This window comes from Folsomia candida, unplaced genomic scaffold, assembly GCF_002217175.1.
Source record: "Folsomia candida strain VU population unplaced genomic scaffold, ASM221717v1 Fcan01_Sc005, whole genome shotgun sequence".
Taxonomy (NCBI): domain Eukaryota; kingdom Metazoa; phylum Arthropoda; class Collembola; order Entomobryomorpha; family Isotomidae; genus Folsomia; species Folsomia candida.
Genome location: NW_019091197.1, coordinates 6,605,618 through 6,677,706, shown reverse-complemented (window position 1 = coordinate 6,677,706; position 72,089 = coordinate 6,605,618). Strand labels below are relative to the sequence as shown.

Sequence of the window (72,089 nt, the reverse complement as noted above, 5' to 3'; positions counted from 1 at the left end):
AAAGTCAGACATTTATATTTGGCAATTTAGCATTAATTTATTAGACTAAATTCTCTAACGTGCCCGATATAACGGGAAGCTAGGTTTTGTCTTAACCTTAAACATACTTATCAGGCTTGTGTTTTGGTTTTGGGTACTATTTTCAAAATATTCTTTGATATTGGGTAGAAATACAAATCTCTGTCCCGTAAACGTATGCACATTGGCTAAGGTAACTGTTTTAAAATTAAGTAGGTGAAAATATGTATGTATTTATAGCTGAATTTTACTACGCGTTGGCACATGAACGTCACCACAAATTAAAAAGTCTCTTAACGAGGTTCTTATCCTTGCAGCCTGGACTTGACTTTAGCTGGATTTTGCATTCCATTTGTAGTTTTATGGTTGGAAGTATTTTCTTGTCTGTCTAGCCAATTAAGGTTTCGAGGTCTAATATAGATATTATTTATCTCGTAGTCCACTTTAAAATCGATGAAATGAAAGCAATCCTGTCTTTTACAGAAATTTTAATATCTAAACCAGTTTTAATAATTAATTTCATATGAGAAATATCGATCCCTAAACTACGTGAGCATAAGGTACAACCTATTTCAGTATTTCACTTATCTTACTAGGTATACTCGCGACCAGTCGTCTGGACCTAGCTATCCCACTATGTTTTTTAGAATCTACTTAGGTCCCTTAGAGAGATCAATTCTTATTTCCGTGTAAAATTCATATTTGGCGCCGTGGTGTGGCACTAAATTCGCCAAATTTGCGTGTTTTTACTTTTCAAATCGCCATAACTTTTGAGATTCTTGTTTTGTCCGGGCCTATTTAAAATTGATGGAAATAAAGTTATTTTCCTTCTTGCTCAGTGTTATTTGAATAAATAAAAATGTTCCAATAATTGATTCCTCTCCTAAATTGGGTAAAGCTGGGAGTGATCGATTGGTTGGCAAGCTCATACAAAACATGTTTATCTCGAATATGTACTGATATCAAGGGCGAAATTTATTCCTGCCATTTAATATGTAGTATCCATGACAAATCCTAAATATCGTATCGCTAAATATATTGTAAAAAACATACTGGGGTACGTCACAAAATATTTTTGTTAACTATATAATTATTATCTACATAGATACCTACCTACGAGTTTTATTTTAAATACTGGCAATGAATTCCGGCCTCTCCATCAAGTAATAATAGTTTGATGATTCTATCACCCTTACTGTTTCATGAGGTGTACAGAAGTCCGAATTCAGAAGTATCCATACATATGTAAATATTTCATTGTAAAAGGGTGTAAATGGACTTGCGGGTCGAAGTTCATCTATAACATGCGAGTTCCTTCCACGGAATGAACTGTGTACAATGCAAAGTTAAATTTCAGATTTCTATATAACGATATAGAAATCTGAAATTTAACTACACGAACGCATGCCTACAGTATGTAGGCATTGTATGCCTGTGTGTACATAAAAGCAAGGACAAACTGTGTATGTACGTGTATGAGATATCGTGCTTTCCCTTTAAGTAAAATCATAACAAACTATCTTTCCAATTTAATGGTTTTTTTATTTATTTAAAATTCCATTTGCAAAAACAATTTCGCATATTTCCCAAGCCAATCATGAGTTTCAAACTTAAGCCATACATACATACATATTTATATTTGTTTATACGTAACCTTACATGCATACATATATATGTACGTAACCAATTATTGACGAATTTCCATCGATAACGAAAACTCAACAAAAATTGAAAATAGCAATACATATACAAAAAAGCAAGAATTTTGTATAAGCAAAAAAGCTGCTGTTTTCACCAAAACAGCAAAAAGCAAAATGCTGTGCTTTTTTGCTTGGGAGTACACTGTTTGTGTATGAATGAGATCATATGCTTAAGAGTGTTCAATACTGAAATTTTAGGCTAGAAATGTATAACACATAATATTCCAAATTTAAAAAAAAGTATTTACTTTGCCAACATATAGACATCGAGGCAGAATGTCGCCAATTTCATATTTCACTTTATTAGATAAAAGTATTATCGCAGTTGCCAGATTTTTTAAACAAATATGCAAATTTATTTATTTTACTTGATTTAGAATTATATGTAAATAGAGCATTAACATTGTGCTTGTACACATATTTGTAAGTATGTATGTAAATGTCAGTACGGACTTATTCAACCCCAAATTAACTCGTTGCTGTCCGTAGGAACAAATGTATATCTGTTTTAGCAAATACATACACATGTACACACACTTTGTCTCAAAAGTAAGAGATAATATTTGAAAATGCTCCCATTTTTTAATGCGTTTGTCCTGGGTCGTGAAATTTTATTATTTTATGAGTACTTTATTACCACATATTCCCACAAAGTTTCATTGAAATCCGAACTAAGTTGCCTTCAATTTTTCCAGTCACACAGAATTGATCAAATTAAGCTGTCACAGAGTTTTGGCAAGTATATTGATTAATAATTTTGGCGTAAATGAATTGGATGTTCTGTGGATTGTTTCCTTTTTGAGGATGCGGAAACAAATTGTTAAGAATGGTCAGGTTCTGTCTGATACAGAGTCGCTGTCTTGCGGAACGGCTGCTGGAACAAAATTAGCTCCATTGTTATTTTTACTTCTAATTAATCATGTACTGGAAAAAAATGCAGGACTTTTGTACTAACAATGAAAATTTCTGTGTTGCTAGTTTCGTAGATGATATTACTCTTTTAGAACGCGTATTGAACAATCGCCCCAGGATGCAAGCTGCTTTAAATTGTTTGAATGAAAACTGTGTTGAGGTTAAGATTCGACCGAACCCTAAAAAGTGTGAAATTATGGTAATTAATCTTGGTGGGAGAAAGGTAAAATATTCTATTAATTCGTTTCATATCAATGATATTAATGTCCCTGTGGTCAACCAAATGATGGTGCTGGGGGTGCAGCAGTTTTAAGTGGGATTTACATATTAATAGTATTGTAGGAAAAGCTAATTCCAAATTGTTTCAAGTAAGGAAATTGTTTTTGGCTGGTTTTGCCGCCGAAGAACTAGTACGTGCGTACTGCGTTTATATAAGGTCTAATTTGGAATATTGCTCAGTAGTTTGGGGTCCGGGTATAAGTGATAAGTTAGCTCAAAAACTTGAGAGAGTTCAAAAAAGAGCTCTCTCAATCATACTTAGAAAAAAGGTAGACAGGGAAAATTATGAGGAAGTCTTAAATTTGTATAAAATTGAGTCGCTGGCTGTAAGGAGGAGTACTGCGTTGCAGAAATTTGGTTTTAGGCTATTGATCGGCAGATATAGACACTTTTTACCTGGATTTAGCAACATTAATACGAGATCGCAATCACTTCGAAGTGCTAAGGATTTATTTTATCAACCTTGTATAAAAAATACGATGTATCAAAATTCCACCATTAATGTTATCATAAGTGAAGTAAACAAAGAATTTAAAGAGTCTAAAACTATTTATGGGTTTAAGTTAGAAGAAATTCAGAGGTTGATTGATGGAGCAAATCGTTGAAGGGTTGTTTAATAATATACGTTATTACTTGGTTAATTAATTTAGTTAGTTAATTAGTACGTAAGTTAATCTTATTAATGTATTTTGTAAACTCGAGAAAATATTACTAGTTGTTTTATTTGATTCATACAGGTGCGAAGCGTATGCTTGTAAATCCTGAATCTTGTAATCGCTAGTTTTAGTAATTGAGTATAATAAATGCTTCAATTCAATTCAATTCAATTCAAAAGGAAGAGATAGGGCGTTTTTTAGTAAATTAATTATTCAATTTATCTCAAATACTGAGGAATCATACAGATTTCTTAGTTATAATGTCAATTGTGGTCAAGTTGCCGACCGGGAAACCACTTACAATGCGGAGCCGTGAAGTGGTACGCTCGGATTTGAATGGGACCAATTTTAGTTCCTTCATCAGAAAAATAAGCGGACCCGTATTTTTGAATTTTCGATAATGCGTGAATTTAAGCCCGTGGCGGGCATTTCAAATTTTGTTTCAGCCAAAACACCCGTTATTAAAATGGCTGCAACTTTTTGAATTCTGGCGCGAATTCAAAAAACTAAAAACAAAGTTTGCTTAGAATTACGTCCTCTAAAATATAAAAACCAATTTTCAAAATTTTGTGAAATTTCGAATTTTTAGCTGGTTTTCGAATTTTAAAATCTGCAATATCCCGAAAAAAATCCGAAATTTCAAAATTTTTTGAAATTTCGAAGTTTTATATTTTAGAGGACGTAATTCTAAGCAAACATGTTTTTAGTTTTTTAATTCGCGCCAAAATTCAAAAAGTTACAGCCATTTTAATAACGGGTGTTTTGGCTGAAACAAAATTTGAAATATGTACCCGCCACGGGCTTAAATTCACGCATTATCGAAAATTCAAAAATACGGGTCCGCTTATTTTTCTGATGAAGAAACTAAAATTGGTCCCATTCAAATCCGAGCGTACCACTTCACGGCTTCGTATTGTTAGTCAGTATGTACCAGTAAGGGCAGATTGACCTCCTACAAGAGCAAGGGACGTCTCAAGTGAGAACTGCTCAATTTTTAAAATAATAAAATTTCACGACCCAGGACAAGCGCAACAAAAGACAAAATCGTAGTAAAAATCGCAGAAAAAAAAGTCACCATGGTGGCGGAAAAAAGAGAGAATTGAAAGTTATAAATTAAACACTTTCTCCAGCTCCATTCCTGGAGGAAGTGTTCCTAAAACGGCGTCGGGGTTTCCTAGTACGACGCAATAAAGCACGGCATCATCGTGTCCTTAGCAGGTCTCACCCCAGGAGGGTTGGGCTGGGCGTCCATTTTATTTATTGTAGAGGGGGCTGTAATTTTGGCGACGAGGAGTCCAAAGTGGACCCACCCAACAAAAAGGCAAACCAAATTAGGGACAGAAATGGTCAAAAATAAAATAAAAACGCGGATATTTCCATTCAGCCAAGTGGCTTTAAAAGCTTGTTAAATCAGGCTTTTATTCGGTCCAAGGGAGTGAGCGCCCTTAGACGCACCCTGGATAGGTAAAACTCCTCCCACACGTTGGTTGGAGTCCTCCTGGTGAGAGAAAGGTCGTAGTCCACTAGAATCCAAAATGATGTCCGTTGCCACGGACAACCAGCAGGCACAATACGCTCCTTTCACTAAGAAATCGGAAAATCCCCCAGAAATGTCCACAAATGGTCAAAAACTCTAAAAACTTGGCCTGCAGGGTCAAGTGCACTTGACTGCAGGTCAACAGCTAACAATAGTAACACTGGGGGAGGCGTAAATTAAAATATCTGTCGCACAACACATAAGTACGTCATTCTTGGACATTAACCGATCTCCGCTATTACTAAAAAATATATACTAATTCCAGCATAAATATATAAATCACATCCAGAGAAACGTAATGAGTAAATCAACACTTTGTAATAAATAACAATAATTTTTAATAAATTAATCAGTTTCGTATGTTTAACTAGGGGCCTTTATTCTTAGGTTAGGGATGAACTACTTGTAGAATCAAAATTGTTTAATTTAAGTCCGGTTTAGATCAGTCTTTATTGGGAAATCGAACATGCTGACGTATAAATTAAATTATTAATTGAAATGAATAGTTAAAAAGAAATAAAGTGGGTTGTCCTACCTAAATTGGGGAAGCAGGTCGACTTTGGGGGTCAATACAATTGAGTGTAGTTTATCAGTTTATCAGTGAACCATGAAGTTGCAGGTATGCAAGATTGTGTTGTACGTAAAGGGTGTAAACTTAATTGCGCCCAATTTTTCATGTACATATTTCAAAGTGTTTAGCTAGAAAGCAGTAATAGCTGCAGACCTAATTTTTTTACCAGACATATCTTAATATCTGGTCTTCCGACCATTAAGTTCAATCATGTCCCCGACTGTTTGCTTAAGACTTTACACTAATTTTCCAAAGTAGTAATTGGTATGAAATTCCACTTTTCGTGGACATTTGAAATTTACTCCTCCCTTGTCCTTGGCTTTGGTTCTTTGTACACCTCCTCCATAAGCATGGACCATATGGTCCCCAATGGGTTCAAATCCGTACTGTTATCAGGCCACACCCCTTTGCTCTACACGGTGTAGAGCAAAGGGGTGTGGACTACACCGTTGAAACTTCCTCGTTTATGACATTACTGTGTGAGCTGTGGCACCATCCTGCATAAAAATAATTTTGCTCACTCATTGATGGCACATCCGATTTTTTTCGGTTCTGTATCTGGAATTTTATCTTAATTCTGGCTATAATTCAATTGGGAATTCGTCAGTCCAAAGGATGTGGCGACGTAATGTTTCATCGTGTCTTTTTTCATCCGAATGGCCACTTTTTCGGAGAATTTCCCCAAATTTAAGACGATCATCAATGTTTTTGGCGATAGAAGGGGCTCCTTAGTTGGCTTGTAGGCTTGGCGACCACATTTCGTAGATTTAATGAATTTTTGCACACCCATGAAGCTTACCCTCTTGTTTTTCACTTCGAATCTTTTCGAGTTATTTAACTCAGGTCTTGGTTGTCTTGGTCGTTTTTTTGTCTTTGACAAAATTTCTGTTCTTCCACCTCCAAACTGTCGAATCCTGACTTTTCTGCAATTTCGTTAACTTTGAATTTCTCCTTATCCAAGGTTTGTATTCGAAGATGCTCACGTTGAGCACTTTCTTTTGACTTTCCCATGGTAAAAATTTTGAAACAAAATATTCACTGGTATAAAGGTTACAGCTACATTTGTGTCGCGCTTGCCCGCAAAAATCGATGGGGCGCAATTAAGTTTACACCCTTTACTTGCACACAAAGGTGGCCTGAGCGATAAAATCTTTTCAAACGAACGAGGGCACTAATATAAAATGCAATTAATTCAGTCAAATGCATACACGTGCGATCAACAAACCCCAATTATTGGTTTGCTCGCCATTTGATCAATTTTAAATTTGCCATGCATAGCAATCTAATCTCTGCCGGGATATCAAAATGAATTTAACTAGCTCATGTGATGTTTGTCGCAGAAGGAAAACCGTTAAATTATGCATTGTTACAATGCAGAAGCTTGCGAACATGTTCCCTATGCACAAACGTTCTACTGCTGCACGGGCAGCTTAACAAGGCTCCCTAGTTGTGAGTCATTGTATGTACATGTAACATTTCAAGGAATATTTGTTCAACAAAATAGTTAAGTTGAAATACGTGGAAGAGAATAATCTGTCAAATTTCTAACATATGTAGGAATTCAATAAAGTATAAAATTCTTCGCTTTCATAGGTTATAATAGTATGCTATTTGTTAAAATTCACCGAATTCATAGTCTTTGTTTCATTTTTGCAAACTTAGTCAACATAAAATGATCCGAACCTGTACCATAGCACGACCACCCTGGCTGCGTGATTGGTTTACAATGGTTACCAGGATATTACCCTTACTTTCGTCTAACATCCCACTTGTACTTAGTCTGTCTAAGGTGTCAATATTTCTCAATCAGTTTCCATTTACACTTAAAAAGGGAAAGTTTATTATAAGAACTTCTACAAAGTGTCAACGTCTAACTGCAATTTTGGCAATACTACTTCACTTTGTGGTAGCTCTTAAGTGGGTTCTGGATCAGTGGTTGTACCCGAAAAGTCCCGCGTCTCCTATTTGGAAATACGTTCTTATGTACTACTGCATTATATTGCTTGAAGCTATTGGTGCTTTTATTGTTCACATTTCCTTGCTTAAGGAGGAAACAGTATTCCTACTAAATTCGGCACTTCAAGTTGAACAAGATTCAAAGATGAAAGGTAAGCTGCCACGAAAACCAGTTATCGTCGTTGAAGGTGAATTATGTCCTAATCTAAAAATTGGCTTGGCCACCAACCTATGGAATTTTAACGCTACATATGTATCCTTACCATTCAAAACGCATATGCCTTTGCAATTTTAAAATCGGAAAAAAATTTCAAATGCTATCGCGCCTTTAAAACCCCAGGTATTGCTTGATAACCAGTTTTAAAATTCTCGCATTCAAGGGAATGAATGAGTTGGTAAGGATGACTAACAACACCAAATGATGTTGGTGCCAATTCAAGCTTGAATTTATAGTTAAACTGATAAGGTTGGTAATAACCAAATTACGTAAATATACTTATTATAAGTATGTAATTTAATACTAATGTATATTTTACCATAGGCAATTCCATCGTCCACGTTTACTACATCCTATTCATTGCTCTATCCATAATGGCTGTAATCTTAATCCCAATCACAGGCTTTGCATTTGGATGCCTTCGACCTTGTATGCCGCCAACGTGGACAAGTGCCATGTATTTGGATTGCAAATAATGGGACGATCAGGCCAACGCTGGAATTTTCTTCAAGACATGGGGAGCAATCTTGCTGTATTATTTTGCATTCGCAGTTGTGGCTACAGGTGTTTTTGGAATAACAATAGTGCTCATCTATCCAACCGAAGTGAAGCTAATACTGATCGAGTTAATGAAAAGGCAAGAATTTTATATGATCTACATATTTTATATAAAAATACTGAATTTTAAAAAAATTTCAGAAATTTGGGAAGTGTAAAAACAGAAGGTATCCGATGCCTGAGAACTTATCGGGCCTTGCAAATCCTAACCGACATGCACAACTCTGTATTCCGACATCCAATCATGTCCATATTAGTCGGAAGCATTACAGCGTGCGAAAGTTTTGCGTTGTACACGCTAATAACGTCGTCCGCTGTGATTCCTTTCCCTGTTCTAATACTATTCACAGCAGTAGGGTTTTATTTATTTATCGTGATTATCGGACCTTTCAAAATTATGGCGAACCCGTTCGTTCAATCTGTGGAGTTGCTGCACGCATTTGAAAGTATGAAAGGATCCAAGTTGATAAAACGATTAGTTAAGTCTTTTCCACCATCTAAGTTGACTTTAGGGGTTGGAAGATTTTTCGATAGGGCCACCTCTCTTGTAATTTGTAGTCAGTGCGTGGATTTGCTGATTACTTTTCTGCTAATGTAAGTTTGATTCAGTCAGAAAACTTTTTCTTGAAGTCTTCAATGCAAAGATCGAAATCGTTTTTAGTTCATATAATTAATAAAATCATGTACAGTGAGCAAAGATAGCTTTTATGCCTCTCGAGTTTTGTCGGACATTTCGAAATATTTCGAAAACCACTTAGTGGAATTCAATAAAATTTTGCAGGTTTATGTACCAATAGTTGATATATTTATTGCATATAAAATTTATCAGCTGAATATAATATATGCGTATAACTATCAGTTAATGTAAATCTGCTAGGTCAAAAAATTGTTTATACCTTTCAAGAAATGCACTAAAATAAATATTTGTAGTCCTCGGAACTAAGATTAATATTTAGTAAGACCACCTCTGGCCTGCAAGAGGGCCGACACACGCCTTGGCATGGATTCAACTAATGAATTAGTGAATGATTGATCCAATTGTTCCCATTCTAATTTGATGGCGTTATCAAGCTCATTAAGATTCCGTGGCCTGTGACGTGCAATTCTGGGTTTGATAATTGACCATAAATGTTCAATGACATTCATGTCCGGACTCTGTGGAGGCCTATCCAAGACATTTATTTTCTTTGTAGCGAACCAATTCTTCAATAACTTGGAAGTATGTTTCGGATCTCCATCTTGTTGGAAGATAAAGTTGTTTCCCAAGCGAAGCTGGGTTTTTGAAGTTAGCAAATTTCGATCCGGGATATCTCAATAATACTCCGAGTTCATGATCCCATTAATTATTTCAAAATTTCCGACCCCTTTCCATGACATTCATGCCCAAACCATTCGACTTCCGCCACCGTGCTTAACCGTTGGAGTGCAGTTTTTGGTTTTGTCAGCCTGTCCTGACTTCCGCCAAACTTTGTTGACCCCATCACTACCAAACAAGTTGATTTTGGTCTCGTCGCTCCAAATAACACGTTTCCAGTCTTGGATCGTCCAATTCTCGTGATTTTTAGCCCATTGAAATCGCCTTGCAATATTTTTTTTTGAGAGGAATGGTTTCTTGCGTGCGGAACGGCCCTTAAATCCACTTTCGTGGATACGATTCCTAATAGTTTGAGTCGAAACACGAAGACCACATTCAACTCTCATATCTTCACGGATTTGCTGTGCAGATAATCTCGGATTGCTTTCGATTTTTGAGATGATGCGCCGTTCCATCAGTTTCGTGGTGCACCTTGATCTTCCTTTGTGAGGCAAATCCTTTACTGTTCCATATTTTTTGAACTTTTGCAGAAGTTTCTCAACGGTAACCTTCTTCATATTTAATTTATCGGCAATTTTTCTATATCCCAACCCTTTGCCGTGGTATTTGACGACCCTCTCGCGTAAGTCCATGCTTATACGCTTTCCGGGCATTCTGAGTAAATTAAACAACGGAATTAAACATAAAAATTTAAGGACAGCATAAAATTTGCAAGACGATTATATTACCTGACTACTGCAGAAAGGTAATCAACGTGATGACGAGAAACGTTAAAACAGGTGACAAAATGTGAAAAGTATAAACACTTTTTGGTTGTGCCAGATTTGCATTCGATTTTTTTCTGTCTCGATGTGCCCCATAATATGTACCTGAAGTGATGCATTATGCGAAATATTTCGGCACACATAAACCTGCAAAATTTTATTGAATTCCGCCAAGTGGTTTTCGAAATATTTCGAAATATCCGACCAAACTCGAGAGGCATAAAAGCTATCTTTGCTCACTGTATGTATCTTGGTGAATATCTAATTGAGTAAAGTAGTGTATTCGCAGAGTTCATTATGTATTACAATCAAAAAATTTGTAAAAAGCTGACTATGAATATGATGCAGTAAATGTGGACGATGGAATTGCAGGAGTCGAACAAATAATTCCCTAACCTTAGACAAAATCGTAGTAAAAATCGTCACCATGGAGACGGAAGAAAGAGACAATTGAAATTTATAAATTAAGCACCTCTTCCAGCTCCATGCCTGGAGGAAGTGTTCCTAAAACGGCGGAGACGTTTCCTAATTGAACGGCGAATATCTTGTTATACCCATGTCATGTCAACCGGTTGACATGAAACGGTTAGAACACGGTTGCAACCCTGTTGATCTGTATTTATCTAAAGAAACTATAATAACTCATAAGTTAAAAACTTATGTAATCTTAAATTAATAATTACCACAAAAACAGCTTACAACTTTAAATATTGTTCATGCCAATGTATGTATGCATGCGAATTTAGGTACATTGATCTATGTACATTGTAGATACCTAACATTATTTAAGTATATAGAATGTACGCACTGAGTATCTAAAAAGGCCTACATAGTTTGCCAGTCCTGACGAGCATTCCCGCCCGCATACATTTATTGGGACAATTATTTTCATACAATGAGCCCATAAGCTAGGTCTCCTTGTGCACAAATTAGGCTTAGGATAAAAAAAAGTATTGGAAATATAGTAAATAAAGTATAACATATAAAGTCACAGAAAAACCTGCGCAAAAGTAAAATGTCGCCATCAAAGTGTGATTTGAATCAATTCGATGTAACACAAACACCTGATATATACATATACATACATATATATTTCAATTAGTAGCTTTCAAAAAATCGTTCTACATATGTATTAACTGTTACAAATTCAAATTTTATAACTCGTTCATCTCACAATCATCTTGTGGTATGTACTGGACCAAGTGTTCCGGATATCTCGTCGGCCACAGTGTCCCGCCACATTGTGACATCTGATACCCATATAATCTTTCTTCTTGGTAGGCCCGCAAAAAATCCTTCGTCCAATTAAACTTATTCGCTACAAGATCATAATAATCGCCCGAAATAGAGGTTGGTAAGTCAATAATGTATTTAAAACCAGATGCATCCTGCACTGTATGATACGTTTCGACGCCAAAATCCGCCAAGTGTGTTTCCACGTCGTAGAGGGACATGCATTGTAAATCAACTCTGGGATAGTACCAGAGTACGCCTTGACACATTTCTTTGTACGTGGAATGTCCTCCGACTACGGGCTGTCCTCCCTTCCAGAGTGATGAGTACGTACATTCAACGGAGAGCTGGTCACCTGGCAGAATCTGGCGGGTTTCGAGGAGGACCTTGTTCTGCTGAAAGTCAAAGTCGTAATAGTTGTCGAAATCGATCCAAGGAAGTTCAATGTTTCCGCGGAAATGGCGGGTTTTCATTTTTCGACCTGGAAAAATCAGGAGCAGAAAAGGTTAAAATTCCGCACTGATTTTGTAGACGTCATAATTTCATTAATCCCAAGTTTTAAAAATCCCGCCGATTAATAAAATCATTAACAATCCTTACTCTTTTTTAAAATCTCCAGCTAAATTGGTATATTCAACTTCTAAATATTTAACAGACTTGTGCGAATGTAGCATCGAGCCGAACACAGTGATGCCATCGGAATCTATCGCCTCCTGCGTGTAGTGTGGACTACAGTGGCCCACAACTTTGAAGGCTTCCTGATTTGGCGGGACCGTCAGTGAAATGTCCACGTCTTGACCGAATTATTAACTTGATTTTCTATTCATTTCGGTGTTAATGAATGAAGTGAACAAGTTCATATTTGTTTTTTTGTACATTTTTTCATATAAAATCACTACTCAAATCGACCCATCAGGGCGATAACTTGCGACGAGAGGAGGAACGGATTCTGCGCCAAGAAGGAAAACGGACGCGTCGCCATGCACGAGTACGGCAAACATCTGCAAGAACGTCACAAATGTAAACTGTCTACGTCCCCGCGTTCCCTCGCCGTCACGGGAATTGATGCCACCAACTTTACTAAAAGTAGGTAAATGTGCGTCCACTAGCAAACTGATGGTCATTTTAATGAAATTAATTTATTACCCGGTTTTTAACATGTATTACCAACTCTTTGTGTTCGTGGGTACCAAACAGGTAATAATTTAATTCCATTTGGGTTATACGTTCCGTTTAGGGGTTGATGTTGATTTTTACCAGACTCTGAATGGTTTTTTACTCGATAATAATTTTTAATTACCAAAAAGTAATACCGTTTGTTACCAAGGCCGTAGAGTAATATGTACATACAAACATGTCATCTGGTAATGATTTATTACCAGTTATTACCAATTTGCTAAATTTATGTGAACTGAAATAATCCCAGATTATGTAATTCTTCCTCAGGGTACAAATGGGAGGATGACAGGCCTGAAGTTTGGCCACTCGGGGCTATAGAATCCTTTGGAAAAACCTTTCTCCTCCACGGCGGCCGCGTTCCGGCAGATGTCGCCTTTCACACCTGGGTCACCGTGTTGGCCAGTCCAGAAGTCGCGCACGGGTTCATGTTTGAGTTTAAATTGATGAAAAAATTGGAAAGTGGCAGAAGGGTAAGTACGAGTACGCACGCACGACTTCCGACTTGGTGAGGTCAAAAATGACTTCCGGAAGTCGGAAGTTACAATTTTGTCCAGAAGTCGTGCACCAATGTAACCACGCTTCATTAACAAGAACGACATTCTCATGCGGGTGAAGTCTTAATGGGTTCCAAATTAATAAAGGGACGTGTTTCGCAAAAAAAAGGGGTTTTACTAAAAAGTTGAGCCCTGGCACAAAATTTCGCTTCGCCTGAACTGATTTGGAATTTGAGTTCGGAATTTCGAGCAGAAATTCTCAATTCTGACAAACTACGCCATTCTCAATCTTTCAATTTTTATGTCCAAACAACATTATTTGTACTATGGGGGAATATGAGACTCAAAGTGACCTGTCTCGATGTCAATATTTCCTATGGATCAAAACTTTAAGAATTTTGAGCAAATATAAAATTTCCATAGAAATCATTGAGCTATAATTTCCTATTTTTTACAATATTTCCCAGATCGAGGCTTCCTGGACCATGCCGGTGGTTGCGTATTACGACCAACCCAAATACACCAAAGATTTACCATTCTACGTAACCGTGCCGGCCGTAACGCTTCGGGAATTTTGCCAACAATTAAATCTCAACGCAGCAGACGAATCCGACCTACAATTTGTGTCTTCATATCATATTTTTAAGATAAATTAGTCGTATAAATATTCATCATAAATATTTCAGATAAAACTGTTTGTACGTAGTTATTTATTTTTAAATGACGGTGCAAATCTATTAAAATTGAAAATCGTTTCCCCCGTGGTTTTGAAATATGTCAAACTCCACGTATTTATCAATTATTTTGCATGTTTTTTTGTGATCTTATGTTAATACGTAATTGCATGCAAAATTATATTTCACGTTAAATTTGACTGCCTGTCAGTGTTTTAAATTTTACCACTTGGCTTGATTTTTACCATCACAGTGGTAAAAAGTGGTAAAAAGTGGTAAAATGGTAAAAACTGGTATTAACTGGTAACAAGTGGTAAAAACCCATGATTGGTCAATTTTCAGTGCGCGAAAGTTAAACTAAATGATACTTGCGTAAATAGATAAAGGAAATTGTATATAAATAATATTGAAACACTCAACATTTGGAAAATAATATTGGTTAAATTCTTCGACAAGTTTCAAATTTGCTCTATTTTTCGTATTTAATAATTGAATTAAGTGTTACTATTGGTAAGAAGTTAACAATTAACCAGCATAAATGCAATACCATAAATATATTAGAATCCATGACCAACATTTAAAATTCAGAAACCACTAAACAATTTCTGATAAAGGCATAACTGTTCGACTATGTGAATAATACTGACTACAATACATGTACATATGTATGTACTAGTATGTAAGTATGCGCGTATGTATGTATGAGATTGCACCTGAACGTCGTTATTAGCATTTAGAAATTAAACTGCTAAGTTAAACAATTGTGTGTTACTTTTATATTTATATGGAAAACTTGTCTCACAATTCCCCAAATGAGTTTATACCACTTCATACCACTTTATACCACTTTGTGCTCGGTGGTATATACCGGTATTTACCGGTATTTACCAGTGGTATGTACCACTTGGTAAATACCACTTTAAACACTGCTGCCTGTTGAAACCTTTGCGTTAACCCAAAGTATCCAAATATGAAATTAGGTGCGTTAATTATGTATGACGAATGACATAAATACAATGGTCGTACATACATACATAAATATTTACATATTTATATATGTGCAATATAAAGGGTGTTAATAAAGTCCGATCCCATGAATTTTTTGGAGCGCGGTTGTTACAAATTCAGCTGGAACTTTTGAACCAGTGAAGTTATTTATTTCAAATTTTTACCATGGGAGGAACAACTAAACGTGTAAGTCATGAGCATCTTAGAGTTAAGATACAAACATTGCATCAGCAGGGGTTTAAACCTGCAGAAATTGTGCAAAAATTGGGCTGCAGCCGCAGAACTGTTTGGAAATGGAAGAACAAAAATTTTGTCCACGACAAAAAGCGACCCGGGCGACCCAGAAAGGTGTCACCTACCACAAAGAGAATGATTAAAAACAGACTTTACAAGAAAACCGGTAGTTCATTACGTAATTGTGCAAGGGAGTTAAATGACTCAAAACGCTATAAAGAGAAGAAGAAGCAAATTAACTATGTGACCGTGCAAAAATTTGTGAAATCTACGAGGTGGGGTCACACAGCTTACAAACTAACCAAAAAACCTCTCATGTCACAAAAAAATATCGATGACCGTCTGAAATTTGGAGAACTCCTTCAGAAAAGTGGCCATTTGAGTGAAAAAAGACTTGGTGAAGAATTGCGCAGTCACATCCTTTGGACTGACGAACCTATTATTGAGCTATATCCAAAATTGAACCAACAAAATGTTCGTTACAGGACAGAAAACAAATCGGATGTACCATCAAGAGTAGTCCCAAAATTCGGGCTTAAAGTTATGGTAGCGGGTGGATTTTGTGCACGTGGCGTGACTCCTCTACATATCATACCAAAAGGCCAAACAGTCAATGCAAAGTATTATATGGAAAAAATATTACCTATCTATTTCGATAGCATGGGGAACAAGGAAATATTTCCGAATGAAAGAAAAATAGTTTTCATGCAGGATGGTGCTACAGCCCATACAGCAAAAGCGAGTTTGAGTCTCATCAAGACGCAAGTTTCAACGGTCTGGAGCAAGGGGGTGTGGCCCGGAAACAGCCCAGATTTGAATCCCCTGGAGAACCTGTGGTCCATACTTAAGGAAAATGTATACAAAGAACCACAACCCCGGACGAGGGAAGAGCTAGTAAAAAAAGTTCAAGATGTATGGAATTCGATTCCCACAGACACATTGGAAAAATTAGCACAGAGCCTTAAACAAAGAGTTGAGGGCATGGTTAAAGTAAATGGTAACAAGACCAAATACTAAGGTAAATATGTCGAACATTTTTTGTAAGTATCACGGGTAGTTTTTTTTATACTAGCCTTCACTTTTTTATAGGAAAAATGGGATCGGACTTTATTAACACCCTTTATGAATATAAATAGGCCGGTGGACTTTGTGAACCAATAGAGCTTATGATGATACGATGTATGTAGTGTTTTAAAAATAAGGATCTGAATTAAAGTGATATTTTCCTCGAAGTTTAACCTCTCTAGTGGTTGGGACCGTTCAAACATAAAGTATTTACAAACATGTATACAATTTCATCCGTGCCGACGTAACCCTTCTTTTGCTTAATAACTATGTACATATATACATATGCCCATTGAATTGTAGGTCCTCAGTTTCTCATAAAATCGATGACTTACCGCTTGAAAACCCCATGAAATTAATACCTACTTGTTACACCAAATCAATTTTTTGACTAATAAATCTCTTACTTAACAATGAGGAAAGATATTGCGTAAGATCGCCCCTACATACATACTTTGATGTCCAATTAAACAAAGTCGTAAATGGATTTTGCAGAAAAATGTATGTCAATTATGTATTAACATCCTGATGGAAAGATAAATTATGTAAGCCTCATATTTACACAGCGTATCTTACATAAGTTACATGCAAAATTTTCCACTGGATTGTGAACCCAATTAATAAATATTTTACGAATAAATCCATAACCCAGTAGAGAAGATATGCATTTTTGTCAATACGGAATTTTTATCTGTACGTGGGAACTAGAGTAAATTTTTCGGTTTGGTTTTCAATTTTAACCAAAAATAAATATGTAGTGTGCATGTGCATATGTAGGTATGTAAATATGTATAAGTAAATAAGGATAAAATTTCTCGAAAATTTAGGCAAAAGCAATAAAATGAAATTTATATAATTCGCTCATTTTTAGCACATTTGTAAAAATTTTGGTGTTGTAATTTCTTAGAAAAGCGAATCCCAGGTATATGAGAAAGTCAGACATATTTTTCCTGCAAACAAATCCACACTCTGAAAAATGAAGTTTCTCTCAGTTTTCGCCCTGCTCGTCGTTTCTGTGTGGGCTTCGCCAAAACCAGGGCTAGGTAATGAAATCATCGATACAGGTAAAAGATTAATATCAAAATATCGCATTTTACCCCAGTTAAAAATTACTAATATTTATTCATAGGTGAAAAGATGGCAGGGTCCCGCCCATTCGGTGCGGAGGTTTTTAGCGACGTGAAGGCGCAAGGGGCCCGCCCTTTCGGAGGACAAGTTTTTGGCGACGAAACGGCGCAAGGGGCCCGCCCTTTCGGAGGACAAGTTTTTGGCGACGAAACGGCGCAAGGGGCCCGCCCTTTCGAAGGACAAGTTTTTGGCGACGAAACGGCGCAAGGGTCCCGCCCATTCAGTGGGCAGGTTTTTGGCGGTAATAGACCTTTCGGGTTCAAGCCAGCATTCGGAGGACGACCCGCGTGTCAGAGCTCAACGGCTACGACGGCTTTACCCACTACCGCGCCGAGTAGCGCTGTTCCATTCGCAACGTCAGCAGCAACAACTACGAAAATTGCACCTTTTGCGAGTACTTGAATTTCTGAGTAATTTTCTAAATTGATTAATTGACCTTGTTTGGTTGGAGATAAATAAAAAATTATATCTTATAAAGGTCGTGCCAAGTTGTCGAATGTATTTATTTATTGCCCAAGGCATAATCTCATACCAATTCTACAAATATTAACAAAACCATGGAAATTTCGACAAGTTGTACAAATTTAATAAAATCAATAAATACACAGAATATATTTTGTAATCGCTTTAATTCCAAATATGTTTCAAAATTACTAAGTAAAATTAAACTATGTCGTCGGCTAAGGACTAAAACGAGCAAAGTCAGAAAGTAGGTAAAAATAAAACCAGTCGAGTCAAAAAAGGTGAAAAAGTAAAATGATGTTTGTCGATTTTGTGGTAAAAATAAAACAAGTAGAGTCATGTTGAAAATCGTAAATGAAAATGGGTTAAGTCATCCTCTGGGGCACTGTGAGACTTTTGAAGCATTGGATGCGGAATTTAATTATGCGTATTTGGGTGAAAAAATCATGCTTCTACCACTTTTGTGAGCCAAATTATAGACGTTGGTTTATAAGATTAAAATTCGAGAATTCTCGTCATTTTTATTACTTTCATCTACTATTTTTGTCAAGGTCAGCAGAAAGTGCTACTCATTTTGTAATACTATTAGTCCGTATTAAAATTTCATTATTAAAATCGCAGGAATAAAATAGAAGAAAACTCAAAAAATTTCTTGTTTTAGTTTTTGGCTCTCCTGTAAAATTGATGTTTGCTGACTTAACCCATTTTCATTTACGATTTTCAACATGACTCTACTTGTTTTATTTTTACCACAAAATCGACAAACATCATTTTACTTTTTCACCTTTTTTGACTCGACTGGTTTTATTTTTACCTACTTTCTGACTTTGCTCGTTTTAGTCCTTAGCCGACGTTGTACAGTAGTGACTCATGGGATCGTAAAGTTCGAATTGTTAAAAATTGCAAAACCCCATGAAAATCGTGACAATGGCGAAAAATTTATTCCCATCAACGAAACTGGAACTCTTTAAATTCTTCAATTTGCACACATCTCCCCACCTTGAGATACAACCCGTCCCCCAATTTCAAAATTCACCCTTTGATTCCCTCATCCCTTCCAAATCTCCATTCCCCCCTCCGCACCATCACCTTGCCCTTTCCATCACCGCATAGCGTACCAAATTAGGAAAAACGGCCACAACTCTGTCTCAAAATTCCGACGAATCCCGCCACTCGATACAGATACAGGTTTCACCAACCTCACTCGCGCATAGGCACTCCTTACCCGTCGTAAGTCTAAACGTTTCCCACGGCGGGAACGGGACATCCAACAGCTTCACACTCAAACCCAAGCAATTGCTTTTTTGGAGAAAGTATTTGTACAAAAATACCACGCTCGTCTAAAAAAATTCCCGCTCTGTCAATTTATCCTCTGCACTTTGCACTCCGCACTTTTCATGCCAGGAAATCCTAATCGTTTCCAAAACTGGGAACTGAACCTCGTAATCCAACCACCTCATTGCGTAAAAAACTTCCCTGTCAAATTTTAAACCAACGTGCGGGGCAACTAGCGAATTTCCAAACAAGTAAATCCGCTTTGCTCGAAGTGCAACACCGCCAACACCCTTAAAATGGGCATGATGGGAAAAACTATGTATGGTATCGCTGTAAGAGGGGAGGGAAAATTTCATAGGGGGCAGGCTTCGAACACGGGATAGTTTGATATACTCTAACGTTGTGGCAGCATTCAGCAGGGTAGATAAGTATTCAAAACCCTGAACAATGTAACAAAATTCTAAGCGGGTAAGTTTTAGCTCTATCGGGTGCAAGGGTTTCGCTAAGCTGACATTTTTCACCTTCAAACAAGTAAAATTACGAATGAAACTTATAAAACTTTGCAGAACGGTTTGGTCACACCCAGAGACCGAGAGAGCGACCAAATTTGGAAACAAGGCTACCAATCGTGGCACTATGGAGGTACCTATAGTTTTAAAGTGATCGGAATCATACATATGCTGTGTTACATAGGCGGGTAATCTCTAACTCTCTCAGGTTAGGTTAGGGTGTTTCATTTGGCATTTTGGATTAAAATGTGTGTCAATTAACGTGTCGGAGGAATTCCCCCAGGTAGGTTTTTGTTTGATATATCGGGGTGGTGACCGTGGCAAGTGGTTGGAGGAAGAAGGGGGACGACGGCCAATCTTGTTGAAATTTTGCATTTCCACAGAAAATCGCACGTAGATTCACATAAATAATCAGTCAGTTCACCAAAAAGTTTGCGTAACCTGGTTTTTTACGCGCCAAAAAGTTTAACCGCAATATTGACTACACTAGGTAGAGTATCAACATTTGTTACTCTCGCAATTTCGTAGCAAATCAAACTAGTATGCATAAAATAAAATATACAAAATGAATTTGCGATAAAATTATTAAATTTGCTCAACTAAATTGCAATATTCATGACCAACAAAGCGTATAATTTGAACGCGGCAAATTTTATTTTCAACCGATTCTATCAACAAAACGAATTTAAATATTATATAGTCCATCCTACTAGACACATATTTTGGGCACAACTCTGACCAAATTCTTGCAGCAAATTGTCCATATGACGAAAAATGCATGTATTTTCCCAGGAGCTCAAAGTCCAATACTTTTGGTAGGTTGGTAAATAATTTCTTTGTTTACGGCGACAATGCTCCATTTCTTAGATTATGAAAAGAAGACCAGGAAAATAAAAGCATATTAATAATGCATGTATGTAAATCCATTTAAGAAGTTGGGTCATTTTTACCCCAACCTTTTTCTCGTCTCACGGTCTTGTGATATTTTGCTTCATGTGAGATGACTCAAAGCATACATTGATGATGTTGATATTTGTCCATCGTGTCTTTGTGTGATAAAATAAATTCATATCAAATCATATTATTATTTGTATATGACAAATCGAATGTTCAAATGTATGCATAGTCAGTCAATATATGTAAGTTAATGGATCTGGAAATCTCATGGCGTCTCATACTAACCAACCCCACTGTCAAGCATTATTTTGTGTATACATATGTACATACGTACAAAATGTTACATTTTGAACGTGGAAGTATAATAACAATGCGTGTGAACTGAACCTCCATAATTACGGAATGTACATGAGCGCATGTGTAAGTACTTGATTCCACCGTTACATTAAGAGACACATTTGGGTATTAAAATTATGGCAATAAATGCTATCATAGATATTTAACATTTATCAGTATTTGTTATGATATATACACAAATCATACATACATATGTACATATCTAGCTTCTAAATAGACATATATATTTAACCATACTCTGTGCATGTCCACCGCTCCATGGATAACAAAACGAAGGAAATCTCACCAAGTCACGAAGCTAATGTTTAATCAGTTCATAAATACATATATAAATACACCCATCAGACCACCCTGGCTTCAAGGGCAGATTAAGACGACTCATCTCTAAATAAATAACTAACCCCTCATAAATACGAGCTTATTCACTCATTCGTTCATCACTTCACGTCGAGTGTACATAAGAGCTGCATTATATTTACTGGACTATTTCAATCTTTAAGGTGTTCAACGGGAAAAATTGTATAAACTAAATTACACATATTTAGTACATAATTTTGCAATTAAGGTACTAAACATATTTATATTTAAATGTACACACATTCATTGACATTTTCGCAATTGGGTTCCGGACAATAAATTTGTTACGTTTGCAATTGTATTCACCAGATTATAACCATGGGCGCAACACAAACAACTTTCTGCAACGAGGCGAATATCCCGATCAGCACGGGTTTATCGGTCGTGGCCACGTACTACTTCACCAGCTCGTTGCTCCCCCAACAATGCGTTACCTATTACGTAGGCCGCGTCTGGTTCACGGCATTCACGCAGCTCCCTTCTGGCTACGACCCTGACGGTGGATTCAATCAGATTTACTTCCTCACCGATAACACCACCGCGATCGGGATAGATTACCGTTTTCATCTATTTAGGTACTTATCCGTCACTGAGGAAGAAGCCGAGTTCATCATGAAAGACAGCGATGGTTTCGTAACACGTAATTTTTACGCACTGAGCAATGAAATTTCTGCCGCGTATGATAGCGTTTATACAGAACGGAGGGGTTATTATGGTGGTAGTAGTCACAAAATCAGGGTCACAGGCGGACCTGGGAGGATCATTGTGAAAAGTGATGATGTTTTCGGACACGTATTCATTTTGCCGTATAAGGCCAAATTTTCCCCGTTCGCGTTGCATATTGACTGATTGTTAATATTTAATAGTTCCAGCTCACCTTATGTATAGATTGATTGATTTAGTAATTACCAAGACTTAGGGCGACGATTATATTGTATGTTTAGTAATTCTTCACATCCTTTTTTCCAATTCCCTCACAAATCACCGAAATGTAACTACTTCGCCGTCCTGAAGAAGACCCTGGAGGTCGAAACGTTGACAAATTAAGGCCTAATTTGGACCCTTCAAATATTAAAGTGAGCCCTCTCCTACCACATTTTTCCTTAAAATTACTTTATGCATTGATGCTTTGTGCTGGAATTATTATGAAAGAACTTAGCGTGACCACAATCTGTTACTGAAATTTGTAGTATATGTATGTTGTCTATATGCATATATATTTAGGTATGTACCCGTATGCATACACATCAATCATTTGAGTAGCTTCTTTATTTTGCGATTACGAATAAAATTCAAACAAATTTGAAAAAGTTCTTTTGAGAATCACAAAAAAATCTAAACGATCGAGTAATTACTAAACGAAAATTAAGTTCATATCGCATATTACGGAAATGTTTAGAAAATTGTGCAATATTTGTTTCATACTTATCTTGACAATGTATGTATGAAATATCTTAGAAAGACCCCGTGCTGCAGCAGAACCTTATACTGAACGTGCAGCCATCTCGTTTAATATATCCTTGGAATTGGGACTGATCATGGAAAGCCTCCTTGCACGCGGCGGCGGCATCCTTCCAGGCCACGTGGCAGTCCGTGGTTCCCATACCGTTTGTATTGGTGCATTCCGCATTGTTGTCATACACCCAGTCGCCGTCTTCCCATTTACCCCCCTCCACCGACACGCCCCCAGTTAGGATAACGAAGGCGAGGATAACCGCAAGTCCGGCGTACATTGTTATGTTCTGAGAATAAAAAAAAACAGAAAACATTATTATTCTCATGTAAAATAATTGAATATGGTTATATATTTTAGAAATTGACTTATGTAAATTAATATTTAGAAACTTGATGAGTCTGAAATATTTTTTAAATTGTAAAGTTGTATTTTTTACCTCGTGAAATTAAGGATTTGATTTAAGGTGGACTAATCAAATTTCTGAGTAAATTCCAGAGTTACGAGGTGGAGAATGACTTGTGGATGAGTGCGTTTCCTTGTGGAAAACGGAACCCCTTTTAAAGGTGTCGAATAGAAGCATTTATGTACGTATGTAGTAATTTGATGTAAGGTTTTAAAATAAATACAAATCCGAAATATGATTCCTTCTCAGAAAAGCACTTATGCTTATATTTACTAAGTCTATTTTGAAAGCCCTTGGGTGACAATTATGGTTATAGCTGAGAAAACGACTTTGTCAATAAATAAAGGTTGACGTGGGCAAAGCCGTATTAAATATTTCTGAATAATGGGGTAAATAATGCACCTGGTCGCAATACGAGTTACATTTGGTAGGGTTCAGTTCAACACAATTTCCGAGAAAAATTTATTATTATTGTCATGAATACATATGTGCATATTAAAGATTTAATTGTAAATTTAACACAGAAAAAAGAGGAAAGAATTAACAATGTGGATAAAGTAATTGGAGTTTTATACCACCTGTCCACCACTGGCGTACCGGCAAATGTAATAACCAGTGAGGAATTTAAAGGCTGGCTTCACAGTGCGAAACGTGGGAGTAAAGTAGTTTTGGGGGAAGGCGTGTATGAGGGGAAATTTCGTGTGGTGAATATTGAAATTTTAGGTGATAAGGGTGGCGGGACAGTTTTGAGTTTTAAAATGGGTACGGGAAAAGCTTGCTAGAATATATGTATGTGAATCTATCATATCACGAATTTATTTGGTTATCTATGCAGGTAGTTATTTATGTACATACATATGAACTGCTTTGTGCTCCTTTATTTTAATGGATTTAAACTTTTAATTTATGTAAGTGGGTGCAAGGTATCGGGGGTTAAAATAATTTGTGGCGAAGGGACCTATGACGGGACGGGACTTTTCCTGTCGGGGGATGGAAATACCTTGCAAAATGCAGAAGCTTCCTGGGCTGGATTGTGTTTTGGGATTAGTAGTAATGACAATAAACTGGAGAATTTAATCTTTCCATAACTTTAACATTTGTGAACCGATTTCGTTGGTTGATATCAGCATTTGTAGACAATTTAAGCATCTAAAGAATGCCGCCATACCCATGTTCATATCACTTCCCCAACGGAAGAAATCGTCGGGCAGGTGAATTTTGGCATATAGTACAGAGGATTATGCATCATATTTTTCTAGAGTTAAAAACTGACCTTAAAAGGTGGTCGAGGTCGACGAATTTGTTTCGTTTGTTCAACGTGTTCCCAAGACATCTAGCTAACTTGCCTATATCGCCTTTTCCACGAATTCATTACTTTTCCTATATTTACGAGGGTAATCTTCTTTCACTCATCATTAGTTTTTTTTCCAAAGACCATCCAAAGTTGTGACTCGTGTGGAATGAAGCTTGTGTTTCAAGGGTCCAAAGCCATAAAAATCAAAAGGGCTGGCATCAGGATCCTTCATAGGTATCTCGGAGTCAGGAAAAATTCAAGTCCCAAACCTTTGTTTTTATTCGGCTGCATACTGTGTCGTTTTCTGAGACGCGTTCGAGGAAGCGGCGTCATGATGGACAAACAATTTGTCCGTCTCACCAGGACGAAACTTTGGAACTTGTTTTTCCAAAATTGGCTCTAAAAATATAATCCTGTGCATTTATCTTCACTTTTTCTGGAACTTTTTTGAGATGTAACACACCACGCCCACTCATAGCAGCGACCAACATAAATTTTTTGCAAAACTTCACTTTTTTTTATGCAAAAATTCGTGGTCGGATTCTCCATCCTTGCAGTAATATATTTTTCTTTCTCCTTTACAATTTTGAACATAACAAAGGGCCTCATCAAAAATTTAAAAAAAATTCCCATATTCTTCTCACATAGCTTCTCCTACAACTTCCCAAAGTTGGTCATCCAGTTTTGCTTGTGAGTAGCATTTAGTCTGTGATCTTTGGTCTTTTTCGTCAATGTTTTTGAACTTTGTTCCTAACGGCCGTACTCACTTGTGACTGATATATTTCCACGACTTTTGCAACGTGGTTTCGGCTGGAAGGTTGTGTTCCTTGTCAGGGCGTCAATTCTTCGAAAAACGGTACGCGACACCTTTTTTGGGGGCTAAAACTCTTTTGGCCATGGGAGTCCTGCTAATTAAGATTTTCTTCTAATTCCAAAGGTATTATGTACATTAGACATTGTTCTTCGAGAAACACTATATCCGAATAATTTAAACTTGTCAACAATTTGTGTGTGTGACAATCTTCCTTCGGAAAAGTGCTTATTGAGATGGTCGACTTTGGGGGACAATATCTCCGGCATTTTTCGACCAATTTTTTCGAACCAATTGTTTTATAGACCTCTGACAACTCCAATTTCACAAAAAAAATATATAAATACATAAAACTACTTTAGCGTGGAATTTGATCAGTTTTTAACTCTAGAAAAATACGATACATAATCCTGTAAAATTTTAATGCCCAGCTGGAATTTCACCCTGTAATTCTCCATGTGTTCCTTTTGCATGGTTTAGATTTATGCAAAAGATAAGAGGTGTTCCTGTATTTCGAGGGTACTGAAATTCCCCAACTTTGTTGCACCAAGGAATATGTGACGCAACATATCGAAGGCAACAGAAAGACGAGAATGCGATTCCTCCTCTTCCTTTGGATAATGATGATGAGAATCATGATGAAGATGAGGGGGTGGAGGAGGCTAAGGCTCCTAGAATCTGTAGAATTGAAATTTAATGATGTTTTTCTTTATGTTTGCACAATTTTATTTCTTATTAATTTTTTATTTATGTTTTTATGTCTACACACTTATTTACTAACCAGCAAATTAAGTCGTATGCATATATAAATTTGACAATTTGAATTTTCTGTGACGGTGACTTTTGTAAAGATTTTTATCATTTTTTAATCGCACACTCATCTACTGGGACATATTCGACAAAATTTGTCGGATATCTCGTCGGTCGAAGTGCCCCACAATGAGACTGTTGATCCCCATTTAATCTTTCTTCCTGATACGCCCGCAAGAAATCCTCTGTCCAGTTAAACTTGGTCGCGACGAGGTCATAATAATCACCCGCGATGGAGGTCGGTGTGTCTATAATGTATCGAAGATTTGACGCCCCTTGTACCGTGTGGTAAGTTTCGACGCCGAAATCGGCCAAATGGGTGTCCACGTCGTAGCGAGACATGCATCCCAATCCGCCCCGGGGGTAGTACCAGAGTAGATTTTGACACATTTCTTCGTACGTGGAATGCCCGCCGATTACGGGTTCTCCACGCCGCCAGATGGATGAGTACGTACACTCGACGGACATCTGATCACCTGGGAGAATTTGACGGGTTTCAAGAAGGATTTTGTTCTGTTGGAAGTCAAAATCGTACTGGTTGTCAAAATCGATCCAGGGTAGTTCAATGTTCCCGCGGAAATGGCGGGTTCTCATCTTTCGACCTGGGGAAGAACCAAAAGAGTTTAAAAAATCCGGAGCTTTTTTCTTTATATACAGTTTATATATTCTTTCTGTCAAATCGAGTTTTTGTATTTTCAAAATTCTACAGATCATTACATTTGGAATTTAAAAAAAATCTAGAAATCGATGTTTTTAAAATGCCTCTAATTTTAAAAGGGTTTTGCCATTACTAGAAATAGTTACTGTCTCTATTAAAATTTGTCAAATTTGTCTGAAATTCACATTTTGACAAGCTAAAATGTTTTTCAAAAATCTTGCTAAAAGTTTCTGTAGATTTGTAGTATTAATTAGAAAATGTTTTATATTGGAAACTTTACTCAATCTAATTACCACCCATTCATTTAAATAATTAATTGTGCACATATCCTTATGTGTGAAGACCCACATACCTGATTTATGTGAATGCAGCATCGAGGCAAACACAGTGATCCCCTCGGGTTCTAGAGCTTCCCGAGTACATTCTGGACTACAGTGGCCGACCACCTTAAAGGCGTCCTGATTTGGCGGTACGGTTAATGAAATATCTACATATTGACCCAGTGCAAGAATTGCGGCATCGATCGGTCTCAATTCAGGCGTGTAATACATTGCGAGTGCCGTTTCGAAAAAGACACCTTCCAAAAGTTGCGGATTATCGTAGTGAATTTCGACCATGTAATACTGCGCATTTGGGGATTCTCCTATCGGGAAGCCGACTTGTTCAGGGAAGATCATCATCTGCAAAAATCGAGGCATAAAATATTTCGCAACTTTAACAATGCAAAAATTTTATTATTCACGGAGATTCGAACTCGCAGTTTCACAAAAGCCACCCCTTCTATTCCCAAGTTTGTCAAAAATTAAAATTTCCTCACCTTCCCGCCCTTCGCCCACGTGTAGATGACTGACTGACACTGTGCTATTGGGAGTTCTTCTGTTGTAAAACAGTGATCCCCTATTACCCCATTAGCGTACGTGAAGCGATCAAAGTACTCTTCGTCCGTCTGATTCCCGGGAGCCTTACACGTATAAACTACAAAATGGTGGGTGTGCTGAAACGATTCCAGGCTGGGCAGTAGGGTGTCAAACTGGCGAGAAAAATTTGAAAATTTAAATTGTGCCGCTAAAAATTTTAGCTTTCACCATTTAAATATTTACCGCCACAATATGATTCTTGCTCGCTAAAGTGGGCCCTTTATGGAACGTGCACCAGTACGACGTGTCAATCGCAGGCATTGTTATATTCACCGCGATTGTGAAATTTTGCATGGTTGACACGTCCAGTTCGGGTGTGTCAGCGTGGACCAAGTTCAAACTCTTGGTCCCCCTGTTGGAAGCACCGTGATAGGAAATGGTATCTGTAGCCCCGAGAGCCCAAATTATACGGCTCGTGTCATTCTAGAAATTATTTATTAATATGTAATCGCAAAAATATATTCGCCTTATAAAATTTTTGGTTAGATTGAAGGCCAATTTTTGATTATATGAAATATGTATATCGTTCAAGTTACCCCGATTGCAAAATCTTGCTCATCACATGTGTTAAGAAGTCGCGAAAATTTTAAAATCGTCTTGTTCTGCGCCGCCATTTCATACGCCTCAAGCAACCTCCAGTCCTGTTGGGTGTCCAGGATCGGGGTGGTCTCACCAGTTGCATGGAAATCCTAAAAAAAACAACATACAAAACCTTATAAAAATATGTGTTTTTAATAATTTAGGTCTACAAAACAGGCTACAACACAATATACACAGTGTTGGCTACGCATCCCAATACACATGGAGTATTTGTTAATATGTAATTTGTTAATATGTGAAGTGTATGTTTCAAACCGTGCTACCTGCCCATACGCTGAGCCATCCGCGCCCACCCCCGCGATAAAAATATCCGCTCCGGTCATCGTTCCCGAGGGGGAAATTCCAAACCCTACAAAACCCAGGGTTCCAGCCTCAACTTCAAACTCGACCCTATCCTCTACCACATTCCACCTCAGCAGATACCTCCCTTCCCCATCTAAGGCTTCTTCATTCGCGTAAATATGCTGCTTAATTGAGGCCCCCGTGCAAATCTGCAGAATTAGAAACAGCGTCCCAATTTTTGCCAACATGTTGTATAAATTTTCAAGTTTACTCATGATTATTACTTCTTCAACTGTGAACAGAAAGGTCCATTCTGTGAGAATTTATACACCTCCAACTCCAACAAAGAATGTGATCCCGTGTGCAAAACAAATTGTATAAGGATATCTATCTAATCTCATCTCCGAATTGAAACATATTGTTCGTGTACCTTAAATTTTTGTGAGGTACGAAAAACACCTGTGCTCATGTGGGCCATGCAGTAAGGATGTGATGGTTTCTAGGTCATTGTTTCCTACACTCTTGGCAAACTTGTAAAGTTATATATGTATGTACATATGTATATTCCGTGTTGGTATTGATTTATTACAGGATTTTTAATAAATAGTTGTTATTTTTTTTATTACCGTCACACCATTTCTCCTCGGCCCCTCGATAAGTTTGATTTGATGACTCAATCAATGCGAATCAGTTCATTGATAACTTGACAACCTCGTAAAATCCAACACTTTGCGACACAATTTTGTACAAGTACATGCATACATGTCCAGTCTGAGTCAATCATTCAGACAAACCTGTCGCTGCGTAGGTTGTGTCACATGGTTTTCCTTATCTTAATTGGGTCCAGGACTTGACGACACAAACAATGAATACATACTCAGAGTCACATGCTGCTCGGGAGAGGCTTCCATAATATTCAATTCAATAGCACGCGTATTTCCTGTCCAGTTAAATGATCACCTTGACTTTAGAATTTAATTCAACTTGTCGAGCTAATTGAACCAATTTGTGACAAATTAGCACCATATGGAAACAATTCATTTTCAGTCGGTGGAGGAGTGCTGTATGAATATGTTGTGAACGGAGAAGAGCTGCCGGTGTCATTCATGCGGCGGATTGTTAAATTATTGTTCATGGTGGCAATTTTTTTTTTTACTACATTTGGTTTTCATGAAATACTGATAGTTAATTCGTTTATTCATTATGATTAGTACTTTTGCATATGTATATACAGGTCTATGAAAATTTTGAATGCAATTCTGTCAATAGCGAGTTTTCGCTACAAGCAGATTTGCAATTTAGCTTCCAATTTGGCTTGGTGACGTCACGGATGACGTCACTATTTTTCCAGCGAAGCCAAATTCGTAAGCTAAATTGATATTTCTAGCTTGTAGAGAGGGGTCTACAAGCTGGTGTTTCGGCTTAACTCACAGCCAATCAGCGCACGCGGTGGTGGTGACTCTCAATCCGCAGCCGAGTCAAGTTGAGATTCTCCACGTGCGGCGCACATTTTGTTTTATCCATGCATCAACACAGTGAAAACATATGTTTTTTTTTGTAAACAAAGTTTTACTTTCGCGGGTTTATTAAGCGGATCTCAATTTGGAGTGTAGCGAAACAAGTTGTCTCCAAGACAAATTGTTTTGGTTTGGCTTCGTAAAATCTGAAGCCAATCCGAATCCGAAATCATTTCAGCTTGTAGCGAAAACTCGCTAATCTTACATATTCATACAAGTCAGTGATAATGGACTGGATGTTGGAAAACTTTGCGTCGGCATTTTGTCGTCAGTGAGCGTTGGGAGCGCGTTTCATATTGTTATTTCATTATTTACAACACTCGTGGTATATACATACTACCTATAATTTTAAGGTAGATTTATGCACTTATGTACACATGTATCTATGTATCTTAAATATGATAGATTAGTCAGCTATGCAAAAGTTGCCGTGTGTAGGCTTAAGTTTCGGAAAATTTTAAACCCACGTGTAGTTAATAATTTAGCACATATGCAACTCACACAGGAAGTTGGTTTAAACTACAGAAATTAGCAATAATTTACATATGTATGCATACCGTTCCATGTCCGGAAGCCTGAAACAGATACACATTGTCTACAATATAATAGGCGAGGTTTAAACGCACTTATAAAAATGCAATATACAAAGTAAGTACATATACATTTACACAAAGTCTCAACTTATGTATTATTCTTCATTAATAAAATAAATAGTTTGTTCCCATTCGACCCAATAAATAGGCGTCTTATCGTCCCACAAACTTTCGTCGCATTGATATATATTGGCATAATTTCAAATTTACTCAAATACTACGAAACTTGTATTTTAGTGTATTTTCCGTGTTTCTACTTTAGCAGTTAATCTCCCAAGAATTGTGTCTTAGCAAATCTTAACTTCGATATTCCAACCTTTAAAAAAGGAACTTTAGTTTTGACACTTTAAATTTTTAACTTCGTAATTAAAAGTTGAAAACAAAACAAAACGGTTTTGAACTCGTAACCTGGACGATGAGAATTTAGCTTTCACAAAAACAAAATGGATTTATAATTGTTTAACAGGGCACACATTTTGTGCAAGTTACCGTGGTTTCTTCATACTCGACTAATCATGTACCAACCCCGTATTTTATGCTTTTAATAACAATTTTTCAATTGGGGTTATCATGAAAAGCATAACCCTCCTCGTAACCGTGTCCATCTTCCCCATTGTGCTATCCATACCTGGACATAAGTCGAGTTCAGCCTCGCAAATTTTGGACATTGGCCTATCATTAAAACCTTTTGCGAACTGTACCACTACCATACTTCCGCAGGACAATTACTCGCTTTCAAATACAGACCTTCCCATCATATTGGTAACCCAATCATCAAAAAGGGGAATTCCATGGAGCAAATTAATTCCTACCAAATTTTCAATTTTACGACGACGCAACTCTGCCCCACACTGTTGGGCGAGCTTAATAATCCTTCCAAAATTTTGGAACATTTATAATTTTGATGCCCAGTTTAGGAATAATTGGACAAATCACTTCCGGTTCGTACGGACGGTATCCAATCATTATTTTCTCCTTGCTTCCATAACTCCCGTCATGACAAATTGGTACGTTGAACGACTTGTTACAGTTTACGCCAACAAGTTTAGACCGTTCCAATATTTCGGTAGGATCTAAATAATTCTAGTTCACCTTACCCCGAGATCTACCGGGAGCAAGGATAAGTCATCCATACCGATAAGGCTGGAATACTTGAACCATTTTTATGTAAATCCTAACGAAATTTCAACCGAAATTGACATATCACTAACTGAAACATCCTTTAATATTTCTTGCCCCTCCAACAAAGCGCGCAGCTGCGTCGACCAGCTGACCCAGATCAGCTGGATGGTGGCAAATTTAAACAAATATTTCTGGATACCTAGTTACTATCGTAACAAATTAGTTCCCATTTTTGCAAACAAAAACCTACCCAAACTTCCAATCATTTCGGCAATATGTTCCGTTAATTTATTTCATGATCTAGTATCCTTCTGGATATTTCAAGACATCCGCAAACCAACCCATTTCCCGAACTGTTTCCAATTTAGATCGCTTCACGATATGGACAACCTTCTCGGTTTTTCAGACGATTCCTTCCTCCTCTACAAAGTTGAAAAGTACAGTTTCCTCTCATGTTATAATGTACAGCGGGATTCTTCCCTCCTTTCCGCGCTAACCAGTCCGTTCGATTTTTCAGCATGGCTCTGCTTTCTAGCCAGCCTTCTCTTGGTGGCCATCTTATTAACCACGTCACAAAATAAATTCTCCTCCGACGGAGCACAACTTGCAGTCGGGGTAATGTTAGAAAGTTCAGTCCTAAGTTTATTAAAGTTCCCAAAGAAGTACCACATTTCTCTCGTTGTCATATTTTGGACACTATTTGGAGGAACGGTTTTGCCCAACTTGTACAAAACCGTGTTCACCATCGAGATGATTTTTCCTACAAGATACACCGCCCCGTGGGAAGGATTACTTGACATTGATGGTGTCAAAGCCCTCATGCCGTTGAGGCTGATGACTGCCAATATTAGGTCACTATACCCCTACGACGTATACGCAAACCTCTTCTATTTAGCGATACGTCAGAAGGCCCTATCTTTATTGGAAGTGAATAAACATAATAAGCGGTATAAAAACTATCGTCGAATGGCAAATTTACTGCTAAATTCAACGCTTAAAAATTTCACCCTTCATGGCCCCACTTTAAACCACACGCAAAGAAGATACATTCCAATTCAGCCCATTTTGTACAACGAGACAGCCCAGCTGATCGAACAGTTGTCACCTTGGGACAAAATCGGATTTTTAGATGAAAAGGAGAACGTTGAAGCTATTCTGCCATTTTTAAATGACAACAAGGACGGGATTACCTATTTAATGGGGGAAGATGCCTTCTTCACGGGATTTCGTGGTTGGCCAGTTTTGCCGATTCGGCGGGATTATTCTCTCCGTCGTCTCGGTGTTATGTTATCATCAGGGATATATGATCATTGGGAGGGTTTGTTTAAACTGGTCAAACCAAAGAAGCTATTTCATCATTATGCAAATTGGACGTTTCCACGACTCCGGAGAGTGGCAAAGCTGGATTTTAAATCTAAAATCATGACTGCCTTCTACATTTGTGGGGGATGTCTACTGGGCAGTGTAATGTTCCTGGTGGGAGAAGTTATTTCTGTTTTTTTTTTATATAAAAAGCGACCTTTCTAGTAATTTTAAATTTGAGAGACGGGATATAAATTAAACTGTGTCTCAAGTCTGATGATATCCCCACCAACACCACGTGCGCATGTTAAGTACCTATGTAAATAATGGGCACGTGATGTTGGTGGGGATATCACCAGACTTCAGACAGAGTTGATGATGAGACGATGTCATATTATTATTAGACGAGATGAGATGAGATGGCCGCCAAATGACATCAGATTTCACGTAAGACCGCCAAAAAAGGTGGTAACACGAGATGAGATAAGCTCATGATAAGATGACATGACTTGCAGCGAGATGAGATCCATAAGCAGTAACGTATCTCATCTCAAAATAAATGAGACGAGTTACAACTTTGACTATCCCATTTAAGTTCCATCTCATCTCACCAAGTAGTGAGATGAGATTAGGTCTATCTTGTCTCATCTCGTCTCACGGCAACTCTAATTATTGAAGAGTTTTATGTGGTAGGACTTGGTACCCTAAAGCGATATGTAAACGTAAGACAAGAAAGGTATTGAAAGTCAAAACCAATCTGACATTACAAAGCAAATAATTAAGATTTAGGTACAAACTTGATGAATTATAAATAAATTATGATGTAAGTAGAATAAGTACGGCTTTCTTACAAAAATCGTTCATCTATCAATCTGTTAAATGAACTCTCTCTCCTGCTAAAGGAAAGCGTTAATTTCGCAAAATTATCAACCCTTCTTCGTCAATATGTAATCAGTGAACGTTGAAATGACTTTGCCACATAATACGAGTACAAGTAATAATTAGAATAGCTACATGTTTTCAATTTATCCCATGCATTATATGAAATATTTTATCATGCTTGTTGTTCAACTCTTCATGGTATTGAGGCCAATTTATGAGATCAATATGATATACTAAAGTCACTTGAATAAATGATTGAGTTCAATTGAACCTAACTTCTTATCCAAAAAGAAATTACGTAGATAAATGGATGTCGTCTTTTTCTTAGGTAAGGCCATAGTTACGAAAACCTCTAGTACAGCTTTGCTTAGCCCGAGCCAGGGTTGGAGCCCCATAGGGTCCCTCCACCTGATTTTTTTTTAAATTGCACTTCGTATTCTTTCATTACAAGTCATTGCCAACCTCTATGCCAAAATTCAGCTTAATTGAGTGATTTTACAAAATCAGAATAGGTCACCCCACAGGGAACCTCTGGTTCACAATTTTCAAAATTGTACATCATAAACTCCCATTATAAGCTGTTATCGACTTCCGTACAAAATTTCAGCTTAATTGGACGATTTTGAAAAATCAGTTTGGGTGACCCCATAGGGTCCCTCCAGATAAAAATTTTCGCAAATTCCCTTCATATCTTTTCATTAGAAGCCATTAGTTACCTATGTACCAAATTTCAGCTTTCTACGACTATTTTGAAATTTCGGGGTATAAGACCCCCACCACCCATATAGCCCCCACCGGCCAACCATGCAGTGGACCGAGTTGGCTCATCTTCGAACCTGACTCCTCGTTTGGGTCGATATAGATGTGGTAAAAATTTCAAGTCGATCGGTTGAGTTTAAAGAGAGTTATCGCGAAGACAGAAAAACAGACAGACAGACATAACGGGTACATAAGCCCTGGCTCGGGCTAAAAACCCAAAAAAAGGACTGCTTATGTAGGTGAAAATACGTTTGACTAAAAGTGTTCGACTAAAAGTGGAAAATTTACTCCTCGCACCCATCTGTTTTCTTTGTAGGTGGAGGCGAATGTTTATGATCCATTTTCAATCACACATGTAGTCACACCTAAGCAGTCCTTTTTGGGTTTAGTTTATGCAAGTTGATATTTATATATTATTCATTGACAAAGAAAGAAAATAAATTGAATCGTAAGGACTCTTATTGCAGATATGTTTTGTATTAAAAGAATTATTCCAGTCCGCTCGTGAATAAATTGATTAATACCTAATGAATTGACAATCTTCTAAACAAATACCGTATCCTACCGACATGAACCCACATTCAAACCAATAGGAATGTGGATTCAGGGTAATATAGATATTACTGTTGGTGACAAATTATCACCAGTATGGTAGTTTAACATCTACAGGTTAGTATCTAGGACTTCACATAATTATTATGCCGGGTCTGCTCTCTAGTACATATCGTGCCTTGTAATATTCTTTATATAAATATAAATAATTTATAAGACATAGCTCGCCAAATAAAATACTGTTGGTTATTGCATTTTTGAGTTGGATAAAATAATATCGACTGGCTCCATCGACTTAAATTGTGTAAGGAATTTTATCTGACGAAACGGTTATATCTTCGTAAATTAAAAAACCAGTTTCAATTTCGTTACCTCACCTCCTGACTTAAAATATCACGGTGCTGAAAATTGCATAAAAAATCTTGTTTGGTGAAACACATTCTAATGCGTGCTCCATTTTAAACTGTATTTACATCCTTTCATGTGAAACATAACGTAGACAAAGACTTGTGCGTAAACTAATATCTTTTTAATTACATCACATTCATAAAACTATATCACAAGATTATAGATATTCCGTTACTTAGAACTTGTCAACATTTCGAAAATGATAGTCAAGGACAAAGTGGCAGCCACGGAATGTTTCTTAGTACCACACATAATGTGGCAACTTCTCCACACATTTTGTAAAATGTACAACAAATTATCACACCTACCATATGATTTGTCACTAAGAAAGAAGGAACTCATCGTCAAAATGGACAGCATTAAGAGGCAAATTATTTCGACATCTTCCTTCACATGGCTCTTTGCGCATATTACGGCATGCGGATGTTTTCTGGTTTGGAAACTATTCACAAAATCGAATTATCGATTAATTGACCAGGAAACAGAAATGATCGAAAAACTTCGAATACTTGTGAATATCTACTACGTAATTTTACCGGTCGCCATGATAGGGATGTCTGCAACACTAGCGTTTCATCCCAACGTCATTCCAACCATTGTTAATCGGATTGTCGAATTTGAAGAGAAAATTGAAGGTAATGTCTTTAAAGAAGTGTTTTTTACGGAAATGCAATCTACTTAACTACGTTTTCTTAATGCTTCAGTACATGGGAATGCCAAAGCTACCACGAAAATATCACCTGGGTGGATACAAAACGTTTTAACATTTCTCTTGTGGGGATCCAACATTCTAGTAATTTTGTTCGGGCCAGGATTAGCTATAATTAACATGCATCCTATAAATATTTGGCTAAAGAGTGACTTCAGAATGCTGAATTTGATCTTGAAACCTATCACAATCTGCTTGTCTTATTTTTTAATGATTGAAGTAATGAAGTCAGCCCTGGCATTTTTAATTGTGGGGCTTATCGTGATGCAAAGCGTATCCATGGAAGCAAAAATATTGCGGGAAATGCTAAAATTTAAAATATGGAGGGGAAAGGTAATCCTCGCCTCGTGGGAAATCAGAATCTACCGCGAATTTCAAATCTGGAATCAATATATCAACGCAGCATTTTGTTACAGATCTGTTCCACCCCTCTTATTTTGTGGGGTTTGTATAACTATTTGCTCGATATATGGAACAATCAGGATGCACGTGTCACTCCCGATAGTTGTGTATCCGCTACTTCCACTCACAACAATGCTTGCAGTGATATTTCAGTCTACCCTGTTACCGCAAGCGGCGGAAGGATTTACAAAATCTGCGGATTTCGTGGATTTTGTGAGAAGGAAGTGTAACGTTAAGTATGAGAAAAAAGTGGCCAGATCGTTAAGACCAATTGGAGCGAGGTGTGGTCCGTTTGGAATGATATCGAACAGATGGAGCGTCAGAGTATGGAATACGATATCCGACTTTACAGTTACCTTGTTGCTAACATTGTAACGCATCAAATAGTTTAAGGTCTTGATTAAATAGTAGTACTAGGATTAATATCTACAGTATGGGCCGGAAGTATTTCCACCCTTTACAAATTGTAATATCTCATGAATAGGTGGAAAAAATAATTCCAAATTTTGCATAGTGGTAGTCCAGAAAGATTGTGAATGGCTACCGGTTCAAATTTGAAAAAATCTAGAAAAGGTCAAAGGTCACCATGGCTCGTTTTACCGCTATATGTTCCTCGCCTGGGGACCAGTCACTCTCTTACTGACGAGCTGCTACAGCAGATTGACCACTACTGAGCTGAACGCACCTCTTAAACAAACACGACCCAGTCGCTTTGAAGATTTAATTTGTCGTAGTGGCCACCTTTTAAAGTTACCTGCTAAAGATGGTATTGCTCAAGTGAAGAAAACTGTGGAATTCGATCGGCATCGTTCATATTATCTAGGGTGTGGTCTCCCCCATTCGTCGGAGTGGGTGGTCCAATTACGACTTGAAATCACTAGATGTAAAATCATTTGTAGTGCTCCCTTTCTACAAATCTCTATCTAGATTATGTAATATTGCCATTAATTTTATTCGCATGCAAGCTGAACAAAGCAATCACACTGCATATAAAGAAATACTACGTAAGTTAAAAATATATGTTAGTTATGGCAAAGTGAAAAGCCTACAAAATTGTATACTAAATAGTAATATGACACACAAATGAATGACGCTATGGTGGTGGCTGAACTGAATGAGTATTTATCTCCACACTTCCACTTGATTTATTTACTTACTTTTACTGATGTGTAATACATTATTTTGAGACACCTGAAATTTTGCTAAATTTACTGGAGATAAGCTGATATACGGGTAACTATTACCTATTTTGTATTTTGAAAGTTGTATTTGTAATAGCGTATGTGTGTGTATGTATATACATATATTTATGATATATTAACATAAGAAATTCTTTCTCTTTATAATTCCAGTTTAATTCTCCATCTCATGGATAATTTAGTCAAATCATATTTTGTATTCTATTTAATTTTAAATTAAGGTAACAATTTCGTATCAACTACTTATTATTAGCTGTCATCATTATAATTTTTTAACTATTTTATTCATTTGTGTACTATATTCTTGTAATAGAACACGACCTGATGAAGGATACCAAAACCGGTCGTCAAGTGTTCAAATAAATTTGACCTGATCATCTGTCAGCTACGAGGTGTATTTTTTATTCTCGAATGTATAACAGGACCTCCTAGTCAGATTAATAAGGAGTATGGTGACAACTGAGTTGCAAAAAGTTTCGACTGCCAGGACTTGAACCCGAACCTCTTACTCTCCAGGCAGAGCTGATCCGCACACGCCAATACTACAAAGAGTTTTTCGGCAAAATCTTTTCTCATACATAACCTCGGAAAACCGGACGAAATCCCATTTTCCAGCCTACTCGATGAGGGACTCGACTATTAATTCATTACGTCGCGAAAACTTTTTTCATTCTTTCTGGCATACACATAAAACAGGAGCAGGAAAATTTATAAGCTTCAACCTTCATCAATACGCCCACATATGTACATAAATCCATACATCCCTGGACAACTAATCTCACCTGACGAATGCATGGATTACATATGTATTTATAAATGCGAGCACAATCTCACATACATATGTACTGTATGGTCATATACAAGATAACTTATGTACAAATGCCACCTGATTTATTTGGTGGTTCCTGGTATATGTTGAACATAATCTGTTTTACTGACGCCTATATTTATGTTAAGACCTTGATCCCATACTCATACATATCTACACACACTCCAACCCATGTATTAATCTCCTTCAGTGAAAAACAATTTTCAATTAATTGCACCCCTTCATTTCACGAATGTTGGGATTAAAATGTCCCGATATGGTGTTAATCAGAAACAAACCACGCGTAGTTTTCGGACGTTCTGCTGACTATAAAATCTCCTCGGCCGACCAAGCTTTTGCAAGTAATTCAAGTCCAAACAAATTCTGTATCAAGTCTAGAAATGCTTTCTCGTTACATTTTTACCATTGCCATCTTCCATGGACTTATTTCCCTTTGTATGTCCTACTTTCCTCAATTGACGCTATACTCTGGACACAATTACGATGGGGATCGGGTCACATTTTCTACAAAAAGGTCCTCGCTCACCCCATTGGAAGAAGAGTTCTTCCGTTCTGCTCGATCATATTGTGTCACGGGATGGTGAGTACTGAATTATAGGCTAAATTTTCTGTATACAATATGGTAATGAAATCTTCAATTCACATGATTTTATTTTTAAAGCCACTATAACTTTTGAAATCCTGCACGGATTTTCAAATTTTTTAGCTTAAAATGATCACAAACTTTTAAAGTGTAATACAAAAATAATAATCCGGTTTTGCGAATTTGTTGAATTTTTTCGAAATTTCCACCCCTAGTAAGTGTGCAACATTTTTCTTGTGAACTTTTAGGTGGCGGGGTTACGAGAACGCAAATTTCGTCGCTGGATCCTCCAACCCTTTCAATGCTAACAACGTTTCAGGAATATCATGTTGGCGAAATGGGGATAAAATAACCAAGTCGTTACGATTTATGGGTCCTTCAGACACATCAACGTCGGCAATTTCCGCCTACAATGGAGTTCCTAACTCGGGAGATCACTACTCAGGAATTGAAGTCATCGTTCTTGCCACTGAATATGAGGCGTCGTTCGACTTTGCGCCGAGTGGTCTTCTCATCACCGGGATGTCAAATTGGACCGCATTTTACGAAAGGAACTTTACAGGACCGAGCACCTGCTTCATTCCTACCAGCGAAATTTATACCGTTAGCTTGGGAACTTTCCAAGTTCTCTCTGTTCGACTTGGTTGCAATTGAGTGCGAAAATTCAGGTTTTATATCTATGACTTTCATGAGTTGGAAACGCAAATGGCATCAAATAATAATTCAATAAATCAATCCAGCCTTATACGAATATATGTCTATATATGTTGATTATCATCGTTATACATATATTTATTGAAATACTGGCAAAAGACATGGCCATGGGCTTACGAGAAAATGGTTTTCCGTGAAATTTCCCAATTGTTCTATATGTTGTAGCCCTAAATGCCTGCAACAAAATTTGTCATAGGCCCGACCCCGGAGGTGACCTAGTTTGTCCGTAAATCAAGGTCAAAGATTGAAAGATCTGGCCATAACTAAAAACATGCAAATTTTGAAAAATTGTCGTACCGTGAGTTATGGAAGGAATTTCAAAATTCCGAATAGTTTGGAAAATATGGACCCTTTGGTCCCCACCCCCTAGATATGAAGGTCGAAAAGTAAAAAAATAGGACCCATTTTTCTAATGAATTATTTATGCATGCGAAAATGCTTTTGGTTTGTCACATTGAAATGTAGAAGCTTTTTTTAGCATTCCAAAAAATTAAATTTGAAGCAATTTAAAAGAAATTTAAAAAAATGTTTATACATATTTTGGCGATTTGGTTAAACATATTACATACTTTTTTCGGGGGTTTTAAGAACATATGTAACCGGAGTCTGGCGATAACATATTATTATCATTCATAACTTTTTCCCACGTCACCACATTAATCACGTTGGGATATCATAAAGTAGAGTAGCCCTCTTGGGAAGTGGTGATGGGAACTTGTTGGCGTTTGAAAAGAAGTAAAGGCATGAAAATTTCAGAATTTTTATTTAAATTTAAATTTCCACAATTTTTACAATAAGCGGCTGAAATTTCATAAAATTTTAATTGAAAATAAATTTGAGAATTGCAAGTGAGGAATTCGCGAAATGAGTTATACATATATGTATAGGTCCAAAAATGCGATCAATATGAATTTTAAAAACCCTGGCTTCACTTCAAAAAAACATGGCTGCGTCGGTGAGAAAATCATCTTTTACATAAAAAAGCATGGAAATTCTGAGCATGTAACTATCAAAAAATCGCCATGACCCTATCAACCGCTGCAACTCATCGAGCACGGAAATCCATAGAAATTTGTCTTAACGAAACGTTCAAACGATGACATCATGCCTGCAACTCTAAATCAACCAAAGATATTGGACAACAATTTTAACGTTTAAAAGTGTATACTTTGCAGACTAAAATCCATATATGGATTATACGTACGTATGTTCGTACGTATACGTACGTATACGTTGTTCGTACGTATACGTACGAACATGTCCGCTACAAAGCTTACTAAAGTCAGAAAAAAATCATATAAGGACACAATTACAAAACTCTAAAACAAAATTTTGCGGTCCAGAGAACTTGGAACGCCCTGCCTGGTACTTTAAGCTAACTTCGGTTCCAATGGATAAAAATTTAGCACAGAAGTTGCGACGCCTTGCAAAAGACAACACATGAGGGCGTTAAGTAAAAAAAAATAATACGAAATAGAGGATGGACTGTGATTATTGAGTATGTTTGCTGAAAATTAATGGTGGATATAACTATTATGTTCTGACAAAATGTCATATTTATTAATTTTGTCTTTGGCCATTTTCCCATCAAAATAAGGTAACTTCATCACCACTTCCCAAGCGGGCTACTCTATTAGATAAAAGTTTAATCATACTTATACATATTGTGCAAATGTTGCTTCATACGTTTACCAATTATATTCTTAATACGCAGGACTTGTGGGATGATGGTGCTCCGAGACCAAAAGATGTTTTGTCTTATATATTTCCCAACAAGTACTTAGGTCTCAACTTTTGTATTTTATTATTTCACCCCATCCATTGAGTAAAACCCAATAATACAAAGTAAATTAGTACGTAGCCTGGGAGTGAAACCCGGAGATTTTCCTAACCCTGGTTTTTTATAAGAGTTCCATGTTTTTGTAATAATTATTTAGGCTATATGTGCCTAATAATTTGTCTATATGTGCATCCTTTTGTTAACTGAGGAGCACGTCCCTCAAGCACGATCGTCGAATGTACAAAAACGTAAAAAAAATGTAAAACCAGTTTTTGCGCCAGAAGACATCCAATCGGCGAGAGATTTCTCTTCATGTTTTAGTTTTCTGGGTACGATCGTCTCACTTGGCCCCTAACAACGCTATTCTCCACTACGTGGAAATAATGGGTTTACTACTCATTATTGTAACCAATATTTCCAGCTTTTAATTACGGTCTTCTTACCGCACTAATTAATTCGGCGTGACATTTACCTATCCCTAGAAGTTGTGCGACCCGATAACGTTCGAGGCAAACTTGGAGCGACGATGGCCGTTAATCTGTAAAGATGAGGGCACAAAGGATTCCGTCATTTTCGGAGGATTTGTTAAATTTAGGAAAATGGTTAATAACAAACCTTACCTGGTTATTGAGACGTTCGGATTTTCTAAAATTTTGCAAAATGTACATATTTATGTAATTCCATAACTAAACGTATTGTAAACGAAGCACTAAAATATTTTTTTTACTGAAAATTATAATTATTGTGTTTAATCGTTTTATTAATTTCATTTGTTAATAAGCATTCGTTTGTTTGTAAATATGACATTAAATAAGTAAATGGTTTGTACAATTATTTTATGCCTCAAAGAAGACAAATATTTGTGTAATGTACATAATTGAGGCCTCGTATCCTAAGCACTCATGACTCTCCTCCGATTAAACTGTTTGTCTTGGGGTTACTGCGGTCATATCAATTTTGAATTAAGCAAACATGGTATGGTTGTGTGTGGACATAATCAATAAAAATGTGTGAAGATCGTGATAAAGATCGTGTTCGTTTCATATTATGCGAAGGCAAATATGACTCAATTGCAGATTATACATATGATTGATTATTTCCATGCTGATTGTGGCCCAAAAGCGGTACATAATTTTACATTTCTGGAATTTACTGAATTTCAGATTACGCTAAGTTCCGGATCCTATTTTAGTAATTAAGAATATATGTAGCAATGAGATGGTGATTTAAATATTGAGCACCAAAAGTGGGGTATATTTAGATAAATACATTAAAACATACATCATGAATATCCAAAAAATAATTAGGTGACAATCACCACAGTGAAGAATTTATATTTTGACATTGTTACATGCCCAATATTGTACTAACGGATAGTGGAAAGTGGTTAATCACTTCACCAAGAGACATGATAATCTGTATAAGAATTTACTACAGCAAATGCTATAGTTTAATGCACATATTATAAAATTAATATAATTTGGCATCTGGCAAAGTTAATTTGTTTTAAATTTTACTGTTAAATGTATTTGCAATAACCAGGTTTTCCTCCTAATTAGATAAATCCCGAGGATAAGTTCCTGAAATAAAATAGGATTAATTGACAACTAACGGGTTCTGTTGTTGTTTACGGATAAAGTTGATAGTTGTGTAAGTGACTATTCATATTTTTCAACTGTATTTGTTTCACCTTTCATAACATACTCACCAAACCCTGCGCCTCCGAATGTCAGTATATTTCCAACCCCGTCGCCATAAGAGGTCGCTCCATGCACAAGATATGGCATGCTGCCTATGTTAGTGAGACTACCTGAAGGAATATCATACATGATGACGTCACTCTGGTAGGAGTTGAGACTTGTTCCACCAAACAGGTAGATCGAATCCTCCCCATCGTAGAAAACAGTAATTGAATGGAGTACTTTGGGGAGTTTCGTCTCCATGTGAACCGCGTAGAGTGTTGTTGCCAGGCAATCAACAACTTCTGGTGGTCGGCAGAGGCGCAATAAAGGATCGAAATTAAATGGTCGTGGGCATGGACGAACCTCCGCTAACCCATCGTAGCACACTAGGTATAAGGTGCAGTCCAAAGAGTGTGGGTAGTAGCCTGCCAGGATAGTTTTACAATGAGATGTGTATATACATATAATGATGTATTAAATATAGGATAAATTATTGTGCACACGAAACTTTGCACGTGAAGTCGTTGGTGTACCTACACGGAATTGAAGTGAAAATAGATTTTTAATTTGTGCAGGAAGGAATTCTAACTGTTCTAATTAATTGTTGCAAATGTTTAGAACTTGTGCCAAAATTCGAAAAGCTTGGGATTTAAAAATCTTTAATTTTTGCTGACAAACAATTTGTAGGTGCCGCTACGCTCTTAATTGTGCGCATTCTGGGAAAGAAAGAAATATGGGTCCGCCATTTGCGACTATGAGGAAATGAAAATTAGTCGCAGTTATAGCGAGGTGTCACATTTCCCGCCTTTGCATTATTATTACTATTAGATGAATTAAGAGTGGATATTGGAGTTTCTAATAATAACTTTAATTACGCAAAATAAAGATTCGTTACCATCAGTACGATTGTTACAGTTGAATGTGTCAGGACTCAGCGTTGTTGTAGTCGTTGGTGCGTATGTAGAGGAGTCCGGAGAAGATGGAGGTGGATTATTTGTTGTCGAAGAGGTCTGTGCCGGGTTGAGATCAACATACCAAACATCATCATGGTACGACGTGTCGCCAATGACTTTATGCATCGAAACCCCGCCTATCATATAAATTCTGTTCATCTCCTCCACATAAACAGCTGTGGGTGGTTGCTTATAAAAATACTCTTGATTTCTAATCGGCATGTCGTTGAGAGGGACGAATGTCCACAAATGTGTCATTGGGTCTACTTTTATCATTCCATTAGTGCTTAGTCCCTGCAAGGCGAAGTACCCTCCAATTATATAGATGTGCTGCCCATTAAATATAGCGGATTGAGGGTGATCCACTCTGGGCCAGCCCATCAGAATTGTTTGCGAATCCATGAAGTTAAGATTCATGACTAGCAGAGAACCTGACCAGAAGGACATACAGTTAGTATGCAAACTTACCCTCCAACACATGCATAGCCTTGTTCTTACCTGAGTCGTTACTGGTGCTATTAAATGATTGGCAAAATATGTGTGCCTTGTCTTCCACAAGTACACTGGTTGGGTTGCCAGTACATTGACTTGGCAAACTACCAATTTCTGAAGATTCGAATGTCTCTAAATCAAATTTAAGTACTCCGTCTCGTTTCCCATTACCGCCAAACAATATAACTTCGGCGGATGAACTTTCGCGGATTACTGTCGTCACAGAGTTAACACTCCGGGGGAGATCGGCTACTTTGATGGTATGATTTGATTCCCGATTAAATTTATATGCTTGGCTATTTTGTGAATTGTCCCCGCCAAAATAAAAAAATTCCCCTGGTCTTGCTAGTTGAACAGCGCCTTCATAAATCCACCCGAAACCAGGTATATTTCCGACGTAAGTCGTGGTGGACGTGGCAATGTCATAGCGCAGGATTTGATTTTGGTACCTTTCCTCTCTCACACCTCCAAATATATAGATGGACGAATCAGATTTATCGTAGGAAACCATTGGCCGATACAACGGCATTGGTAATTTCCCTGCTGGGATTGCTGTCATGGGAGGTTCGTAAGTATGGGCATTTCTGTTCTTATCGATAGACGATTCCAGTTTTTGAGATGAAATTGTCGAAATACCGAAGACTAGGAGTACTAATGCAAAATCTGCTAAAGTATCCATTTCAATTTTTACTGGTAGTGGAATAAAGTAATGGTGCTGTGAACGCGGAGTCAGTTAGTTAATTGACAGAGTCAAATAGACTTGAGCTTTTGTATGTAGAATGTATAGTCAGAAGGAGAGCTGAATATCAATTTACATACCTGATAACTCACTCAAATGTATTAGCTTAACATGGACCTGTTTAGTATGTTAATACGAGCGACGATCGGATGATATTTTGTCACTGCGATAAAAAAAACTGGTTTCATCCAGATATGGAGTGACTGTGTAGCAACTATGAGATGTGACTCATGGTATAAACCGATTGAAAATCAGATAAAGGGTTGACTCATCTCTGTAGTACAGTCATGCTACTTGAAAGGGGTGTGTGGTCTGTGACACAGACTCTGTGTAGTGTTCAATGTGTGACGTTGGTAACTTATTGTTATGCACTTGTAACTTTGGGTGATTTTTAGATAAGGTGAACGACGTTGGACAAACGGGGGGTGGTTCAGTTTAAAGTCATACTTGATTTACTTGTCTTGAAATTATAAAACATTTGTTTACTGTTAGTCTTTACAATGACTGGATGAATTGAATAAATGACTTGACTGAAAAAGGACCGAATAAGAGTAGTGAGAATAAGACACGATGGGACTAGCGTTGACTTGTTTTAACCAAATACATACGTAGGATAAGGCATGAAATGTATGGGCATTAATACACAGCACGGTACTGAACGCTTCGCCTATGCTAATATTAATTTATCTGACGTGTTACTTTTATCCAATTTCTTCAATTAATATTAATTGGGATAATGACTAACCAATTAAATGAATTAATCATGAATGATAATTCGTAATTCCAGAATGAATGAGTGGACTTTTTATTCATTCATTTTTTCTCCATTCTTACTATTTGGGGACGTGGCACGGAAACAGCCCAAATTTGATTTTCTCGAGAATTTGTGCTCTTGTCAGAAGAGTACCACATATGAACATCCAGTTCCACATGGTCATGGTTTTTTAGTGCGCCCATTCCAAAAAAAATTGTAAAAAAATATCGCGCACCGTTTTGGAAGAACTGACCCACAGCTTCCAAAACAAAATTAGAGATATGATGGATGCTAATGTAGCAAGTACCAGGTACTAGGCATATCAGAAGGATTTGTCAAGAAAAAATTTCATCTTTGGAAATAAACACATTTTTGGAACACGTATTTCTTGTACTCGTTTATATTTACGCACCATATATAATTACTTACGATGGAGGTCTCCCAACGTATGCTCGCAGATTTGGACGAAACTGGTGTCAATTGATCACAAAATAAATTAGTATAAAATTTGCAAATGCAACTATCTGCAAATGCGCAGGTTTGGAGGAGATATTTGCATAAAAGGAGGCGAAAACGCGCCCAAAATGCAATCAATTTTACACTTTTCGAATTTTGCCTTACAAATTTGCGAGTTTTCACCTCTTTTTAGGCAAATATCTCCGCCAAACCTGCGCATTTGCAGATAGTTGCATTTGCAAATTTCATACTAATTTGTGATCGATTGACACCAGTTTCGTCCAAATCTCAGAGCATACGTTGGGAGACCCCCATTGTTAGTAACACCAATGATATTTTTCTAACTCTAGTACAAAATATATATGTACCGCGGATAGACTATTTGGCAAATCAGGTTGAAAAGCTACAGTTTTAGGATACATAGACAAGACACATAGATACATATAATACATAGACTCCTTTGTACTGATCCTTTATCTTCTTACTCTCCAAGTTACCCAAGTGCATTACTCTATGTACTTAATATATGTACTAATGAGACACATTTTACCTTGTTATGCTGTTTAATCTAGCCTTAGCCCCTCATCAAGGGCAACGAAGCTCTCTGCGCAGCACAAAATTGCTGTTCAACTAACGGTGTCAAGGGGTCCACGAAATTGTTGCCAAACTGAATTCTGACCGTAACCAGGGACTTCAGTATCATTTTATTGTTCTTAGCTTTACATATCCATTTTGTACCCGCAACCCAGTTCATCGTAATCTGGTTAAACTTCCCGGCAATGGAAAAACAAATCACAGTCAAAAAGAATATACACAAATAAGGGACCCCGTAGATCCCAGGAGTATAGTCTGACATATTTCCAAATGCAATGAAAGCAAAACCTGTCAAAATTTGGAACAATAAACCAATTTGCGCCATCGCCAAGAAGATCCTGTCTCTGATACAAGAATTTAGAATTTTGGCATATATCTGAATCCGTCTATACATAATTAATTGACTTTCAATAGTTTCGTCACTTACGGATATAACTTTGCAGTCATTTAAAACCTTGGCTGTACCGGTGGCGAAGAAATATATTGCGTAATAACAGCCTGCTGAAGAGGTAGAGATGGAATTCTGCAATCGCAAATCCGATCTTGGTTAAGGTATAATGCGTCCAGTCCCATGTAGATGGATTAATTAGACTAGCTTCACATAGCAATATGATACTCCGTAAGTACTTCTACGTTAACAAGTTCAACTACGCCTATATACGTAGTTGAAGGACACAAGTATGTAAAAATTATTACATGCATAATGCATGATCAAACCTGCATGCGCACATTGCACCATTGTAACTTCTTTCACCGGCATTTAAAAGAGCAAATAAATAGATTATAAGCTGTACTTGTACCACTTGGCTGCGGTACTACGAAAGTCAGATATGTATTTTTCCACAACACATTTGCATGCAGGTCATGAATATAATCCATATTTACAATAGAATTTGGAATAAATAAATTGATAGCGAAGGATGAAAGACCCAACCCAATTAAGAGTATTTAATCGTATCCCTCTGATTGCACAATCAAATAGAGGAAAAGGAGGTAGAATGTGCCAACTTTCAATCAAAGTTGAAATATGTAAATCAATAGGCATACATGTCGATTGCGGGTTTATGATGTGCTCTGATGCACCTATTTAACTCTCACTGGGTCGATAAGTCTATCAGTCAAAATGATCAAGATAATAATTTGCGTGACTACAAATATAGCCAGGCCAGTGACAAGCCAGAAATTGCATTAATAGAATATTTTGGAAGACATATTCAATATTTTCAGCAGAATGGTTAATTTCAGTTATGTGTATTTACTGACTCGTCGTGCTCCTCCGAAATAAACAGTATCCTCGTTGGCTTCAACTATTTGTTGACATAACAGTTCTAACATCAATAATAATTGGTGAACAAACTACTATGCTACTGATGCATTCTGGTGAAAATGCTTTAACCTCAATGCCACTCATTTTAATGATTATATACATAGCTGCCCACTAACTTTGATCCACTCCACCCCTGACAAGGAGAACCTCCCGACTTGTTAATTACTAACCTTGACGTCCGACGTTATGAAGTAACCATGAGTGTTTTGTCCAACCCTGGAGTAGTTTGATTCCATGGTCTCGTCTAGTTTGCAGCTGCCATAGGATCCAGATGATTATAGGTACAGGCCTGTGTTGCTACAAATATATCCAGATCTGTGCTTGGCAGGAAGAGGGTTCTCTTCCAGAGTTACGTCATACCTTGCCTGGCCTTGGGTTTAGAACTTTTTAAAGTTGAATAAATTCCATGACAAACAGACTTCATGTCCCACCAGACAGCTGCAAATGTCAATTACTTCGAGCGATTATGATCACGGCTAAAGCGAAGGCCAACACCTATGTATCTATTGTTTTAGAGAACGAACCTCCTCTATATTAGTAAAGGTAATTATTTTCCCCCACCTATTAATAACCATACCCAATAATGATGCACTGAAACCCCGAGTTCTCATGGGTACTTTCATACTTACTCAAACTTTACCTTCACACATTCACATTCGCAAATTCGCTCCAGTTAATGGGCTAAAATTGTTCTACCCTAGCCTATAATCTCATATCCAACATTCCTCACTATAAAATTTTTCAAATAAAAGGTTTGTGCCTAGCTCTAATAGTGTCCAGATCTGCCAGTTTCAATTTCCTTCTACTCATGTAATAATCTGCGTATAAAAATATTTAACGTAAATATCTGGTTGCATTTCAGTTCGAAACTTGCATCACCTACATACAAATATGTTAAACAAGCGCACCCTTACTCTGATTCGTATTTATATGAAAATTTTCTCCCAACTGGGAAGCAATCCTTACACGTGGAGCGATGAGAAAGAGTGTGTCATTGAGTGCACATCTTCTTGCAGGAAGATTTCCTTTGCCGTTGCCGTGGCTCATACTGCCCTCTACGTATATTTTCTTTTATGGCGTCTCGCCCAAGTGCTACACTCGCCACGGCCCAGTTTCCCTGATGTGATTTGGATCTACATTTGGATAACTAAGTCATATTGGGCCTTGGTCACTTATTACAATGGGTATCAAAGGAAAAGTGAAGTTGTCCTCTTCTTCAGCGGCCTCAAGCGGATATCTACCATCCTTCAAAAAGGTGACTAAATAGGTTTACCCCGTTTGGTCCATTCTATTTATTTTGTATCCATTGTTATTTATCAAGATTTATTCGATCATGTCGAATGTGCCTTGAGTACGAGATGCTGCTAGTTGTGCACATACTGTACGTGTTCAAAAACAAATATTGCATTCATGGTCATATCATTCTGATTGACCTAACCTGTGATTTTCAATTAAAATCATTTCATATCATTCCTTATGATTCTTACTGTGCTCCATGTATTAGGTGATAGGAAATGAGAGGAATGGCATTTATAACTGTTGTCAATGAGTTCTTCACTCATGCTAATTCAAACTTCACCAATATCACTTTCATTCAGCATCATAATAGCTCTTATGAATGAGATTGAACAGGTATTGATATGCATGTGCATATTGTTTATACGTATTTTTCTAATCTGCATGTCTTCCAGAAAATCAAATTGCCCGAATGAGGAATTGGATCTGCAAGTTAACCCTTGTCGATTTGAACTTTCTGGGTATCATGTCAGTAGTTTTCTTCTACAATACCGCTGTGACGATCATGTTCCTCGTTGTCCCTACACGAGTACAGTACGTCTATTCCCTCTTTTCACAACAGGCTAACAGAATAAGCTTGCATTTTCTACTCTGTCTAACCTTCGAGCTTTATTCCAACGCTGCTCAAAGCTTTATGATGGCAACGGATGGATTAACAATGTTTCCTGCTCTTCACATTTCTGCCTTTTGGCTACAATTTATCAGGTTCATTCACATTTTTTTATTAAAAATAGAGGAAAAGCGTGGCAATTTTGGCCCTGATTTTGAATATCGTCGTTGTTCGGGCAAAAGCTGTCGGATCGTCTTTAGCCTCACGGAATTTTTTAAACTGAATAAACGCATCTCTTCTGCGTATCAAATTCCGTAAGGCTAAAAACGATCCGACAACTTTTGCACGAACAACGACGATATCAGTTTCTCTCATTTTCTAGAAAACACAAGATCCCAACGTTGGAAAAAATTCAAACTTTTCAACGTTTGCATTTGCTTATGCTGTACTACAACTATGCCTTCACCTGGCTGCTCATTCCCATCGTTTTTTTCTGGATTCCTGGAACAGTAATAATTGCCTGTGGATTTGCCTCCATCCGATTTTATGGTTTCCTCTCCTTCTTTGAGTACATCCCGTTTCCCGTCTTGGTCTACAATTGCTGCGTCATCCTGGCCGTTACGATGCATCCTGCCACCATCGTGTACGAAGAGTCAACCAAGCTTCACCACGTTTTAGTGCACGATCAGAACGTGTCTCGGAGAATGAGAAAGCTCCGCCGGAAAGAGCTAGGAGCACTTCGACCATTCGGTGTGCAGGTGGGATTGGTGTGGGCGGTCAAGAAGATGGCAATCCTTTTCAGCTACGACTTCGTCTTTAATCAGATTTTCACGCTGCTTATCACTTATCCTGATGATATGGTAAACCCATAACCAGTCTGCTTATCTAGATATCCCTACCATATATGTACATAAACTACACTCTTAGCAAAATTGTAATCATTTTATTACTGACATTATTCTACCGTGTTAGTAATAAAATGCTACTGGTCGAAACTTCAAAGGAATACTCGGAAGACATTCCTTGGTGTTTAAAATTCACTTTCTAGATCTGTCTGATTTCTTCGTCAGGAGTTTGAGAATACATGAAAAATATATAATGAAATCAATATGTACAATGTGTCCGAGTATTTTATAATTGTCTGCATTGTATCGTAGCAACGCTGTTATGGGGGATTAAGCAGTGGTAGGATACATACGTGTTGATCACATCGGGCTGACTTCTAGGCCATCATTCTCGTTCAGATTGTTGTTGCATTTTTGTATGTGTAATGCAACTTTGAACTTCCTGTGGATGTATCTTGGCTCATATTGAATTAGACTTGCTGAGTCATAGAGACGAAGGACTGGGAACTGAAGGTTATGAAGGTTTTCGGAGGTAAAGTAAATATAAGAATTTGTTTTTTTTTTGTAAAAAATCTCCAACATTTTTTATATAAGTGGTCAAAATTTCAGAAGATTTTGACGGAAAATGAATTTTTGGTGAGTGTTGAAGTGACTCAAAAAACCCATTTCACATAAAGCCAAAAATGCGATCGGCAAGAATTTTACAAAGGCCTGGCGTCACCTCGAAAAACAGGGCTGCGCCGGTACGAAAATCATAATTTACATAAAAAACTATGGAGAATCTGAAAAAAAATACTTTGAAAATGTCACCAAGAACCTATCGACCGCTGCTGCAGCCGAGCGAAGACGGAAATCCGTAGAAATATTTATGTGAGAGCAGGAGCAGTGAGATTAGATACATCCGACTCATGCATCCATCTAAATAAAACACAATTGCAATGACTAATCAATCTCCACTCGTTCATACATTAAAAACATATATTTGTAACCATTTATGTATACGCCATATGTGAGAGACAAAAATTAGACTATTTATTCCTTATGAAATTGATGAGTGCATAAACTGACCTGGAATCAAATTTTATTCCTATAAATTGATAATAACTAATTAGCTGCTTAATTAAACATTCCTGCTGCAAAGGTTGAATATGGTAATTAACATTGCTAAATATAAAACTGCGGATATATGCATATCTGCTCAATTTTTTTTTCTTCATTAAAAATTCATTCATTCTAAGTGTCAATTTTCATTATTCATTCATTATTCGTTCATATTAATGATTTATTCATTCATTCTTTATTCATACCGGGTACTAAGCAAAAACTGCATAGAGCAAAAAATTGATGAATAAAAATTCTACTCATTCAATTAATGACATTCATTCTCAAATGAGCAATTATTCATTCATGATTCATGCATTTCCTACTAATTGAGTGAATGTGAGCAGGTATGATTACTACAATTCAAGAATTACAAAAAATCACACATAAATTGTTTCCACAGTTGGTGTACACCTGGTTTTACTCATATTTTTTTAACACCAACGCCATAAATATGTGGTTTAATTATATAAAGTCCCCAAAACCCTACAGGGTCAAGATAGAACCGCTTCTGATCAACCGAACCAAATCCAGCGTTTTCAATCTTGCTCGACGTATCTCTAGCTGAATGACAATCGTCAATAAGAAATGGCCAAATTCCAAGGAAATCCAGAATTTGTTGCAACGACCTCCACCAAGTTGCTTCAGGATCAATTACGTGTTCCATATAGAAAAATTTCCCGCCAGGTTTCAAAACACGTAAAACTTCTTGCAAAGTTTTGTCAACGTTGGGAACACTGCACAGCACCATTGTGCTTATCACGGCATCCACACTTTTGTTCGGTATGTCGATAAGGTTTTCGGCAGAAGAGGAGGAAATCCGATCTAAGATGATTTGCGGGAACTGTTGGGAACATTTAAAGGCAGTCGTAATACGTAATGATACGTTCTGTTCATTTACATATGTAATCATGGGCGGCGGAACCGTGGGGACATCGGGAACAATGTCGCCAGAGAAATTTAGCTCGTCCCTATCCCTGCAATATTATTTAGCTGCTCCCTTTCCTACAATATAATGTTATTGTTCCCGCAATGCCCCACGGTGCCGCCGCCTATGCATGTAATTATGATACACTGTGTCCAATAAAAATATTACAACTATTTGTGTGACTATTTTAAAAAACGCGAAGTTCAAAAATATTGTAGAAATATTGTCGGTTTTACGTATTTCTTAACGGTGCCTTTGTCGGAAATAGTCGCGCAAATAATAATGATGTACCCAATTCTGTTGGACACAGTGTAACTTGCTTACCTTGCGAACATTTTCTTGTAATGTAGGATAAAAATATTCATTGGGATCATTCCCGATTAAATGACACTTTACGGTTTCCGGATAAAAGTCAAAATTTCCTCCTACATATTATTTACATATATATATTTGGCTATTCAGATTTTATTAACAAATAAATACACATATAAATAATTAATTATTTATATCTAAATAATTCTTTTACCTGGTCCAACTCCAATTTCCAAAATGAAACACTTTATAAAGTGAGCACTCCCACAAATAATGAAAGGTTGTCCAATAGTTCTAATTGGACTACAAAATAAAGGAGGTCCGACTTCATGCCTTTGCATTGCATGTCGCTAAGTTATTTAACGCACCGGCCTGAAAATTTTCAAATTTTCTTTAAGCATACCAACCCATGTTTCAATTCTGTCTCGTCTTTCTCCAAACAACTCTTTGAACAGTAGAAGACTCTTCTGCATTTCCTGCATTTTAATGTGCTCCCGATCTTTGCACAATACCTACATCGATCTTGACCCTTCATTAATGGATGTTTGATCAGTAGATTCGGATCGTCAACGCGAATGCCCCATTTTCTATCCGCCATTAGTCTAAAATATGGATTAATTACTGTGAAAGCGCAGGCATATCCGAGTTCGTCTTGGGTGGTTGGCCCTTGCTGGTAATTGTAAATGTAAACTTTCTCAATGTCACCTACATATATACATATAGTGAATTAATGTACATTATTAATCTGAATGTTTTGTCGAGATAATGCAAACCATTTTCATCCTCCGCCAGAATCTGGACCGACGGCAATCCGAGTATGGCATCTTCAATTACCGTCAACCTAATTGCGAATCCGTCATAAGTTTTGTCATGAATTGATTTATCCAGCTCCTTCAGAGTAATTGGTTTTAATCCAAGCAAATTTGGAGTTCTTGTGGGGAATAGTTTTGCTTGCTTCGTGGTCCAGTCGCTTTCAGATGACTTTTCTTTCTTTATCTGGTTAAGCGCAATTCGATGGTTCACAATTGTCTGAACCTTCCCGCCTGCCGCATTTGGTTGGACAAGTTCCAGCATTTTACGTCTTCTTTCCCGTCGCCTCTCCATCCCGTCAATGTTTTCGTGGTAGTCCTTCAAATCAACATATTTTCGCATCGGACCCGCCATTAGTTCCTCCTCAATGGTTTGTTCAAATTCTTCCGCAACGAACTGCTCTAGTGGGGGCTCTTTCTCGAAAATCATGTGCAGGTTGGAGTTCATTGTCTTGTTCTTAACAGCCAAAGTGTACCACTTGAAGGCTCTTGTTGGTCTACCGTTGTAAAAATTGTGAAATGCGAGGGATTCCATGGCTCTGGTGATTCCGTACAGTGCTGAGATCTGCCAATAGCCAACCGCCTTTTCAAGATCTGGGGTAAACCCTTTACCCTCGCTGAACATTAATCCCAAATTATTTGCGGAGGGTCCGCTCCCGTTAAGCAGTGCTTTCGTATACCAATTGTAAGCCTGCGCATTTGAAACACGACAACTTAATGCATTAATGGATTGTAACATAATAACATTCAAACCTGATGATAATCACGTCCCAGTATTCCGTCAGTTTCAAAATGTAACCCTAGTGCATGCTGGGCCTCCATGACACCAATTCTCCTTGTCTTCACTCCAGTTCCCGGTAATATTTCCATCAGTCGTGGCCGATCCGCTGCTCTGAGGAATAATTGAAAGGACTCTACCATATTTCTTTGGACACCTTTTCCTTCCGATGTTAGTTTTGCTAGATTGTACATTCCCTCCGCACTCCCTTCCTTGGCCGCTTTGGCGAATAGTTGGGCAGCCCGCTCATAATTTTGGGTGTAACCCTTCAGACCGCAAAGATAATTGTGAGCTTCAGTGCATGTATAGTGTGGATCTCCAGCCAGGTATCTTTCCTTCTTTATCTTATCGGAGAGCAATTCACCAACTGCAATCATTTCAGGACCGGTAACCCTTTCGCGAAATGCAAGCATATCTGCGTCTGTAACTGGCATTGTCAGCGGATCCAGATGTTCTTGACGGTTTCTCTTTGCAATCATGTGAATAGCACCTTGCTGGCAATCTAAACATCTTGAATTTGAGGGATCATATTTCAAAGATAGATTGTAATAGTACAGCGCCTTATCGTACTGCTCAAGTTTGTCATAAGTACACCCCAGTCTGTAGTAACCTCTTCCCCAATTTGGTCTTAGATTTACGGAACACCTCGCATCAATTTTTGCATCAGAATAATTTTTGACTCCCAAGTGGGCTGCGGATCTATTTGAATACAAAATCCCGAGTTCCGTAGTACTTATATTTTCGACCAACATTGCTTCAGAGTAACGTTCGATGGACCGCTTGAACTCGCCATTTTTAAATAAAGCATTCCCTTCTTCTCTTAGCATCTTAATTTTATCAAGATTTTGATTGAGTTTGTCTTCAAACTCGGTTGTTGTCCCAAGTTTCATGGTTAGCACGTCATCAATTTCCCCTTGGCTTAGGCCATATTTCAAAAGAATATTTGTGGCTGCACTCCATAACTTCGCAAATTCGTCGTCACCTAATTCTGTGCTGCCAAGATGGGAAAGCTTATTTCGAATTCTTAACAGTTCGTCGAAATCAGTTCGTGAGGATTTTGTATTTGTATAAGTGTTAATTGACTGAATTGACGCAAAAAGCAGGGGTAGATCCCAGGTATTAATCTGACCAGACTCCAGAAGCTGTTTCTGAATTTTCTTACTTTTGTAGTATAAACTTGATCCAATATCCTCAATAAACGTCCTCCCAAAGTGTGGAATATTTTCCCATTCTGGGTTTCCAGATGCATTCCACAAGTCGAGAAAACGCATGCGAAACTTCTCGCTTGCTTTATCGTTGATTAGGCGATGCATCTTAAAGAAGTTTTCGTTCATAAGTAGGTTTTTCGCATCACTCTGGAATCATAAAAATTATTAGATTTCGTGAATATATTTATATATCAGCGTGTGTACATACAACGTCCATTATTCAGTATCAGACCATTGCAAGTTTAAAATCCGTTTTCATTAAATAAATACTAACAGTGTTACATCATTCAGTGTTTGTTACGGATCTTGACTGAGCACACTTTATTTTGTAAACTATTTGGCGAATGTTTCATAAAGTTTGTTTCTTACAGTATTTTTATTATAAAAAAAGTTACACAGTAAGATTTAGAAAAATCCAATACGAGAAAGCGAGTTGGTGGGTATTTATTAGCGAAGTATTGAGTTGAATAAGGGAGCAAGAATCCGTGAATACAATCTCGTACATAATATATATCAACTGTAAACTGAATAAACAAGGCATTACCTTACAATTCTCCATTGCTAAATTCATCCCCGTCTGCACATTCAACTTGGTCAAATTCCTGTTAACACTTGTTAGAATAAATACCTTTTAAACTTTCAATATTGAGCAGAGAGGGTGACGTTTGCATCCACATTTACAAGCCACTGAGCAAGTAATGCTTGAGTCATTGTCTATTTGAGAAGGTGAGCTTGTATCAAGGTTACGAAAAAAGTACGATAACATATTGTTATCGTTCATTAGTTATTGCCACGTCGCCACATTCACCACGCTGGGATATCATACAGAAAGTATTACTGCGCAGATGGGGAGAAGTTGAATCATTTATTTATTATGCATACATATATATCGCTTCATACATACATTTCCCAATTATATTCGTAATACGCCCCTACCTATGTACTTGTGGGATGATCGTGCTCAGAGAACAAAAGATACTTTATCTTATCTGTCATGTGGGATTTTCGTAGATTGGTACAATCTTGCTTCTCTTTGAATGCGACTATTTTCTGTAACTGTTAAATCAGAGGTCGACGACGCCGATCTCACGCCGCCGAGCCGCCTAACGCCCGTAGTATTTTACGCGCCGCCGCCGTAAAATTTGATTTCATATTCCTTCAACATTGGGACACCGCGCCGCGCCGCCGAAAAATCCCAGAAAATTGGCGCCGCCGCCGCTGAAAATTTGTCGGCGTCAACAACTGTGTTAAATGAGCTTTTCTTCAGTCCGTAACATTTTTAAGAGCTAGTGCCTCGAATGAAGTAATATCTTATTAAAATCCTGCTTTCCAGGATTCGAAGGTATATGAAATTGGAAACGAGTTGAACTCCCCGAACTGTTCAAATAATTTGATTCCTTGCCTCGCAAGTTTTAACGTATGTGGAATTATATTCAGATTTGACCCACTAGTCGAGTCACTACTCGACTCGATTTTGATACGACAACAATTTTAAAGTTTCAAAATTTCCTCCTCCTGCATAACGCAGGCTGCGTAAATGCAACATTGGAGAAGAGGAGTCCAGTCGTGGTACTCGCCACGTTTTCATATATAATTTTATTCACTTCTCAGATTCTGAGATTTTTTTGAAGCCTCGACACTTGTTTGTGGTCTTGAACATACATACACACCTTTGCCTCCAGTTTCGACTATATAGCGTTGTAAATATACTGTAGGCTTAAATTAGGTGAGGTTGATAGCAATCTTTTAAGTGCAAATTACGTCAGAAATTTGTTCTTTTACCCATTTGTGCACGATTTTTGCCTTATTAGTAGCTACAGAATCTTGTATAAAGGTCCATTCCTGTCCGTTGAATATGGATTGTTTAACGGATTCAGCGCAAACCATTGCACATTCCGGATGATGTGACTTTCTGCAATTTTTTATATTGGGGGTGACCTTTGGCATATATCTAAAGGTGTAAATCTGGTAAACGTTTTTTCAACGTAAAGATTTTTTCATCTGTGACTACCATCTGCTCAACTTTTTTTTGGTGCGTACCGATTAAAATGAGCCTGGCATTCGATTTTTTTTATTAAGTAGCGCACACTTCACACCATTATTAGTTCCGCTGTCCATAAATACTTGCATATTTATGCAAACGTTTTATTGCTATGACGCTTCGCCCCGCTATCGGTGGAATATTGCATGTATACGTATCATCTAAATGAGTAAAAGTATACTAAAGTATGGTGTGCATGATATCTCAATTTAACATGTTGGTTTCAGGTACGGATAAAAGAATAAACCGCGATAAAATGATATGTCACATCAACATATGACATGGTTATACCGGTGAAGTTGTAGCACTTATTGCGTTCTAAATAATAATATTCTCATCATTGCATCCTGATCATTGCTACAAGCGAAATTCAACTGCAGCGTACAAATTCATTTTATTAAGTAGCGCAAGCTATTTTATGCGATCGGTTAGTTAGTCTGTCCGTGAGCACTAAAACTCGAGAACGGTTTGTCGCAGCGAACTGAAATTTTTAACATGTTCTACACGGGTAGGAGCTGACACCGTATTAAGGGGGTGTGGCCACTTTGTCGACATCAAAACCTCGGCATGGCCTCATTTCTGCATTTTTTGGGCGATTTGCATGAAATTTGGGGGAAACATGTTTTTCGGGGTTGTCGACATGTCGCAATATGGCGATTAAGGTTTCGACGACAAATGTTGTCGCCATGCCCTAATTTCGGCATTTTGCGGTCGATAAGCATGAAATTTGGGCAAAACATGTTTTTCGGTGTTGTCGACATGTCGTAATATGGCGATTATGGTTAATTAGAGATTATTATTTTATCATTAATTAATTGATACTTGGGCATTATTAAAATATTAGTCGGAGAATTATTTGTTTTAGTGTGTGATGCATTCTCAGCATTTTTGCGCTACTTCCCTAGTAGTACATACCGAGTAATACGCGTGTTAAATTGGGGTCAATTGGTGTATTTTTCGTAGTGGTGTATAACTCGCGAATAAACCAATAATAATTACGAGTTATACACGGTTCGGCGCCACGTGTATTGCCGCATATAAATACACGAGTTTTATTTGTAAAAAAACACGAGTTATATTTATACAAAACATGAGTTCTTAACTACGAGAAATCTCGTGTTATTTGCACAAAAAAATCCGAGATTATCACGTATGGTATCATATCATATTACATATGTTTTTACCCCCTGTCATCATCAAAAGCGGTAAAAGTATTATTGTGAAGAAAAATATGAAATATTTTGTTTTTATTTTGCAATGAAAAAAACACGATCTAGAAAGTTTCAAAGAAATGTTAACAGGAATTTGAAAGATTTTCATCTAAATTCGCGTAATCAAGATGTTTCGAAATCTGTTCCAATAAGTTTAGATCAGGGTAAATCTCCACCTCACAGTTCTACTTTGGAAGTGGATATACTCGCTGAATCATTTTCAAGTCTCGAAATAGATTGTGAATCAATTAACTCTATAACAAGTACTGAAGAAGATAGAGAAGATTTTGTAATCCACATCGGAGCAGAAATTAAAGACTGGTCAATCCGACATAATATTACAAACTCTGCAACAAGTGATCTTTTAAAAATACTAAGGTCACACAATTGTTTTTCTGAACTTCCAGCTGATAGTCGATCCTTATTATCAACCCCACGAGAGACTTCCACCATAACTGTGGCCCCAGGAAAATATGTGGCATTTGAGTGGGTGCGATATGTGAAGGATATTGTATCAAGAAATGTGACCAAGTTCCCCAGCAAAGTTGTAAATCTACAGATAAATATCGATGGAATTCCATTGACAAAAAGTTCTTCACAACAATTTTGGCCAATTTTGGGTGGAATTTTGGATGATGTATTTATTATTGGGATATATTTTGGAGAAGGAAAACCGAGTTCTGTCAACGAATATCTTAATGAATTTCTTAAAACATTTAAACTGTGTGCAGATGGTGTTTTAATTAATGATCAATTATTTACTGTTCGAATTAGTGCCTTGGTCTGCGACGCACCAGCTAGAGCGTACGTTCTTGGAACAAAATGTCACAACGGATACAAATCATGTGGAAAGTGCACAATTAATGGACTTTATTTTAAAAATCGTGTTACATTTCCATATGAAGAGTGTGCAAGACGAACCGACGAAACATTTCGATCAGCATTAGACCCAGCTCATCATAATGAGTGTACTATAATTAGAGATTTTAATTTTGATTTAATTGATGGTGTTCCGTGCGAGTATATGCATCTAGTTTGTTTGGGCGTTGTCAGAAAGCTGCTCCATTTACTAATTAGAGGAAAGAAGTGTCCAGGAAGACTACGGCCACACGAAATTGATAACATATCACTTAAACTTGTGGGTCTCGTTCGGAATATCCCATCTGAATTTGCAAGAAAACCTCGTAGATTAAAGGAGTTGGACAATTGGAAGGCTACAGAATTCCGTCAATTTGTGCTCTACACAGGACCAGTAGTTTTGAAAAATAACATTCCAAATGACCAGTATGAACATTTTCTCTGCCTCCATGTGGCCATATCAATTTTGGCTGACAAAAATTTACATAAAACCTGCAATGATTATGCCAACGATCTACTACATTACTTTGTTCAACATTTTGGAAGATTGTATGGGAAAGAAAATTTATCTTTCAATATTCATGGTTTATTACATTTAGCGAGAGATTGCTTAATTCATGGAGCATTGGACGACTTCAGTGGGTTTCGCTTTGAAAATCAACTTCAAATAATAAAAAAATTAATCCGTGGTCCATCAAATCAGTTGTCTCAAGCACACAGGCGGTTAATCGAGCGGGAGTCACAAATCAGTGCAACACGAGGTGAGAAGCTTGGAGCGACATTTTTACACACTTTCCAATTTGATGATTATTTTAATATCCTTCCACACCCAGTGCAATATTTTTCGAAATACCTGCATCCCAAATTTTCCTTTCGAGTCGGGGTTGCCAACAGTGTGTGTGAACTTGTGGGAGGGGATATCGTAGTGGTCAAAACATTTGCAACGCATCAAGGGGAAAAAGTTTTGCTTGGTAGAAAATTTAAAGAAGTAGTCGACTACTATAAAAAACCTTGCTCGTCATCACTAGTGAATGTTAAATTAGTGTCCTCGCTTGACTTGCTGTGTAAATACAAGGTGGAAGATATTCAGAAAAAGTTAGTTCTTCTACCTTGTGAGGAGAAATACTTGGCGATTCCTTTACTCCATACTTCTAAGTAAAATTTCTACAATGAGTGACCCCTACTTTGTCATTGTCAAGTTCCAAGATACGGAGGAAATTGAGGTCACGACGAGTTGCTGGTTACGTGAAGGTGGCAAAAAATGTGTGTGGCCGAATTTTAAATCATCTAATCGTACTGTTAAGGCTGCAAGTCTACACGAGGCAGCAAAAAGTGATTGGTTAGTTTATGATATAAAAATTGCTGGAAATGGTCATAAATTCGGTAAGCTGACGTAATACTTACTTGTTAGACGGAACATTAAATGCTAATATGGATAATTTTCTTTTTCTTAATTTTAAACCGGTATTATTTTCAGCTACTTATCATGACGCTGTTGCAAAGTTGGGGGCTGTCGTCCGGGAGAGTGATGCTGAATTGACTAGTGACGCAGACAAATCTCGTAGGAGGGCTAAGAAAAACAGTTCCAGCGATGAAGACGGGCACAGTGATGGCAGCTTCAAGACCAAAAGAGTTTCATCCCCTCCAAAGTTTCATCTTACTCTGGGTAGCTTTATATTGAGAATTTGGGAATATATTTATTAATTATACAATTAGTAAAATTTTTGTATTGATGCTTTTAGTCAACCCGGAGACAATTTCCAAGAAGGCGACTAAATCGATTAAGAAAACGAAAAAAGATGCTGCCTCAACATCGCGTCAAGAACAAGTTATCGCGAACGATCAAGGCCCCAGTAGAGAAGATACGTCGGAATCTCACCCTTTGGAAAACAAGTCAAATGTTGAGGCCCGGAGCCCTACGGTTTACGATGAAACTTGTGTCACTAATTGTGCCGGAAATGGAGAGGACGTTTCTTCTTTGAATGCATCTAATCCAATTTTGGGAGGTGAGTTATATTTATTATGCAATTACGATATAAATAATACGTATAATGTATAATAAAAGTATAAGAGAACTATATTAACCATATTTCTTTTTCACAGGATCCCAATTTGAGAAATATATGGTTAGAAATATCGCTATTTTGAAAGCTCAAATTCGACAACTTCAAGAATCCCTAGATGCCATACTTGTCGCACAGCAGGTTAAGACTCCAAGGATAGCCCGTGCAAAAGTGGAACATGATCTTCCATTGAAGACAAAAGAAGAGGTCGATAAATTAGAACTTCATTATAAGTCAGATGACAAGAAGCAAACATTGGTAAAAAATATTAATATATTTTAATTATGCATAGACGAATGGAGAAATAATTGCTTTAATTGTTCACCAGATAATTGAGTTGGGTCATCGAGCTCGTGGCAATAATCCGAAATGTACCCGCAAGGTGTTGTCAAATCTGTGCGATGACAAATTGGCAGAGCATTACAACTGGATTGGATCACGAGGAGAAAAATATGCTTTTCGTGAGAGTTGGATGAACGAGATTGTACTCGGTAAGACATACGTGGATCAAATATAATTATTTCGTGTAAAATATTCTTAATTCAATTCGAATTGGTCAATTCTAGATGCTGTTCGCCGTAGTTGTACATCAAATTCAGTCACGGATACGGAAATTGAAGAAATAACAAAGACGTGGTTGAAAAATGCACCGAAAAGAATTAAAAAGTCTTCCAAGAAGATGTAAGTCCACAAATTATATAATAGCCACAATTACTATCTGTATAGAATTTTAATACATTGTTGTTTTTTGACCTAGTGCTCGTGCTCACAATGGAGGGGAAGGTAATCAAAACGGTAATCTGCAGGATGACCAGAACGAATCCACCGATTAACTCACACTAATTACTTTTTAATTACATACAGTCTACTATTTTAGTTGAAGCTGTGACATATTATTCTAGTATTTGAAATAAATTAAATTTCAAAACAAATTTCAAATTGGTGCTTATTTGGAGTTATGAAGTAGAATTAACACGAGATAATTACGGAAATATGTAGAGGCACACTCGTGATTTTTTCGAGAAATACCTTAAAAAAACACGAGTTTGACACGTGTTGTACACGTTGGAATTGGCGACACTTATCCCCAAATTTCCACCAATCGGACACCCAAAACATGACGTGTATTCCGAGTTTTTGGGGCTCGAAACCTGTGTTTTACACGAGTAATTCTCGATATTGTGCTACTAGGGTTATGTATCGTGCTTTGCCGCACTTTATTATACATATATTTTTAGTGAATTTATGTATGAAAACTAGATCGAGTTTGAATTTTCTCGAATTTACCGGGAGCAATATATTAACTTTGTAACCATTAAGTTGAGATGAGATTAATTCATTAATTAATCCGTGTTTATAATGGTAATTATAAAAATGAGAATTTTAGAAACTTAATAGCTTGCTAACATATGCTTCTAAAATTTCTTAAATCCAACGATTTTTCTAAATATTTGTCGCACGTGATTCTAAAGATGAAAATTAGTTAAGTAATTATGGTCGATTTTGCAGCATATTATGAAAAGACTGTTGCTATGCATTGGTTCCTCGTTGTCATGTTCATCCTCATATTGTTTTATTGCCTCATACGCATACTTGAATACTTTTGCAATTATTTAAACATTTCAATGCGTGCATGCATGTTCGAGCAGATTCATAAGTATTTTCCTTATGCTGTTTCCATTATCGTTATCAATTAATTGATTCATGTTCAATTACATGTTGCACTCGTGACACACATTAAATCGACTAAGCGTCCGTCCTCCATCCAACCTTGGCATTGCCTGTAAAATACATAGATCACGCTCATCAGTTCCCCCTTTATGTATAACCGAGTCACATTTCCATTTCAGGTTTCAGTCGCTTTAGTGAAACCAAAGTGTCATTTATGCATATAAATACATCACTTTCTCCTGGAGTAAAATATGTATTCCGTCACAATAATATTCCTGCTCGTTACGCTTTTGGCTAATTCAACTGCAGATGACGGTGAGTTAATTCAATTCAAAATATTTATATGTACTGCTTGTAAATTAAAACGGAGTCAAGTCCATTAATTTGTTAAAAGCTACATAAATGACTGCATGGCCGGCGCCGATCATAACGTCGGCGGCGGCGGCGGTTAAAGTCTTAACTTTCGTCTTCAGCGGCTCCATAACAACGAAATGTATTTCTTTCTAGACCTCGATTAAATTCAGGTTCAAATGTCATCTTCAACATATGAATAAATTTAAATTTAAATGAATTGCGTGACTTCAGTTCTGGATATAGGAGAAATACTAATACTACATGAGCAGTTTAAGTCAGAGTCTTGCGAAGAACTTTGAAGAACTTGAGACGAAGAGGAAATCTTGGTTTTGAAGATAAAAATCTTCAAAATTAGTCTCGGCATCAGGTCATCCTCGGTGGAGGCTGCATGGCAGGTGTGAAGATCGACAGCGGTGGGGTGGCGGCGCTTAAATTCTTATCAGGGTTGGTAGCGTCGGCCGCTTGAGATCGGCGGCGTCGGCCTCGAAATTATCAGCAATAAAACAACAAACAATCCCTGTTCTTCTTATACTTCTTATTATTTCTACTTTCATTTAATCAGTAGGAATGAATAATGAATGAGTGAATAATTCGACAATATGAATGAATAATGAACGAATAATGAAAATTAAGGTTTCAAATGAATAAATTTTTAATGAGAAAAACGTGCTGAACACATACATACGCTCAACTGTGCTTAGCCAACTATTGTTCGTCGTTTCAGGATCAATTTCGACCTCTAATTACGTCTACATCGGGCAACCTGATAGTGAAAGAAAATTGTTTTTTGCCTCTATATCAGAGGTAGGTAACGTTTAATAAAAAATACTTTGAAAACTTATAGCTACTTAATCAAACACAATATTCAAGCTCCCTTGGTTTGATGGTATGGATAACTGCAACGTGCATGGCTTTATTCCTGGCCGAATTTCGGATGAAATGCAACACTCATTTATTAAAAATTTTCTTCAAACGACCACCTTGTTTCCGCAAGGACCTGGTATGCACGTACTTAATTTAACTTTGAAATATATTGCTCAGTTCATGTCTTAATATTTAAGTATTGTTATTTATTTAAGGATCCCTCTGGCTTCCCGCTACCGATCACATAGAAGAAGGAACGTTCCGATGGTTGGAGAATTACGGGGAAGTCAACGTCGGTACTAGGAGTGAGGGAATGCCATCCGGAAATCGTAGCGCCAATTGTCTCTTAATAAACCAAGATGGGTTATACCGCGAAGATTCATGTCATGCATATGTGCCTCACCATGTCCTTTGTGAAGTCCCCTTGCTAAAATATGCACGGCCAGAAGCGGATAAAACCTACTATAGCAAATTAGGTGATAAACTTGCTGGAGTTGGAGGACCAAGTTCAATAATTCCTACAGATCAATCTCTCGTAAAGATAGGACGAGTTGGAAATATACGATATTTTGTGGATGAAGATCCCTCCGATACGGTAATCCTTGGTTAAATTTAAACGTGTCTTATACTCTCCGCGTATTTAAAGATATTTCGCGAATCAAAATTCTCTGGCGGTACTTGTCGCCTTAAGATTACATAGATCATCGGTCCTGCTTAAGAAATACCACAAATATTTATTTACAACGAAACCCTCTTACAGAAAGGATGGCTAGAAAACTGGGATTTGTGCCATGAAAACGCAATGCGATTGGCGGCACCAGAATCCATGGAGGAATATTATTTCCTAAGGAATTACTCCATGCGGGAAGAAATGGCAGGTATAAATGTATACGTCACATACATAATATCCCGATTTTCATTGTCCGTCTAATAAATAGAAAATGATTTTAGGTCGCTGGAACCTGTTTCACATCGGTGCGAGTGATATTCTTTCCGTGTCATGCGGCAAGGGGAACACCTACCCGAGGTGGGTCCATAATGGCAACGCGGTCACCAGTGATCCCAACTTAGTCGATGCAGGACACAGCCATCGTTTCAGGTATGCCTACCTAAGTTCTGACGGCTTGAGTGCATCTGATTGCATTGGCTCAGTTTTTCGGGTTATGTGCGAATTAGAAGAACATTCCGGTATGAATTAGATTCTTGAAATTGCTTTGGCCAGATTGCTATAATTATTTTATGCATTTCCCAGTCATCACAACTCCTGGGACGGGAACGACGCAAGAAGGAGATGTTTGCCGGCCAGGAGACTATTACGCGCCTCACCAAGATTGTCAATTTTACTGGATTTGCAATCCAGGAAACCCGGTTTTAAGGCAGTGCCCAGCTCAGCTGTATTGGAATCAAGAGCTAATGGCGTGTGACTATATGTCAAATGTAACAGAGTGTGTTGGTGGAACTAGGTAAGTTTATGAATTTAATTTGTGATAGTTTATATTTGTCGCTTACGTATTTAATGAGTTTTAAATATAAACTTATTTTCAGACCACCAAATATTTGAGAAGTCTTAACCAGGTGAATGCAATGTATTTTAAGCAAACTTCAAAATTTCTTGTTAAAATGAAAATAAATAAATGTGTAAATGATTAGTGTATCGTTAATTACGAAAGTAAACACGGGTATGGCTATCACATTTTTAAATCCATAAACATATTTTCCGCAATGAAACTTATCTTCATATATCTGTATAATATCTTAAGAGGATATGAAAACAAAATTCATTCTTCAATTATTAATCTTGATGACACATTTTATCAAAGTCCTGAGTTACGATATACTTGACCAAAATATGCACAACACTGATGAATTTGATTATTTTGTTTTTATCTTGCTACACGCACTTATTTTTCCAATTGTTTAAACATTTAGCTATATAGCAGATTGACAAGCATTTAAAGTTATGCTAGGTATGGAATTTCTATCAAAGAGATGATTATCAATCATGTTGAGAAGATTATCGATTAATTAATTTCTGTCAAATTTAAGTTTGCACTTGTGACACGAATTGGATAAAATAAACGTCCCGTCCAACATCCAACCTTACCAATTATTGCAAAATATATAAATTAAGCTCTTCAAAAAGTAATGCAATCACATTGCCAATATTGTCATCATTTAATTAATTTGTGTCAAGTTAGCGATCGTGACACATTAAGCAAATAACCTTCCCTTAAACTATCCAACGTTCGCATACAGGATAAGGTAACCGATTCATTTCCAAGTTTAAAGCCAAATCGAATTTCTTATCCTGACTTCAGTGTTCCAAGTAAAGTCATCGATACATTAATCAGTTTTTTTACAGACAAACAATATAAATTATGGTTTTCAAACTCTTCCTCCTGATTTTCGCCCTGGGGACTTATTCGATCACTTGCGCCAGGGAGAATTCGGGTATGCCATCCATGAATGTTGTGGCACAAAATCAGGATTTTTTTATCCCCTCCATACATATCACCCTTCGTGTCGTATAACCTATGCCACAAATTGTTTAGCTACGTAACTCAACCAATACCATCCCCAGGTACACTCCTGTATTACAACCAGTGTTTCGTTTCTTGCGGGATTGATGCATTTCTTGAACTGCAAAGCAAGAAGTGCAGGATGTATGAATGAGGTGCAAGAAACGCAAGAAAGTGCAAGAAACGGAACGCCATTTAGCGTCCCGCCCTATGAACTATCTTTCGGGGAGAGTTTGTTACACTTTTCGTTTCTTGCAGGTGAAAAAAGTGAGAAAATAACACTTTCTTGCAGGTGGTTACTTGCACCAGAAACACTGATTTAGAAAAAAAATGATGGACTAGGCCTACATACATAACTGCACATATGTTCTTTCAAATATTTATCTATAAATTCATTTCAAAATGATTATTTGTACTTGCCCCTAACACGAACATAATATGCTAAATTACCTTGATCCGGAGAGGGAAAATAATGTTCATAATTAATCATCTTAAAAAGGTGTGGATTCTTGAAACCATGCATAGTTCCGGAGCCATAGGTTACATATAAACTGTATACGTCGCCCCCAAACCGCGTCATCTCCATGTCACTAGTTCTAAATTCGTTTCGCGGAATGTCTATAAATCCCAGGTTATTAGTATCTATCACCGTAACTATTCGAAATTCCTTCAAATCCTCCAACTTTTGAACTTTTGCAAAATCAACTTCAGGCCGAAGTGCTTCCTCTGCTGAAAGAAAACTTTTACAAAAGTTGTTGAAAAATAGAACAAATATGCGAAAACTGCCAAGAACGATATAGACCAAGGAATTCAGGAAATGTACATCCTAAAATTTCAACCTGAGGTCACCATTTTCTACAAGTTGGGCTATGAAATTGAACATTTTATCGCATAATTCTCCATTTACCCCAAGTTTGTCAATCAATAAGGAAATCAAGAAACAAGCTAAGAAAAACATTGCAGTCAAAATCACAGCATCTTCTTGAACTGGAGTAAGCAACATGTCAGAGTTCCCCTTGCCCTTTATTCTGAGACCGTTACAGGTCACAAAATTTTATGAATCCACGCTATGCGCAACCCAAGCTGTAGTGGCGGATGTCGCATATTTTTTGAATCTTGGAATCCAATAGAGTTCTAAACCTTTAAGGACGAATTTTTCTTTTTCAGTGGATTCAATTAAAATTGATTTCTCACTTGGAGCCCGGTTGAAGCACCTTACCACAGGAGAAGTGATAGATAATCAATCAAAATCCGGAAACCCATTTGTACACAAACATCACAAGAAGACATCCCAGAATATCTCGGATATCGGGACGGGTCTAGTATCATGATCATGTTTCGAATTAACGATATTGGTATTCTGGAAAGGATATCGGGCTGAACCCAGACACGGGTGGTGCTTGTGGTGAAGATGTGTTGTTCAATGTTCGCCAGAGAGGAAGGGTTTTCTATCAGGACACCGAAGGGTTGATTGTTGTCACACGATTGACAGATGTAGACCAATTTCGATACATGGTCTGTACCAGGGTGGATCGAAATTAAGAATATGGCTGAGGCAGTGGCGTACCAACGATGGTACACGGTGGTACCAAATACCAGGCCCGGGGCCCGGGCCAGGTCGCTCGCTTTACACTAGATATTATGGTCCTCTTGTGGATTGACGATTTTACAAAAATACATATTTCTAGGGCCAAGAATCTAGGCTAATTATATTCTTCGAAAACGTAATATTGAGCTTACAGATTTTGTGTCGAGCGGTTCTTTTCAGTTTTGAGTATTTTGCCAAGCTTTTGAATTACTAAACATTGTTCGAGATAGGTTCATTTATTAATAGGTCGAGAATGTCCTTCTATTTTTTTATAATTATTTCGCGTTGATTTAAATTAAATTCGAAACAAAATTTGACCTTCCTGACTGGCCGATCTTTGGAATTCAAGCTTATCTCACAAGTCAGTTGCGAAATATTACTAAAACGACGTGCTAATTATAATTAAACAAAATACATGCAAAAAAGAGTAACCTTGTTAATAATTTAAATTCCAATGTAAACGCTGTTTGATAAGATTCATTGCAAACGAGATACAAGTGACTGGGGAAAGAAAAACCGGTTTTTGTCTCACTTGCTAGAATTATAAATGTTGGACAATTGAAACTGGAATTGGCTCGACAAGAACTGCACCCGAATTTTAACTGCTATTTGTAGTTTCTTTAACAAAACGAAAAACTTAATCCGGTAAAATATATTTTTTTAATTAAAAGATTTTTGTATAATTGCAACGTTTTTATCCCAGATTACAAAATTAGAAATGTTGTGCAATTATCAAATAATGGGATTAGATGATGAATCTGGTAACTTAAACCCATGAGAACCCAAATCTATGAAAGCATCATTTTTTGCACTTTCTAAATTATTAAAGATTTAATTTTTTTTTACATATTTCAGGTGCTTTGCACGCATTCACACTCAAATGTTTAGGAAATATGGACTAAAAAAAATTCTGGGAATTTAATTTGAGGGCATTTCAAGATTATTCTAGAAAAAATAACTCGTTGGCAAAAACTTTGGCTCAAAATGAAATCTTTAAATTTAGAGATCCCGTTCCATTTTTAACGCATGTGAAATAATAAATAATAAATGAGACCTATGAACCTAGCCAAGGATTTCCCCATAAGAAAGAAAGCGGGCGAGAAATCCTTGGCGAGAAAACCTAGCCAAGGATTTCCCCATAAGAAATAAAGCGGGCGAGAAATCCTTGGCGAGAAAACCTAGCCAAGGATTTCCCCATAAGAAAGAAAGCGGGCGAGAAATCCTTGGCGAGAAAACCTAGCCACTTCTACTACTTTAAATTTTGTTTAGCTCGTCACTCTGTGCCATTCCGGTTCTGAGTAAAGCAGAGTTGGGACTTTTAATCAGCCCCTAGTCCTCCCCTCCCCTCACCAATTCCTCAAAACTCTAGTCCTCGTCCTCCTCTCCCCTCACCAATTCCTCAAAATTCTACTCCTCGTCCTCCTCTCCCCTCACCAAGTCCTCAAACTCCTGCGCGTCACCCACCCCTCACCACACTTTTAGCAACTTGGTAATAAAAAAACCAGCACCAGCGGAGTAGATATATGACTCTACCGTGACGGAATTAAAAATTTGCACCGTGTTGGTATAGATTTAGTAATAAAAAAACACTTGAGATTTGCAAAATTTTACGTTTATGTATTTAAAGAATTGACTAACTTACTTGCCTAGTTGTAACTAAGCGTATCTCCAGCAGGAGTACGCTTTGCCCACTTTAAATAACCAACTGGCTCTCCATAAGAGTAATGTGTGGCCTACCCAACGGGACGTCCAATCAGAGAGAGGTTCCCTCCCTCTGCATATAAAATTGCACTAGTGGGCTAGCTAAGATTTGGCTAAAATTTTGAATACCCTATGGACCCCTGACCCTGAGCATAAAAATCTTTTTTTCAGTGGTCTCGAAAAATAAAATTTTTGAAAATTTTTTAAATTTTTTAAAAAAAGCTTTATTTTTGTCTCCGCTTTTCATGAAAATGATTTTCTATACTAATCAAAGTATTTTGAACAAGAATTTGAAGGAATTTTTTAAAGCTCGAAAATTTAAAAAGTTTTAATTTTTTGGTCATGGACTTTTTAAAATACATTTTTTAATACGTTCAGGCAATTATAATACTTTGTCTCACTTTCCCCCAAGGCGGAAATTTTTTTGGAGTATTTTGAGATTTTTGGGGTAAGGTGAG

General features: G+C 37.3%; 5 protein-coding genes and 1 long non-coding RNA gene across 9 annotated transcripts; 3 read left to right on the top strand and 3 right to left on the bottom strand.

Annotated features, from left to right (window-relative positions):
* Positions 1-26,042: 26,042 nt before the first annotated feature.
* On the bottom strand, positions 26,043-28,895 carry LOC110849634 (DBH-like monooxygenase protein 1). The gene is made up of 6 exons (XM_022097062.2): positions 28,568-28,895; positions 28,241-28,393; positions 27,888-28,127; positions 27,605-27,817; positions 27,140-27,467; positions 26,043-26,731 (listed from the first exon to the last, which is right to left on the bottom strand). Exons 1-6 carry the CDS (start codon positions 28,859-28,861, stop codon positions 26,178-26,180), a joined length of 1,782 nt encoding a protein of 593 aa, XP_021952754.1. The 5' UTR covers positions 28,862-28,895; the 3' UTR covers positions 26,043-26,177.
* Positions 28,896-39,063: 10,168 nt separating this feature from the next.
* LOC110850462 lies at positions 39,064-40,179 on the top strand. Its single transcript, XM_022097895.2, has 2 exons — positions 39,064-39,440; positions 39,692-40,179. The coding sequence occupies exons 1-2, from the start codon at positions 39,241-39,243 to the stop codon at positions 40,095-40,097; spliced, it is 606 nt and encodes a 201-aa protein (XP_021953587.1). The 5' UTR covers positions 39,064-39,240; the 3' UTR covers positions 40,098-40,179.
* A 2,983-nt stretch (positions 40,180-43,162) lies between these two features.
* Positions 43,163-45,743, bottom strand: LOC118435913. The gene is made up of 4 exons (XM_035852433.1): positions 45,071-45,743; positions 44,515-45,003; positions 43,646-44,044; positions 43,163-43,517 (listed from the first exon to the last, which is right to left on the bottom strand). The coding sequence occupies exons 1-4, from the start codon at positions 45,741-45,743 to the stop codon at positions 43,489-43,491; spliced, it is 1,590 nt and encodes a 529-aa protein (XP_035708326.1). The 3' UTR covers positions 43,163-43,488.
* A 7,374-nt stretch (positions 45,744-53,117) lies between these two features.
* Positions 53,118-57,455, bottom strand: LOC110850052. 3 transcript variants are annotated; one of them, XM_035852347.1, is made up of 7 exons: positions 57,306-57,454; positions 55,529-56,908; positions 54,740-55,466; positions 54,374-54,671; positions 54,181-54,299; positions 53,979-54,079; positions 53,118-53,570 (listed from the first exon to the last, which is right to left on the bottom strand). In XM_035852347.1, the coding sequence occupies exons 1-7, from the start codon at positions 57,330-57,332 to the stop codon at positions 53,151-53,153; spliced, it is 3,072 nt and encodes a 1,023-aa protein (XP_035708240.1). In that variant the 5' UTR covers positions 57,333-57,454; the 3' UTR covers positions 53,118-53,150. The 3 variants fall into 3 exon arrangements, 2 of the variants coding, with proteins under 2 accessions (XP_035708240.1, XP_035708241.1); XR_004835037.1 differs by lacking the exon at positions 53,118-53,570 and having other exon boundaries at positions 54,052-54,079; positions 54,181-54,338; positions 54,589-54,671; positions 57,306-57,455; XM_035852348.1 differs by lacking the exons at positions 53,118-53,570; positions 53,979-54,079 and having other exon boundaries at positions 54,201-54,338; positions 54,479-54,671; positions 57,306-57,455.
* Positions 57,456-63,284: 5,829 nt separating this feature from the next.
* On the top strand, positions 63,285-63,821 carry LOC118435531. The gene is made up of 3 exons (XR_004834832.1): positions 63,285-63,425; positions 63,501-63,615; positions 63,692-63,821. It is a non-coding gene; the product is annotated as an uncharacterized LOC118435531 (long non-coding RNA).
* A 936-nt stretch (positions 63,822-64,757) lies between these two features.
* Positions 64,758-67,499, top strand: LOC110849744. 2 transcript variants are annotated; one of them, XM_022097183.2, is made up of 8 exons: positions 64,758-64,920; positions 65,684-65,763; positions 65,830-65,959; positions 66,039-66,418; positions 66,584-66,701; positions 66,775-66,922; positions 67,076-67,286; positions 67,369-67,499. In XM_022097183.2, the coding sequence occupies exons 1-7, from the start codon at positions 64,857-64,859 to the stop codon at positions 67,245-67,247; spliced, it is 1,092 nt and encodes a 363-aa protein (XP_021952875.1). In that variant the 5' UTR covers positions 64,758-64,856; the 3' UTR covers positions 67,248-67,286; positions 67,369-67,499. The 2 variants fall into 2 exon arrangements, with proteins under 2 accessions (XP_021952875.1, XP_021952874.1); XM_022097182.2 differs by having other exon boundaries at positions 66,775-67,011.
* The last annotated feature ends 4,590 nt before the right edge of the window (positions 67,500-72,089 follow it).

Bases quoted from the DNA above. Each gene is read 5' to 3' on its own strand.
- LOC110849634 (XM_022097062.2), bottom strand. From the start codon at position 28,861: ATGAGTAAACTTGAAAATTTATACAACATGTTGGCAAAAATTGGGACG. The intron at 28,128-28,240 runs GTAACTTGAACG...AATAATTTCTAG, and splicing joins AGCAAGATTTTGCAATCGGG to AATGACACGAGCCGTATAAT. The intron at 26,732-27,139 runs GTATGTGGGTCT...GTTCTTCCCCAG, and splicing joins GCTGCATTCACATAAATCAG to GTCGAAAGATGAGAACCCGC.
- LOC110850462 (XM_022097895.2), top strand. From the start codon at position 39,241: ATGCTTTCTCGTTACATTTTTACCATTGCCATCTTCCATGGACTTATT. The intron at 39,441-39,691 runs GTGAGTACTGAA...GTGAACTTTTAG, and splicing joins TCATATTGTGTCACGGGATG to GTGGCGGGGTTACGAGAACG.
- LOC118435913 (XM_035852433.1), bottom strand. From the start codon at position 45,743: ATGGATACTTTAGCAGATTTTGCATTAGTACTCCTAGTCTTCGGTATT. The intron at 45,004-45,070 runs GTAAGAACAAGG...CCTTCTGGTCAG, and splicing joins TAGCACCAGTAACGACTCAG to GTTCTCTGCTAGTCATGAAT. The intron at 44,045-44,514 runs GTAACGAATCTT...CTATCCTGGCAG, and splicing joins CTGTAACAATCGTACTGATG to GCTACTACCCACACTCTTTG.
- LOC110850052 (XM_035852347.1), bottom strand. From the start codon at position 57,332: ATGAATTTAGCAATGGAGAATTGTAAG. The intron at 54,300-54,373 runs GTTGGTATGCTT...TGCAATGCAAAG, and splicing joins GAGACAGAATTGAAACATGG to GCATGAAGTCGGACCTCCTT. The intron at 54,080-54,180 runs GTAAAAGAATTA...AATAATATGTAG, and splicing joins GGAAATTGGAGTTGGACCAG to GAGGAAATTTTGACTTTTAT.
- LOC110849744 (XM_022097182.2), top strand. From the start codon at position 64,857: ATGTATTCCGTCACAATAATATTCCTGCTCGTTACGCTTTTGGCTAAT. The intron at 65,764-65,829 runs GTAGGTAACGTT...ACAATATTCAAG, and splicing joins TTTTTGCCTCTATATCAGAG to CTCCCTTGGTTTGATGGTAT. The intron at 66,419-66,583 runs GTAATCCTTGGT...ACCCTCTTACAG, and splicing joins ATGAAGATCCCTCCGATACG to AAAGGATGGCTAGAAAACTG.